The sequence below is a fragment of the Alosa pseudoharengus genome, unplaced genomic scaffold (genome assembly GCF_046254945.1).
Source record: "Alosa pseudoharengus isolate Yale_2024_CS ecotype anadromous, Long Island Sound unplaced genomic scaffold, YU_APseudo_1.1 YU_APseudo_1.1_scf_10, whole genome shotgun sequence".
Lineage (NCBI taxonomy): Eukaryota > Metazoa > Chordata > Actinopteri > Clupeiformes > Clupeidae > Alosa > Alosa pseudoharengus.
In genome coordinates, this window is record NW_027468565.1 from 30307263 (window position 1) to 30378402 (window position 71140).

A 71140-nucleotide genomic window follows, 5' to 3' on the forward strand; every position below is an offset into this window, starting at 1 on the left:
TAAAAAAAAAAAACGGTTCTACCCAGCTCAAGTTGATGCAGCCAACAGCAAGAGCTGCCAGGCAGCTACAGTTTTACACTATGGAGGCACATCCATGAGCCCCTATGTTCATGCCCCCAGAGTGTAGCACTGTAGCTGCCTGGCAGCTCTTGCTGTTGGCTGCAGCGATAAACAGAGATCTATGTGAAAAATTGCCGGAATTCTCCTTTAAGCCAAAACAATTGCCCACCCCTGTCCTACTGTAGACAGTAAACAATTCTATCATAACCACACTAGATTATGGTCAGGAAAGCTACTGTATCTCAATTAGACTCCTGTCCGACATTTATCTATCTCATGTCCAGTGATCTGACCTCTAACCTCCTGTCCCTCTGTGTGTTGGCAGGAAGCAAGGCGTGCCCATCTCGACCCCCGGCCCTCCTGCTGTGCCACCCTCTGGAAAGAGCACCAGCAGGAGGTGTCTGCCCAACTTCTTGCGCCGCAGACGCAACGCCAGCCTGAAAAGAGTGGGGTAACGATGGCACTACCCCAGGCTGATCCCTAGCGTGCCCTAGGGGCAGCTGTTGGATGTGCGAGGGCCACCTTCAGGACCCTCCCCTGCTCTGGCTCCAACTGGAAAGGGGACCCAGGAAACACCGCCAGCATCACGTGTGATACAAGTTTGACAGGACACACCTCAGAATTGTTTGAGCATCCTTACAGCCAGGCTGCACCAGGCGCGCAACTGAAGCATTCCATTTGCGGACCACATGCAGCTTCCACTACAAACAATGGAACTGGCTACACCAGATGCATGACACGAAAAAATAAAATAGACCAGTCTTTTAAAACCATTTTTACACTCTGTGAATGGAACGCTTCATTTGCGCACCTGGTGCAGTCCACCAATAGGATCCTCCACAGCAAAATCATGATCAGCAGCAGCAGCATTATACCCTCAACTACAATCAAATCATCATCAGCATCCTCAACATCATCAACATCCTCAGTATCATAGTCACCACCATTCTCTGGTTCATCACTGTTAGATGCCTTATAGACACATTGGACGTGTGAGATACGTTATTGGAGTAATTCTGACACAGCTTTACTCGAACGCTCCCATCACTGTTTTTCTCTCATTGGTAGACTACTGTGTGTGTGTGTGTGCGTGTGTGTGTGTAATTCCAGAGGCTGCAGCTTGTATTGTCGCCATGCTGTTGTAATTACAGACAGGGTAACCTGACCTGAGTCAGGAAACCAAACCTGCTTGTTTGTTTGTTTTATGTGTTTGTTTTTAAGTAAATTGTATTTGAACAACATAAGGTTATTCAGGCCAATATTGCTACCAAAAAGTTGCATTAACTAGATCATTTTCATTTTGTATTTCTTAATATGAATAAAAGATAATTATATGTCAAATAAAACATGAACATATGTGTGTTTCTTATAGGCTATCAGTGTACCAGTGATATTCTTTGATGCTGTTTTTGTCACTGTGGTCATCTGTGTTTCTTTGGAAAGGTGTTTCTTACATGTATTACAGTCTTGTGTTTAAGATGTTTAAAATATGTTAAGTGCAATATAAATAAAGCTGGATTGATTTTACAAAAATGGAAATTAATTTCCCTAAATACATTATCCCTTACTTAACTTTCGGGAACTATTTGAGGCTTCCATTAGCCGCCATTGTTGAAAAAAAATGGAACATTAGCGTCAATGGAGTTGTCGCAACTCTACCTTTATATGGCTCTGGTTGGCCCCACAAGGCTTTCGTTTTAACATTCCATATGTTATCTTAATGCAGAGGAAGTAGATTGGGAACCAAATAGAATGTTCAAGCATTGTTTTTGTTTTTATTGTTGAAAGGGTCTATATCTGAGTAAATGTTCTGAATTATGTGCTGATTGTTTGGATGTGGCCTGGATTTGCTTCCTCACTTCTCTATTCATGCTCAGTTACTGGAATGTGTGAGCATGCAGCTCTGCTGAAAGTTTCATGTGAGATGTTGTCTCAGCAGCGGCAGGGTCGTGTTGGAACAAAGGAAGTGCTGCTCAAGTTTCTCTTCGGGGAGGAAGTCTGTCGCTGTGGCTTAACACACACACACACACACACACACACACACACACACACACACACACACACACACACACACACACACACACACACACACACACACACACACACACCAGTGTTTCCCATACATTGACTTATTTGTGGCAATATCAACATTGACCACCACACAATGATTTTCCAGGTTGTACTAAATTGTGCTTAAATCTGGTTCATCATAACCACGCTACGCTAATTTGTTAAAAACTGTTGAATCCAAGTTAATTCTGCAAACCTACCCCCACAAATCGAATTCAGTTCCGTGGGAAACACTGCACACACACACACACACACACACACACTTCAGTGTACTTAAACCCTATATCACATGCACTCTGACCCTTGAGCATATGCTCATGCGTGAACAAGCACACGTCAGCATATTTAAATCGAGCCTTATATTCAGCCTGCAAAATCTCATATACACTTACAGTACAAAGCCAAGCTCACATACTCACATACAGTTCTACATAGAGTGATAACAAACATATCGCAGCATGTTTAAGCCTCTTAACACATAAACACACTTCAATACACCTAGAGATGATGTCATACTCAACACCCAAGATATTTCAACCTATACATGCAGTTAAGATGAGAACCTCTGAAATTTCAATCAATGGCATACGCAATGTAAGTGTCTCTGTGTGTGTGTGTGTGTGTGTGTGTGCGTGTGTGTGTGTGTGTGTGTGTGTGTGTGTGTGTTTTTGTTGTGCAAAGCTGTACGTGTGCATGAGGATTTTTGTATGGACTCAATGAGTCTGAGGATAGAAATTCCAGACTGTCGAAGGCTTGGGAGGTGGAATGAGTGTCGCTCATGTCTTTTGGCACCATCCATGCCAACTCAGCTGTGTCATGCCTGGTTTTTCCCTTCCTGTTTGCCCTACAGCAAGCAGAAATCCCAGGCTCCTCTGTCTGCACCCACAAAGTAAATCTGAATTGATAATCTTTGCATTAACATGAACCACTCTGGTAACCTGGTATCGCTCGCCTATCTCCGTTCATTTTCATTTCACTGAGATACTAGTCTGGCATCTGACAATATACGTTTCCCTCATCCACCAGGGGTGGAAGGCCAATCAGCGATGAGAGAGGATGACATTAGTTTGGAAATCGAAAGTGGCTGTGGTAAACAGTAATAGCAATGCCTGCAAACATAAAAAAAAATGTGTGTGTGTAAATTTATGTACAGCAAAGGTAGGCCGAAATACATGTTTCCTAACTGCCGAGGTGGTTTATGATCAGTTTTTAGGAAGAAGTAATGTGAGGAATCCCCGATCAATGTGATTGGTTAGGCTGGACCATTGATTTCAAAGTTAATGCAAAGTCTATGCCCGTTACAATATAGGGTGGGAAACGTTTCCCGAACGAAGTGAAACGAAGTTGGGAGTCTGGCTTTGTTATGGCAGTCACAGTCTAGCAATGAGTTAATGATATAGATGAAACAGCACAGCAGATCATACTGCATAATTCTCTATCACACTATTCTTGGACACACTGTCATCAGTGCAGTATGGTTGTGTGTGTTGTGTGTTGTGTGTTGCATGTGCTGTGCGCCTGCAGAGTGTTTGGTGTGGTGAATGGTATAGAGCAGCTGTGTGCGGATGGGACTGTAGGATGCTGCTGAGAGGTACACGTGCGTTTGTACACTTGTGTGCGTAGGGGTCAAGAGGATTTAGGTGTCAATGTAAGATGCCACTGTATAGGATGACTTCTACGGTGTCGGTGTTGTTGCATTTGTGTACGTGTGTGTGTGTGTGTCTGTGTGTGTGTGTGTAGGAAGGTGTATAGAGCACTCCTTGGTCGGGTCAACCCCAGACATTATCATTGTGGCAACTCCTCGGGTGTCACCTGTAATTCCATTCGGTCACCACTCAGTCGCCACTGTCCGCAAACGGGCTCACGTGATGGCAAATCAGGCCAGCCGAAAACACACACACACACACACACACACACACACACACACACACACACACACACACACACACACACACACACACACACACACACACACACACACAAACACACACACACACACACACACTGCTGCTACTGCTGTATGCACTCAACCTCAAAACAGAATCTAATGGCTGCACACAATATTGCACAATAGAGACAGAATGACTGAAACGTTCAAGACATCACACCACAAGTACAGTGAGTGTTCTGGGGTCTTTACGAACAAACTGTGGATCCACTGATGTCTGTGGCCTATGTGTTTCCTTACCCTAAAAATCGACAGGTCACAGGTGAATGATATGGGCATAAAACTATAAATGAATGTGTAAACAGATCACCATAATCACCACCACAAGCAGATCATAACTATAAGAATTATATTATAATTATAGGAATCATCAATAGTATCGATACTACTATCAACAACACCACCATCATACCACAATCATCATCACCAATATGTTAGGCCGATATGTGCTTAACACATCTAATGCCATCATACCATTACCACCACCACCACCATCTAAAAATATGCAGTCATCTTGCATGCACGTGTGCGTGTGTGAGAGAGAGAGTGACAGTGGGAAAGACAGAGAGAGAGAGAATATAAGTACATTGTGAAACCCTTCATCAATCAGTTTGCCCTTCACCAGTTGCTAGCTAGGAGAACCATATAGCCACTAGAGGGCGTTGTTTTACCAAGTTGTTTCCTGCAATATTTTGGACTGCCATGACATGTTCAATCGTTTATTCTGAAAAATGACTCCTGAATTTGGACCTTACCCCTTACCTCAAATCTTACCGACATGCTTTATCCTTGGGGTCAATTTGACCCCAGCTAAATAAACCCTCAGAAAATGATTATAATCAATATTGTTACCCAGTTTTTTGTGACAGGTACTTAACAAGTGTGTAATAACTACCAGAAGGGAAAAACCAGGCATGACACAGCTGAGTTGGCATGGATGGTGCCAAAAGACATGAGCGACACTCATTCCACCTCCCAAGCCTTCGACAGTCTGGAATTTCTATCCTCAGACTCATTGAGTCCATACAAAAATCCTCATGCACACGTACAGCTTTGCACAACAAAAACACACACACACACACACACACACACACACACGCACACACACACACACACACACACACAGAGACACTTACATTGCGTATGCCATTGATTGAAATTTCAGAGGTTCTCATCTTAACTGCATGTAGGGTTGCTGTTGCTTCACCTTTTGACTTATACAGTCCTGCCAAAATGACTTATATGTAATATGTACTTGTATGTTATAATGATATATATAGATTAACTATATTAAGTAAAGGTATAAGTGTGGCCACAAACCGGCTGTGGGATGGAGAGAGGGGTTATGCATATGTGCTAATATAGCACGCAAACAGTAAAGCAGTAAAACAGTGGTAAAAAGTGGCTAGTGGACAGACAGTACACAAACATGGAGAGGGTGGAGAGGCAGACAGACTATGCGGAGAAGTGTACTCTTCCCTTAAGTGAAGCATTGAACAGTTCAATGGCCCTGCAATTTAATGCTGAAATGTAAGTCAGCTTCTGAATATTTATGTAATGCATTTCATTTTTGTGAAAACCTGAATGAATAGCCTTTTAAACATGTATAGAAGGCCCCGACCATTGCAGCCGTTGCAGATATCTAAGATCTTCTTCGACACTAATTGCTCTCTGCTAGGTCTACCACCACAGCACAGGTTTGATAAGCAATCGCGCCAGTGGGGAGTTTTGTTTACCTTAGTAACCATGGCGGAGTTAGAGAATAGCGAGTTGTTGCAAGACAAGAGACGAATTATTGAACTGATAGAGAATTTAAGGTAACGAACGACAAAGGCAGCATTGTTTATTTAATAATAATAACTATTGCTTGAGTGTGGTTCTCTTGAAAATGTGTTTTTGCTGATTCACTTTTCTGTAGCTGAACTAACGTTAACGTTAAGTTATTCCTGACGACTAGCTGCTAACTGACTGTGTAGCCCATATAGGGGGTTAGCCTAAGGTCTTTATGTCCTCCTAGGTCAAATAACTACCCCTTTTTCGATAGTAATACACTATCAGTTCACTATCACACATTTACCCCTTTTCCAGACGCTCAAATGCAGTGCTACGAGCTGAAACCGGCATGTTTGAGCGGTATATTGCTCGTTTGGACCCACGTCAACTCATTGTACAGGGAGGACCTGAAGGCACTGCGGACGTACGGGTATGATAAAGTGCCACTGATGATGATTATGGCGAGATGGCAGTGTTTGGACAACAGTCGGGCTATCTTAGTAGGCATGTTTTATATGTGGTAACTTAATCACATAATAGTGAACCAGTGTTTTAGCGATCTTTCTTCTGCTGTTCAATGTTACGTTAAGGTCTTTGCTTGTTGTGATCATAGAATCGCACAAGGAAGAACACCAGAGCACGAACAATGACCCAGGAAAAACTTCAGAAGTTGACGTTGGAGCAGAGATGTGATGTTGCCCAGAAGGAATTGGATGACATGAGGGAGGACCAGGAGAAATTTAAGGAAACCTCTGAGAGAGTGATTTTCAACCTTAAGGTCAATGAATATGAGTGGCAATGAACTCAGGGTCCAGAGACCCCATTTGGTTTAGTGCATGTTATTTGTCCTAATGGTAGAGCCCTAGGGCCACATTCTTTTTGCATGACTAAGCCATTGGCTTTGGTTTACATTTGGTTTACTATTTAACTTGAGACCTTATCCTCAGGGTTCCCACGGGTCATGACATTTCTGGAATATCTATTCCAGACATGGAAAGTCAGGGAATTTCATATTTTTGGGGCAAAGTCATGACATATCAGGGAATTTTGTTGTAGCACTTTAAAGTTTACTTGCCAAAATACATTAATACAAATATTTCCACACAGAATTGGTGCATATCTGGTCATTAGCTTTACTGCTTACTTGAGTAGCCTTCGTTTATTCTATGCTCATTTATTCATCTCCTGCTCTAAAAAAGTAATAGATTCTTGAACACTACGCGGCTGCTCTGAAATTATTGGTCGGTATATTGTACAATTCATGATATAGTAAGTCATGGAAATTCAGATTGTTTGTCAGAGAAAGTCATGGAATTTTACATTTGACTTAAAGAGGGAACCCATTTATTTGGAATAGCCCTTGGTCCAGTTTCAGAGTTAGCTTCCTTTAGCCTGGGTTCAAAGACACATGTAATGGAAAGTCTGAGTTGATAATATTCCTGTGTGCCTCTGTTAGGCCACCTTGGAGGAAGCTGACATGCGGCTTGTGGAGGGGAAGAAGGCCAGCAATGAGTTTGACCGCGATGTGGCCAAGGTTCTGCGGGAGAAAAAGGGTGCCATGATGGGCGCTGAGAAGGTCATCCGTTACTTTGAGGACAGGATGAGGGCAAAGGTGAGAGGTCGTAACTATGGGAACTAGTGGGACCCTTAGTGTGTGCTGCTCTGTAACGCCTTGTAGTTGATTTTGATGTGCATCTGCTTGTTGTCTGTGGGTGTAACACTATGAATTTTGCTGTTCGTTTCTGCAGTGTTCTGGTGTGTTTTCTAATTATATGTGTAGTTGATGTAGCTGCTGTGTTCTTGTGGAGTACTGGAGTTTCTCTGTGTCCCTGTTCCCATGCCTCTGTAGGATACACTAATAGAGAAACTGCGCCTGAAGAACGCAGCGCTGCACGTGCAGAAGCGGAAGCTCTATCTGCAGATGCGCCAGAAAGAGGAGATGGGAGAGGCACTGAATGAGGTGGACTTCCAACAGCTCAAGATTGAAAACAGCCAGTATCTGGAGCGCATCGACGAGAGGAACCAGGACCTGCTCCGCCTCAAACTAATGGCAGGGAACACCCTGCAGATACTCAACTCATATAAGGTGATAAGAGTTGCCATAGTCTTCACAACAACCTAAACTGCCAGTGTGGTGTGGTTCAGTCTAACAGTAAGCGGAGGGAAGTAAGGAGTTCCACCTCTTATAGAAGAGCCGTATTGCTTTGTTTTTTTTAAGAGAATGTTTGTCACTGAGCCCACATTATTTGGAATCCTCCCTGGGCCTGTTGCCATGCGACCTTATTATTTTGACTGTTGGTTGATGTCTGTGTGGTGGTGATGTGTGCGGCCTTCTTGGTTGGACTGTGCAGAAGAAGCTGCAGAACATAACCTGTGAGTCCAAACTGCTGAGCAGCGAAATTGCCACACGGCGAGACATGCTGGTGAAGATCGAGGAAGAGACTGAGCAAGCTGAGGAGGTTGGATGGCTGGTGACATTCAGCCATTTACTTTCTATTTATACTCTCTGGCTCTTGTTTACATTGTCGCATAGGCCAAGACTGGCCAGTTTCACTAATAACAACAATAGCCACAGCACTTCTCAGAATGGGTGTAAACAATCTAAGTGGTGCTGTCTGCAATCTAGTCATACCACACACAGGGCATTAAGCATTCTATGAGTACTTATGGTTTCTTAAACACCCAATCAGCTGTGAGATTTTCCAAAAAGCACTCATTGGTCTATTGGCTTTGGAAATGTATATTAAATCACGTTGATAAAGGCACCAGTTGCTTCCAGCGGCACTAGATATGGGAATTTCATTTGATTAAGACGAGGCTGCTTTTCTTCTGCACTGCTGTTAACTGTAATTTACACAGTGCTGTTTACTCTGCTACTAAATCTGTGTTATACGCCATGTTCCTCTTTCCCAACCGTGCCGTATTAGGAGCGTGCGAAGGCTGAGGTTCTGAACAGGAAGTTACGAGGCCAGCTGGCAGACTACCGCGTGCCACCCGTTCTGCAATACATCACGGCCAAGGCCTCCCATCACCAGCTGGAGCAGACCGTCCGAGCCTGGGAGCGCAAAGTAGAGATCTCAGAGGTGAGGATACAATCATAATGTAGCGAGAATATCAGATGACCAGTATCTATTTGGATTGATCATTTCCCTGACAATAGAATGGTTTCAGTCACCAACATGGCTTTGTAATTCCATTCGAAACTAGTTTACAGTAACTTTTAATGCACAGTCTCATACAGATGAAGAATGAAGAACGAAGTTACATGACATCAGAAAAACACATGAAAACCTGATTTCTGAAAATCTGAATTCTCAATGATTGGAATGGTGCTTGGATTTAAAACACCAAAATACAAATACTAAAAATAATAACAGATGTCACCAGTAGCCCAGGGCATCAGGATTTCGAGGGTTAGCTTCAGCATCACAAATGGCCAAGGCATCTTGACGTCTCGAGTGCTCGATGGTGTTTTAAGCCCCCACCGTTGACTTCAAGGCAGTGCTGTGACCTTCCTAACTCTACCGTCCTAACCATAACCCTTGCCTAACCCTAGTGCCTTCCATGCAGCGCTGCCTGGAAGACAACATTGGGGGCTTAAAACACCAAACACCCTCTCGAGAGCAGTTCAGTGCAGAGCCCACTTCTGCCCATATTTTTGTAAAAATCCAATTAGGTGGCAGTGCACATTAGTGATGGATACAAACGTATGTTGTCTACACAGCTTGGTAGACGTTCCCATGAGCTGTCAATTTTCAGGCAGGGAAAACTTCATCTGTGTAGATGGCATACTGTTGTAGCCACCTCTACGGTGGTCGACAGGTGCAAACAGACTGCATATTAAAAAATGGCTTGCCTGGTGTGCCCTTAAAGAAAACATCTTCATCAATTTGACAACACATGCGCAGCATTTACAAAACGCGCAGCAAATTCAGACAACACTACCCATTACAGATATGCAATGCATATTCACACAACACAACGGAAGTGTTTCCGGAGGACATATGAACACGGCTTAGCACAAATTAATTAGATGGGCATGTTACATGCACACTTGAGACCAAATATGTCCACAGCAAGTACTCTGGAAGGTTGTTTTAATTTATGTCATGATCTGCACAGATTACAAATCACTTTTGCACGCTACATGCTAGTTTCTTTGTCTCCCTCTAATAAGTAGGCTAGTTGAACTGCATTATTCTTTATCCAGCACTGCCACCTACTGTTACAACATGCAACACGGCCACAATAGGCTACTCTTGGAATGGACAAAAAAAGTACTTTTTTTACATTTTGGATGGTATACCACATCTTGGTGCTTGGTGCAAATGAGCTAAAAGGTAACTGTGTTGGTTTTAATATCTTAATGGCATTCACTTATGTTTTAGCTCATTTGCTCATGTCCAGATGTCAAGTCAAGTCACTTTTATTTATATAGCGCATTTTTGTATGCAGAGTGCAACCCAAAGCGCTCTACATACAAGACTGATACACAAGACAAAAGATGCCAGACGGAGCGGCGTAGTCGCCAGCGCACCCGTGACACCAAGACATCACTTTTAAGTATCCTCAGGAAACACTTCCGTTGTGTTGTGTGAATATGCATTGCGTTTCTATAATGGGTAGTGTTGTCTGAATTTGCAGCGCGTTTTCTAAATGCAGCGCATGTGAAGATGAAGATGTTTATTTTACGTTGCTTGTGTTTTGTCGATTTGCATGTGTTTTCTTGGAAGATGCAGTCCGTTTACACCTGTTGGCCACCGTACATCTCTACTGTAATGTGACACCCAATGGGCCTTTTGTGAAAAAAGTGGCCCTATGTTTTAAGATTAGATTAGATTAAACTTTGTCATTATGCAGAGTACAAGTACAAAGACAACGAAATGCAGTTAGCATCTAACCAGAAGTGCAAAAAAGTGCAATGTAAACAGTATAGACAGGTAGTGCAGTATAAATACATATAGTGCAGTGTAGGCAGTAGTATACAGTTAAGAGCAGACCAAATATGGATATGCAGTATGAACAATATAGATATAGATAGATAGATAGATACTTTGTTGAACCCCAGGGGAAATTCAAGATATGTACAGTATGTACAGATATGCAGTGTAGTGACAGTGACATCAAGAGTAGTGTAAACTAGATGTACCGCATAGCGGTACAAAATATGAGCGCCGCTCAGTCCTGTACAGCTGTTCCGCGAAAATAAATCACACTTCAATTTGTCTCCATATTTTACTCCATCCCCCACTCTTGAAACTTTTGTGTATGCTTGTTTGGCATGCCTGAGTGTGTGTGTGCGGCTGCACAGAAAGTAGCCTACTGGTGCTGAAAAGTTGAATAGATTGTAGAATAGCCAAAGAAGATGTAGCATTGTTATAAAACCTTTAAAATCTCTAAACAATCACAAGTAGGGCAGTTCATCACAGTTCATCCATTGCAACTGATTGATGAAAGGTCATTTACACCTGTAGGCTTCATTGTATTTGGGAAAAGCAAAAGGTATCAGCATAATGTTATTATGACCGCCGCTAGCGAAGCTAGCGAAGCGGTCATATAGGGATTGTCAAAGTTTTTTTTTTTTTTTCGTCATCTACTTCCTGAAATTTTGGTCAACGATACCCGGGGCACCGAAACACCGGGGCACATGAAATTTGGTGGGTATGTAGCCCCATTAGACTTTTACGGAAAAATTTCGTTTGGTCCCCGGGGGCCACTCCCCCTCCGCGCTGGGCCCCCCGAAACCCAAAAAATGCAGTTTTTCCTAAATAACTACCTGAACCGTGGCACCGAGGATGAAGAAATTTTTATGGTATGTTGGTCTCAAGGGCCCACATCAACTTAGCCCATAATCACTCATTTGTGATTTGCACCCCCCCGGTAAAAAATGAAAATGCAATATCATTCTGCTTTAATCGCCCCTCTCTTCAGTAAAGACGTTCAGAACTGCACCAAATTTTATGTGTATGATTAACCTGACATTCTCTGGGGGTATGCCAAGTTTCGTAGAATTTCATCCATGGGGGGGTCTAAAAAATTAAGTTATGTGTACATTTAGTGACTCTACACTCATTGGCCTGTAGATGGTGGTGCACACATATACACATGCACACACACACACAGGCACCCACATACTATCGGTATTAGAACGGCTGATACATAATTACAAATTCAGTAGGATTAAAAGAAAGCCAAAATAAATATTCATCATCATCATCATGGCTGCATTTCCAGTATTGGCGATAAGTAGTCGTTTGTCCACTAGATGGCGCATCGTTGCAGTGAGACGTAATTTTGTTGGAAGTTAATCTAAAGTGGGTTAGAAAGACACTATGCTTCCTACAAGGACAAGACTGTAGGCTACAGTAGTTTACCGCAGAGAACGTCTAAGGGTAGGATGATTTCTGCATGAAATGTAATTCCCATTTCCTCTTGAAGCCGAAATAAATCTGAGAATGTTTATCGGACATGCTTGTTTTTTACTGCAGGTAGGCTACGTTAATCCTATCAATAGCAGAACGTAGGTAAAATAATTTTACCGTTAGCATGGTTGAGTGATGGAGGCCAATTTGATTATTGATGTATTTGTAGAAAACCATAAATGCGTTTATAGGCTACCAAGCAAATCGATAACAGCACTAATTGTATCTTTCGACTGTCATCTCATTTGCTTATGACCATAACCTAGGCTACTAACAGGAGCTAAGTGAGTTAGCCACAACACGTTCGCTACGTGATGGTTTTTTAATGGAAAATATATAGGCCTAGGCTACCTGAAAGATAACCTGTCTATGATCCCGTGATGATCTACATCTCCATTTAAACCAGATGTTTTAAAGCGCACGTTGAGATGTATTCAGGGCAGGGCTGTACCTACACATATTTGTTGCACGTGCTACAAAAATCATTCTTTGCGATGGATGATTTAATACCAACGTTACACCGGTCAGATACAGTTTTGCCTATGGCTATTCCGTGAGACTGAGGCGCTTTTTGTTTGTTTGAAGTGCGTGTTTAGGGTGTGAGAGGGGAGTCGATGTGCTTTGATTCCAGCTTGGTAGTTGTAGTCTATGCGATTAAAAAACACGTGTGTGTGAAGTATCCAAACAATGATAACGCTTTCATTATGGCTGCTTTAGCCACAGACCTTGAGTTACTGTACAGTGGGTTGGGTTCCATTTAGAAGTGTCCACTTCATTCGCCCTTTCCGTGATTCACAGCTACGTGAAATGTATTACTACTGATATGCAAAACTATTAACTTTTCGCCAAGAGGTGGCAGCTTGATACTGTAAGGTGTAAGCCATTGGTTCCAACGGAGATTTTATTTGGGTCGCCAGCATAGCCTGGTGACAATTTGTGTTGTGTAATAGGCCTAGCATAGGGCCTACCTTATATAGCTTATAGTTTGTTAACAGTCACGGTTTTGTCATGCAATGTCTATGCATTTTTGCATTTAGAATAGCTCTAAAACCGGGGGGCGAACACGTCGCAGGGGGGGCGCCAGTGCGTGGATATCTCAATCGCAAAATTAAACAATATTTCTATCGGGCGCCTACCATGGACTAGGCTGGGTGAAAATCAAAAGATTGCGTCAAAAGATTGAGCTTAACCATGGACCTCATGGTTGCAAAATGCAAGGGAACATGAATCAGCATATTATTTGCACAAACAATAACGGAGAGTAGCTCTTCAACTTTGCCCGTTAAAATGTGTATTAACAGTCTCGCAACGCATTTCATGAAGGCCCTTTTGGACATGTCAGTTATTTGCACCACTGGGTAAAACGGCATTTTGTTTTAGACTACTGGTATTTAATTTGTGCATTGACAATAAAGCTGAATATAATTTGAACTAGATGACTAAACCTATGCATATGTAGAAGAAGAAACATTCACAAAAATCCATGACATGACCTCTCTTCTTGATAGCTGTTGAAAACTGCATGGAACTGACAGGGATTGTTTTAGTTTAATAATAAATAAATAAATACATTATGCTGCTACCTTCTGCTTTTCCCAAATACAATGTAGCCTACAGGTGTACCTTTCATCAGTCCAGTTGCAATGGATGGACTATGATGAACTGCCCTACTTGTGATTGTTTAGAGATTTTAAAGGTTTTATAACAATGTTACAGATTTTTTGGCCCAGAAACAAATCTATTCACCTTTGCAGCGCCAGTAGGCTACTTTGTGTGCGGAATGTGTGCAAACACACATTCCAAACAAGCATACACAAAAGTTTCAAGAGTGGGGGATGGAGTAGAAGATGGAGACAAATTCATTAATATGATTTATTTTCGCGGAATGGATGTGCAGGACTGAGCGGCGGTCATATTTTGTACCGCTACGCGGTACATCTAGTTTATGTATTTATTTGTTTGTTTGTTTGTTTGTTTGTTTATGAACAAAAACATCTCTGTCAGTTCCATGCCGTTTTCAACAGCTATCAAAAACAAAGGTCATTTTTGGATGGATGGATTTTTTGTTAATGTTTCTTCTTCTACATAAGATTTTAGTCATCTTTAGTTAATGTAATACTTCATTGTCAATGCACAAATTAAGTAACAGTAGTCTGAAACGTTATTGTTAATGCACAAATTAAGTAACAGTAGTCTGAAACGAAATGCTGATTTACATGTAACCAGTGGTGCAAATAACTGACATGTCCAAATGGGCCTTGATGAAATGCGTCGCTAGACTGTTCATACACATTTTAACGGGCCAAAGTTGAAGAACTGTTGTCCGTTATTGTTCGTGCAAATATAGGCTGATTCATGTTCCCTTGCATTGTGTAACTGAGGTCCATGGCTAGTCTGGCTTTCACCAGACAAAGCTCAATCTTTTAAGAAATCAAAAAATAAATAGCGGGCAGATCAGGCTGGGTTCACCTGGCACCCGATATTGTTTAATTTTCCGATTGATATCCACACTCTGGCTATTCTAAATGCAAAAATGCATCAGGGAGTTATGACAAAACTGTAACTAACAAACTAGATCCTAATAGAAAGCTGTTAGCTTCCCTAAGCTACAGGTAGGCTTATAAGGTAGGCCTATTTACAACATAAATTGTCAATAGGCTATGCTGGCGACACAAATAAAATCTCCTTTGGAAACCAATGGCTTACGCCTTACAGTATCAAGCGGACTTAAACTGCCATATTGTGGCGAAAAGTTGTAATAAAATTCATGCAGCTCCATGAGTTAAGGAAAGCGCGAATGAAGTAGCCACTTCAAAAATGGACCCACTACACAGTAGCTTAAGGTGTGTTGCTAAATCAGCCATAATGAAATTAAGGTGTCATTGTTTGGATACTTCACACACACGTGCTTTTTAATTTCACAGACTACAACTACCAAGCTGTAATCAAAGCACATCGATTCCCCTCTCACACACCCTGCACGCACGCACTTAAAACGAAAAAAAACAGGCGTCTTAGTCTCACGCATGTATAGGCAAAACTGTATCAGTTACGTTGGTAAATCTTCCATTGCACAGAATGATTTTTGTAGCACGTGCAACAAATGACAGTCGAAAGATACAATTACAGTGCTGCTATCAATTTGCTTGGTATATCCGCATTTCTAGTTTTCTACAAATGCAATCAATCAAATTGGCCTCCATCACTCAACCAACGCTAACGGTAACATTACCTAGGTCCTTATTGATATTATAAGATTAACGTACCTGCAGTAAAAACCAAGCATGTCCGATAAACATCCTCAGATTTATGTCGGCTTCAAGAAGAAATGGGAATTACATTTCATGTGAACATCGTCCTATCCTTATTAGACGTTCTCTGCGGTAAATTACAGTCCTTGTAGGAAGCGTCCATTGTTTTTTTCAACCCACTTTTAACTTCCAACAAATTACGTCTCACTGCAACGATGCGCCATCTAGTGGACAAACGACTACTTATCGCCAATACTGGAAATGCAGCCATGATGATGTTGATGAATATTTATTATGGCTTTCTTTTAATCCTACTGAATTTGTAATTATGTATCGGCCGTTCTAATACCGATAGTATGTGGGTGCCTGTGTGTGTGTGCATGTGTATATGTGTGCACCGCCATCTACAGGCCAATGAGTGTACAGTCACTAAATGTACACATAACCTAATTTTTTTAAGACCCCCCCATGGATGAAATTCTACGAAACTTGGCATACCCCCAGAGAATGCCAGGTCAATCATACACATAAAATTTGGTGCAGTTCTGAACATCTTAACTGAAGATAGGGGCAATTAAAGCAGAATAATATTGCATTTTCATTTTTTACCGGGGGGGTGCAAATCACAAATGAGTGATTATGGGCCAGGTTGATGTGGGCCCTTGAGACCAACATACCATAAAAGATTCTTCATCCTCAGTGCCACGGTTCAGGTAGTTATTTAGGAAAAACTGCTTTTTTTGCGGTTCGGGGGGCCCAGCACGGGGGTGGAGTGGCCCCCGGGGACGAAACGAAATTTTTCCGTAAAAGTCTAGTGGGGCTACATACCCACCAAATTTCATGTGCCCCGGTGGTTCGGTGTCCCGGGTATCGTTGACCAAAAATTCAGGAAGTAGATGACGGGGGAAAAAAAAAAGAAAAAAGAAAAAAAAACGTTGACAATCCCTATATGACCGCTTCGCTAGCGGCGGTCATAATAAGTGTATGTGCAGTATCAACATTATAAAGTGTAGTATCTTTTTAAAAGATGGCTACAGCCAAAAAGCTAGAGCAGCTACAGTGCTACACTGGCATGTTTTTTAAAGATGTCCCCCAATTGTAGCACTGTAGCTGCCTGGCTGCAGCAACTCGAGCTAGGTAGCTTTTTTTTTTTTTTTTTCATACCGACAGTACTCGGTGAATTTGAGAAACAGATCTGTTTGAAAAATCGCCAGAGTTCTCCTTTACTATCTACCATTGAAATGAGTTGGAGCAGTAGTTCCTCACCCTCAAGTTCTACATGCTACATGGTATGTTATTACTACAAATAAATCATGTTATTACACCATACTTATACATCATGCTGTTGTTTTTGTCATGTATGTCAAGATGGCCCTGAAGACCCACACCAAGGCCTGGAACAAACTGAGGGCAATTGCTGCTGGACCAGGACCTGCCTCCTAAATAACACAATCAAAACAAGGAGCCTTACCTCACTGGATGTGCAAAAGGATATTTCACATTAAAATATGTGTGTATTGTACAGATAAAGCAAATTGCTCAAGCCTTCCCTGACACAAATCTTGACAAAATTCTGTTGTCTCTCACAATGCTACTCATCGTCCACAGACGATATTGTAGAATGAATACGGTAGATGACTACCATAAGCTCACTAGACTAACATGAAAATAAATCAACCAACCAGACCCACTTTACCTACACATGGTTCTTGTGTTCTTTTCCTTTGTTAAATAGGTATATTTTGCCTCAGAGTATAGTTACTATTCAACACTAATTCAACACCTATTCCTTAAATAAATATTGTGCAGTTACTATTCTTACATCACATCAAGATTCGGAAGGAAATATTAGACACTGGTAACCGCACTTGCCTCTTGTAATAAAAAAATAGGCATATTTGGCCTTAGCGTATAATTATTGTTTCTACAAATTCAACACTTATTCCTCAAATAAACATTGTGCAGTAACCATTCTTCTATCATTGCGAGATTTATAAGGTGAAACATGTGAGATTGGTAACTGTACTTACCTGTTACTAGCTGTATCAGAATAATGGAGACTTCCTTACTCCCATAAAGTGGTGAAAGGTGAGGAGGCAGTCAGAACACCATCTTTTCCATGAAAATACTGACAAACTTACAGATAACATCATGTTATTAATGAAAAGGTTTATTTGTTAGTGCTGTGTATATTAAATGCTACATACAGATATTTTAGCATGAATGTACACATCCATTGCCACATGATGTAATTTAACTAGCTCATCCACGATCTACAATTTTGAAAAAAGTTAAAGAGTGAGTAAATGCACCAGAAGGTGCAGATACCAAGAAAGACTACAGGAACTAACACAGCAGGCATGCATAGGGTGGAGCCATGGAGGCCGTGGGGGGAGGAGACACATGCTAATGCTTTCTAAGGTCAAAGGTCAAGCCATTTCCAATGACACCACTACAGTCACCCTCATCCTCTCCCCTGCCTCTCTGACCACTCCAACCTAGAATATAGATATTTATATATAGATCTTAAACAATATTAATAAAAAAAAATTAATATACAACGCAAACTTGAGAACATAAAAACACTTGACATACATAGTTTCATTTAATCCCACTTGATGTCAACCTTGTCTTAATGCCAGGAGATCTCAGAATTTATAAAAAGCAAAAACAAAGAAACAAACATTTTAAAACCTTATACTCAGAAATGGGCACAACACACACACACACAATATGGGATTATGAAGAGAACAATATATATATATATATATATATATATATATATAAAAAACAACAAAAGACAACAACAAAAGACAAAAGGGGAGTAAGCTGGGTTCAGAATCCAACCTGACACCCCATTTAAGGCCGAAGAGTTCCAGCGGTTAGCCCACTGCAAACAGCATCAAACTGACACATTTGACCCTAGCACAAACAACAGCATAGCTAACACAGCCAGCATTATTGCAGACAGCACTGCACGAGTGCAGCTGTCACCAATACAGCACAGTACTGTAGAGGACCTTGCTGCACACGTCATAACCAGGGATCTGATAGTACAACAGTATCACGCTGCTGCAACTGACAGTACTGCTTACACACTGCACATCCAGTAGTGCAGGTGAGAATCCTGCAGCGAGCGTCATGGTAACCGTCTGGCAACATTGCAGATATCTTCAGAGTAGAGTAGGCCTGGCTACTGCAACAGGAGGCTGATGCAGTCAACTGCAACGGAGATTCGTGGCCTCTGGTAATACTGCACAACATACTGCTCCACCGCAACTCAATAAGGAAAAAACAAACAAATAGAAAAAAATAGACAAAATGTGCAGGGGCCTTGCTGTGTGATTTCTGATTGGGGACACCTCCAAACCAGATAACATACTAAAGCTTTATCAGACTGAACTGTCTGGAAGTAAGTCAGTAAGATTTCCTGTGCTTTCAGTCTCAGTTAACATACTTAACAAACCATGACTTTGACCTAAATCTTTGACGTTGTTTACAGTGACCACATATCTTAGTTATGCATGTCCGCAGATTTTAATTTAAAATACATATCAAGTCATACATTTGGCAAAGTCAGCACAAATTTCACATCATGTCTCAACAGTAAGCACCAGACAAACCACTGTATCTTGCCAAACAGCAACTCTAACCAAGTGTAAAGCTAATTTTGACTATTCACCAGGCTAACCTTCAGTCTGGGGTGTGAGTCAGGCCAGATCTGAATAATGGAAACCCTTCAAACAATTCATAAATATGTGTAATGCTTTGTGCACTCATCTCACATAACACAATACCATGGTTCTGTGCAGAAACCGTTCATTAAAAATGAGAAGTTGCTTCAACTTTAGGTAAATAAGTAGAATAAAGAGCCTCGGCCATTTAGGAAACCGTTGGTTTGTCAATGCTGCAGGCGCCGCTAACTCCTAGCACTTAGACGTGTGGCTGGAGGTTTTGGTGAGCTAGTCTGTTCTCAGACAAACAGAGGCAGAAACGCTGGTGAAAGACCAGACGCTGATCTGGCCTGGGCCGTGTCAATGCCAGGTCGGTCGCGGAGTCAGTCGCCAGCTGAGTGGTGGACGCAGTCGAGGGCTCCAGCAGATGGACAGACGCATGGCGAGACCAACGAGGGACCAGCAGGCGGAGAGGTGTGCGTGTGTTGTGTGTACATATACACATCTACAAGCAAAAAACTCTGTGGACAAACAAGACTTGGAGCGCACCAACACAAGTGTGAAGCCATAAGCAAAGTTAACTAAAAAAAAAAAAATATGAACACAAAAATATAAAAACCAAAAAAAAAAACAAAAATAGCAACAAAAAAAAGTTCAACCATTCCTGTGACTCACAGGGAGGATAGACTAACTGGTGGAGGTGCAGAGCCCATGACACAAAACCACTTCCTTTACACTTAAACACACCATCACAATCAAAACTACCACTACTAGAGAGATAGAGAGAGAAATAATATGAATCAAAAAGTCACATAATAAAAAGTAGTTACATATAAAATAGATGATGCAGTTAAGAAAGACAATGCAATCTTTTTTTTTCCTTTCTTTCTACGACAGAACTGGTAAACAGTTGGCATACATACTATCTATGTACATACAGTAAGAGAGAAGAGGAAATCTTGTTCAGGACTGATCTGTGTGTGTGTGGAAATATGAAGAGTGAAATATATATTTCTATATAATTTCTATATATGTATGTATATAGCAGTGAAATGTGTAGACTGGGGGTGGGGGGGTCACGATCCAATCGCTGTCCCTTGGGTACTCTGGTACAGTACAGACCACAGGTCGTCGCCGTGGTGATGTAATCCGGTGCAGTGCAGGCAGCTGCGGCGGGTGGAGATGGGGTGCAGCGCGGCACAGCTCGGTACGGACGCCCAGCCGCCGGGACACTGGGGCACAGACAGACTGACACGCTCACTAACGTGTATTAGTTAAAAGACAGCACAACATCTGTTTCCCCTACAGTTTTTTTTTTTTTTGTTTAAAAAGAGTTCAACAAACAAAACCAAAAATATATATAAAATATTTTCACACTAGCTATGGGGTTGTATGTGGAACAAGTAACTGCAAACAGGTTAATTCACACATATGCACACACATGCACACACTCACTCTCTCTCTCTCACACACACACACACACACACACACACATACATACACCCACACCCATACACACACACAGAGGAGTAATTATACAGTATGCTTTCACTTACAGTGGTGCGCTGGGCTTTCTCAGCTTGAGGACAGCTAAATACCCAATACTGTTGTCATTATCACAGGCAGTCTTACGTAGGTGGACATTTACATACACACACACACACACACACACACACACACACACACACACACACACACACACACACACACACACACACACACACACACACACACACACACACAAAGAGGAACAGGTCAGTAACAGCTGGGGGGACAGAGACTTGTGAGAGAGTGGGTGAGTGAGACAGGTTAGACCTGTGGACCATGTATGGCCAGGGGTGGTGCAAATGTGTGTGTGTGTGTGTGTGTGTGTGTGAGAGAGAGAAGGGGGGTAGGGGTGGGTCTGTGTGTGAGATAAGAGGCCGGAATCTCCCACCCACCACCACAGAACCGTTTCGCTGGAGCCCACAAGGGAACCGTTCCTCATTCCTGTTCCTTCATCTCAAAATGAGACAGTCAGTCTGAGTAACACCTCTCTTCAGCATGGTGTGTGTGTGTGTGTGTGTTTGTGTGTGTGTGTGTGTGTGTGTGTGTGTGTGTGTGTGTACATGATGGGGGTGAGTGATTATGTTTGAGAAATAAGGAACAGGCAAGTGAACATATTTTAGCATAACTAGGAAGGGGGCAGGTAGGTGTGTGTGTTTGTGTGTGTGTGTGTGTGTATGCATGTATGTCTGTGTATATTGCAGGGAGGGAGTCTTCAACAGCCTCAAAAGTTCAAAAAACGGAGGGAAAAAACAAAATCAGTTTGTGGCACCATCCCTCATCCACGAAAAAATCTTTTGCACGCACGCACACACACGCACACACACATTGATGCTTGATGAAAAGGTAGCTTCTTATCTGAGGGGAAGGGGTTCTGTGTAGCAGGGTAAGAGGGGGACTAGGTGGAAATTTGGGATATTAGGAAGGGGCCTTCGGCCTCCGGCTGGAATATTTCATCGGCCATTCCCCTCACGGGGACGGAGGGGGAGGGGAGGGTTGTGTGGGCCTTATTGGATGAGGGACGGGACGGGATATCCGCCCCCCTCGGCGGTGTGCTGGACCGTGTGCTCCTGCAGCGCCCCCAGGTCACCGAAGCGCTCTCCACACCACACGCACTTGAACTGGGCGTCGCGAGCGTGAACGCTCTGGTGCTTGGCCAGGTGTTCCCTCTGCTTGAAGCACTTATCGCAGCTTGAGCACTTATAGGGCTTCTCGCCCGTGTGCACGCGCCTGTGTCGTGCCAGCTCCGAGGTGTACTTGAAGCGCTTTTCGCAGTCAGGACACTTCAGCGGCTTCTCGCGGGACGGATCGCAGCGGTGCTGCACGAACTCGGAGGAGGAGAGGAATCTGCGGTCACACAGCGAACACTTCAGAGGCTTCTCAGCACAGTGCGCGTTCTGGTGACGCTGCAACGTCGCCGCTTTTTTGTAACCTTTCCCGCACACGTCGCACTTGTACGGCTTGTCAGAGTTACTGCTCGACGAGGCCTCGCCACACTTGTGGCGCAAGAGCTCGCCTGACTGGCTGAAGCCCTTCCCACATGACGCACACTTGAACAGATTGTCCATGCCGTGGACGTGCTGGTGGTAGAGAAGGTGCGAGGGCTGCAGGAAGCCCTTGTCGCACAGGTTGCACTTGAAGGGGCGATCGGCGGAGGCTTTGTGCGTGCGACGGTGGCGCACCAACGCGTACTGCTGCTTAAAGCTCATCTGACAGTCTTCGCAGTGGTAGGGTCGCTCCTCCGAGTGCGTGCGCTCGTGCTGGCGAAGGTCCGACGGCCGCTTGAAGCCCTTCCCGCACGTTGCGCAGCGGAATGGTCGTGCACCTTGGGGCTGGCATGTGTGGTGGAGCAACTCGGATGACTCTTTGAAGTGCAGCTCGCACAGGTTGCACTTAAACAGGTGCTCGCCGGAATGGGCATACATATGGCGCACCAGGTGTGAGCGGTGCTTGAAGGTCTTCTCGCACACGGCACATTTGTAGGGCCGCTCTGAGCTGTGTGTGCGGTGATGGTGCTGCAGGTGGGACATCTGGCTGAAGCTCTTGTCGCACGTCTCGCACTTGTACGGCTTCTCCCCGGTGTGGACACGCTCGTGGCGCGTCAACTCGGACAGATGGCGGAAGCCCTTGGAACATACTGAGCACTTGTAGGGCCTGTCGGGCACCGACGGCTCGAAGGTGGGCTGGGAGGAGGTGCCCACAGCGGCACTGCCACTAGCTGTGGCCGCATCGGACGAGGGCTGCTGGGGGTTGGCACTAGAGGTCGGGGTGGCGTTGCCAGATCCTGGCCGGTAGGTCTTCTCGCAGATGGAGCACTTCATGGGGTTGGTGCTGTTGTGGGCGTTGTGGTGCTGCGCCAGGGAGGTGAGCAGGGAGAAGCCCATCTTGCAGACGCCGCACACGAACGGCTTCTGCTCCACCTGCACGCACTGGTGCTCCAGGAGATCCGTGGCCTGGTGGAAGATCTTCAGGCACTGGGTGCACTGGAACGAGCGGTCTTGGCTCACCATGCACTGGTGCTCATGCGGGTTGGCCAGGTGGGAGATGTCGTGGCCGCAAGCGCCGCACTTGTGCCCGCCCTCGCCCCCTACCTGCAGGGAGGGCTGCTGCGCCTGCGCCGGATGCTGCTGCTGGCCGTGCTGCTGCCCGTGGTGCGGCTGCGGCGGCTGCGTTTGGGGCTGCGCCTGCGGCTGCTGGGCCTGCTGCTGCTGCTGCTGCTGTAGGGCAGGGTCCGGCTGCAGCACTATGCCGTACACGGCGCAGCCCAGGGAGCTCTCAGCCCCCGGTGGGATGGTGTGCACCACCGGCGGGGGCGGGGCCACGGCGTGCTGCTGCCACGCCTCCGTCATCCTGGATCGGCTGTAGGGATTCAGCTTTGGTGCGGAATGGGCCCGTTTGCCGTGCGGATCCAGGGGGAAGTGACTGGACGACTGGCTGCGGTGGGACAAGTGGGGGGGCACGGGGAAACTTATTTTGCCGGTTCAGTGGGACCCTTCTACAGAGAAAAATGGGATATATATACTTGTTTGGATGAGGGAGTGAAAAAAAAACACGTGTTCCACTTAAAGAGATGCTATGATGATGGGAGTGGATGGGTATCAATCAAGTGAGAAAAAAAAAGGAAAAGAAAAAAAAATAGAAAAGGTGTGGAAAATGGCGTGGAAAATGTTTCCCTAGTTTCCTGGTCCTGGTCCGGTTGCTCAGGCTGCTCCAGATGTACACATGTCCTGTGAGGAGATAAGGCATCATTACTTGAAAGACAGCACTGATCACAGTCCATGCACTCTAGTGAAGGAACATGCACAAGTTTTCATTATTTTTGTTATTTGCAATATAATGTGTTGTACGATTATAACTATCAGTGGTGTTTTCCCCCCTAACCACTATGGTGTTATAAGCCTATGCCGAATATGAATGCAACCAAAGTAAAGTGAAGATTCTTAACTGAAACTTGATCAGATTCAATTTGTCAACCACCAACTCTATGGCTGACGTGATGGCTATGGCGCCATAGCTATCTCTGACAAAAAAAAAAAAGACCTAACCGGGAAGCTGCCCGTTCCGTATTTCAAAATGCAAGCACTACCACTTCAGTAGGCCACTTTAGTAAGTTACTAAGCTGGCTGGGTGGTCTGAAGTTAAATTAAATTATTAATTATAATTATTTCCTCAATGCAACCTATCAGCGACTGCAAGTTACTAATATTTACAGCAGCTCGTCGCAGTGGAAACATTTTACACATCGAACACAAAATCCATTCTTAAGAAACTTGGTAGAACGTAACAATACTGATACTAGTACAAAGGCAGCAGATTTGGAAATTAATCTGTTCTTCGGTCCTTGAACACAAACAATATATAATCACAGCATTGTGCATTCCAATGTACACAAATGAGAACACAATCGGAGGGGAATATGCACAGTTAAAACGCACAATTTTTGCTGTCTGACCTGGTAATAAATTATAATGAAGCAACGTGCAGTCCTACGCGAGCTCCTCGAATTTGTTGTTGCAGGACAATCATAGAAAATATGTTTTTGTTATACCATACGTGGTGCTCAATAAGGTCTAGGAGGGCATGGGGTTAGCTGTTCGCTTCACCTATTCTTGCAAAGACAACCGTAGAGAGAAACCAGTGGCAATCACAAACTAGGTGTGGTGGGTAAGGTTGTGGTTAAGGGGTTTCAGGAGGTAAATCGGTGGACTAGAATAGATTACTGTCCTAAACTAGGACTACTTAGTCTGTAAATTGAATAGAGGGGACGAGAAAAGTTTGAACCAAAACGGAAACAACGGCCTGTGTTGATCAATGGGCGTCATTAATTCGAAACACCATAATATTGGGTGGACGTAATGAGTTCTCAGCGTTATCTCGGGGCCCTTGCTAGCCATCAAAGCTACGCATTCGTCTAAGCAGGTTAGCCTAGTTGTCAATACACCCAGTTAACGTTAGCTTGTAACGAAATCCTACAATTCGCCAATTTCGACCCAATAAAGATCGAAGACAGCAGGCAATCCATGTGATGTATAAACCGGTGTAGACTGTGACAGCAAGCATAGCTATTTCAGTTTGCGTTGATCTGATAAAAAAGAGCTGTAGTATAGCGAACCCTTGCATCAGCGAGTTTGCAAAACAGCTAACGCGCTAGCTAGCGACAGCTAGTATTAGCATAGCCGCTTAGCTTATTACATTCAGAGAACAAAACGTTTCATGACAACAACACATACAATATTCGATTATAACAAGTGCGCAATGGTTAACTACCTATAGACATTCACTCTATGTAGCATACATGAAAAATCTTAACCATAATCTTCGAAATATACGGTCTGGAAATAAACCGTAGGCCTGTTACCTCAAATATCCACGTCCTGTCTTGGTCAGTCCTATACCGTAGGCCTCTCTTCTTCCTCTGGTGTCTCAATCCCGGGGATGTATCCGTAACTGGAGCGACTCACAGAACGTCTATAATGTTAATAAGCACATTGCAATGTCAACGTATCCTGTATTAATTAAAATGATTTAGCATGGCTATTGATGTGCCATCCACAATCCCTTGTTTTTGAATTTCTAATACTAAAGGGACACTGAGCTCGCTGACCACCGAAACCCCCACAGGCTAACGCGCAAGCACACAGGAACCTGAATAAAAAAAATAATTGGCATCTTCACAAAACATACCGGAACTCACCACACGCTACTTAACTCATTCGTAAAACCCTGGTACTAATGGCAAAATATCATGTTCATTTCACCGTTCATATTTACCTATTTCAACAAAAGGCTATATATTTTTTACATCGAATTCATGCCAAACACGTTAAAATTGAAATGTAAAATTCAATCCACTTGCATACCCTACCTCTATTGTATCTCAAAACAGCACGCGTCGACCACCCAAATATATTCCACTATTTTTAAACACCATCGTTACAAAATGAATGCAGGGTTTCCCGGCTAAAAGTAGCTTGTTTCCATATGTGCTTGGAAACGAGCGGAACCATCAGACTTTAGTTACATTGTTTCTTGATGTACTGTTTATGCTGGTGCGCTGCAGTGGCGCTTTGCATTTGAACGAAATATGGGGTCAAATGTGATTTTCCCGTTATTATGAACGTGTGCCATCTTCTCGTGTTTAATTGGAGGAATATAAATATGTCGTGTAATCTTTTGTTACCAGTAAGGCCATAGAATGCTGGTGAGTTACAGCAGCAGCTCCGAGGATGAAAGTGATTGTTTTACAGTTCAAAGGAAACGATCATGCAACGTTACCTGCCACGACGAGGAGGACTCGCGCTTCGGCAAGAGGACCAAACTTGAGGCTGTAAACAGGTGAATGTTTGTGAGTGTGATGTTTTGGGCGTATAAAATGAAAGATTATGTCGCAGTGATTAGATTTTCAATATATAGTAACGGAAGCTTTTTTACTTTACACTAATACCATGTTCCCCATTAGCCATGGTAGTAATGCGCAAAACAAAGAAGTCCTACCTGAGGAAGAGCGTGGCCGCCTACCTGTGCCCGATACCGTGCTGCATATGTTCCGAGAGGAGCAGAGGGTTGACGACAGTGCTCAGCACGGAGGGCGAGTCCGGTCTTTCAAGCATGAGCCGGGGAATTGGGCCACATACGTTTTCCTGCCGTGTGGGTCTTGCATTTTCTCACAGGCATTTTTGTAGCTATTATTTAGCAGACATTCCTCAAAGTACATGTGCTCCAGTGCCTGATGAATGGGGTGTAACTGGAGGATGTGTGTGCCAGACTTAGTAATTTTATTTTCAATTAAAATAGATAGATTATATAGGTGATATCTATTTTTAATGTTTTGAGATTATAGTATTTCCAACCCCATCTATAAGTACATTTAATGTCATGATGTTCTGAGGTGCGAATCTCTGTCCTTGTTTGACAACTAGTATGACACTCTGTAATGTGTAGTCCCTCTTTTGAGCTATAGCTTGTCGATCTAAGAGTGACAGCAGGCGTCTTCGTTCACCAGACACACCAGATGAGGCATTCCTGGAGCTGTTGGACGAGGTGACAGCCCTAGCCAGATCCCTGGATGTGCCCCTGAATCATGCAGAGGAGTTCCACATCAGCTTGTCCCAGACAGTGGTTCTGCGACACCACTGGATCCAGCCATTCGTGCAGTCCCTCAGAAACAGCCTGGCTGACACCAAACGGTGAGTGCTTTGTTACTCCTCAAGAGTTCCTTTGGATGATCTAGGATAGGTGGAAAGACTTGAATGCATTTAGCTCAGGAGGGAATCTGACCTTGAAGTAATGAGTGTGTACACCAAATTAGATCAGAGCCACATCCATTTCAGTTGCTTTGTGAGGTACACAACCTCTAATAAAGTAATTAATAAATAAAAATAAAGTAAGCAAAAAACAAATCTGCACTTACATCTGAAATGTAGACATCTGTATTTCGGGGAAAAAACATGCAGATCTCTTGTGTGAATCATCAAAAAGTTATGCAAATGTAATTACACTTACACATTATATAGCCATATTCTACTGCTCTTTATACTGTTCATACTGCACATACACTTATTTTTACTATTATAATGTTACTGTTACTACACTGCACATATCTGTACATAATGTACATATCTGTCAACTGTTCATACTGAATATCCATATGTATTCTGTTTCTATAATGTCCCAGACAGCATTTACATCTGTGCCAGATCCGTTTTTGAATCGGCAGATTCGCGCAGCAGTCGCAGTCACTATGCAGATCTGCACCAACTTTGCGCCAGACTTGTCTGTAGCTTCTGACTGTGACAGTCCATCCAGCGGGTGCGGCGCCTATCCGGGGCAGCTTCGCAGACCAGACGCGCCACAACTGAATTGAGTCCGCCCGGCGGGTGTGGGCCAGATCCTCAGGAGCTGCGCAGACCTGACGCGCCACAACTAACGGAACACTTTTCCCCCACATAAACCTGCAACTGCAACTACGTTATGTTCCTTAAGATCCTTTATCAACCGTCTCTGGTTATATGCAGAGTGGAAGACTACTGTTGTGATTATTGGTAAGTACATTATACAAGTATCATTTTAAATGTAAACTGGTGTTGATGTCATTTTAGTCTGCTAAATATGTAGGCCTGTTCTGTATTAAACATGAAAGTTTACAAACTTAGTTTACTCTGAAATTCTGACAACCTGAAACGTGCCAGACAAGCTGGGTAGTAGCTACGGTTAGCTTGTAGTCTAGCTTCTTTTAAACATGCATACACAACTATGTGAACATGAGCTTTAAGGCTAAATTGATGAGCTTTGCTTATTCACCAAAATCGCTTAATATCGTGTCCATTGTGTGTTAGCTGCAAATTCGTAGCCATTTGTCTGTAGCTAGCTAGCCTTGCTGCTAGTAGCACTGCCGTTAGCTTTAGACGGTCAGCGTTTTTTTAAGCCTGTTTAAAATGGATTTAGAGTGGAAAAACTTGGCTGTAAAGCCTTTTATCGAAGGTCCACAAGAATTGTCGCTGTCCTCCAGTTTATCCGGTTTGGTATGCAATGCGTTGTTGACGTTACTGTTATAAAATAAATAATCTTTGGATGTTGAATCTAATATTTACTCTTTGTTTCTTTGCTTTGTGTGCTTTTTGTACGTCTCACAGGACCAGTGAGGAAGAATCGCAGGTTGATGCCTAACATTAACGTCAGTCCATTGGGCTAGTTTTTGCCCTGGTCCTCTGACATCCATCCGGGAACGGCGCTGCTATTCACCGTCTGCTCGAAAATATTTCTCAGGACAGCTACTAGCCTCTGCGAGAGATCTGCCGCTGCCGCGACCAAGGAACTGCTGCTGACCTGCGAGCTGCCATGATAGCAGCCTGCCCTGCAGTCTGGATTGAGTAGCCTAGCTAACGTCGAAGAACTCTCACGAAACAACAAACTGTCGCTGTCAAAGTCCACCGATCTGCTGATCTGCAGGATCGCCCAACTGTTCTGTGCTTTCAGTGCTCCCCAGACTGCCAGTAATCTTCCTCCGACACAGCTGAGCGCCGTCGTCATCATCATCGGGACATCAGCCGGTTAGATGCAACGGACTACGTTAACATGACATTTTCCTTCAGTGCGTTTAGCGGAGTTTGGTTATCAACATAAGCCTTATATTTCACATATTGGTTTCTGTTATGTTGTAGGCCTAGGCCTAAGCTTAGGCTAGCGGACACAGTGTTCTCTTTTGCCTTTTTAAAATAAAAAACTATTTTGAAAATTACAAATTGTGTGGGTCTTAATTGTCTGATAGCTTAAATATGAATCACAGACCAGGGCCAGATGAGCCCCAGATGTAGAATATGAGTCTGGGCCAGATCCGCACCAAATGCCATGGCAATATTAACTGTACTGGGCCAGTTCTGGCCCAGATCTGTCTCTGATCCGTAATTCCAACCTGTTCCGGTATTGGCCCGTTGGAAGAAATGACCCCGGGGCAGGTCCGTTTAGAGGATCTGCGCCAAATGCTAATGAAGATCTGGACCAAATCTGGCCCAAATATATTTTGCTGTCTGGGGTTACTGTTAATACACTGCATATATCTATATATTTACTACTCTTATGATGTTACTGCTACTACACTGCACTGCACATATCGACATGTTCATACATTGTTCATACTGCATATCCATATCTATTTTGCTCTTATAAGGTTACTGCTAATACACTGCACATTTATATGTATATTACTGTAAACCATACCACTTTTTTAATTGTATACTACTGTCTACACTGCACTATATATCTCATACTTTTTATACTGCACCACCTGTCTATATGGTGTATATCACTTTTCTGCTTTTTTGCACTTCTGGTTAGATGCAAACTGTATTTCAAACTGTATTTCATTGTTTCTGTTCTTGTACTCTGCACAATGACAATAAATGTAATGTAATTCTCTCTTAAACTAATCAATACGGCCTCTCCACAGGTTCCTTTGTTTGGCTCAGAGACTGAATATCTACTCAAACAGCGAGAAGACCAGGTGTGTTCTCCGTTTCACCTTTGACCCCAAGATATAGTTTTAGGTGTTTTCGATTAGCTTGCACGCTACTATAAGGCCGCAATCAGACAGGGCGCTGTTTTTGCAGTGAACGGTGGGTTTTTTCTGTTGTTTTGTATTGGCAGTAAGCATTTTGCGTGCTGCTGAAGCTCACTGAGCGCCTCACACTTTGTGCGCCTCGCATTTTTGCAAAAGCATCCTAAACACCTGGAATTTAAAAAAAATTCAACTCAAAGCAGAAAAGCCCCTGACGTCAGTCGCGTTTTTATGAAAACATTTCAAAGCGGCAAGCAGCAAAGCGTGTCCTGTCTGATCACGCCCTAAAAGGGGAGAAAAAGGGCTCATGTCAATAAGTTAGTGCTGAATGCCACCAAACTATCAAACCCTCTACTGTACAAACTGTGTACCATGTACTGTCTCTGGTCTAAACCCTGGAAATATTGAGTCACTGATTACGTCTATATGCATGCAGGACATTTGTGGGTTTGGAAATCTCCACTGGGCATGCTCAACTAACAGAGTTGACTAAAGTGATCGACAAAACGATGGAGGAGTTCCGACTCACAACATTTTACCAGGTTTGACGTGTAAGGGTATACACATTCTGCAGATGTAATGCATGCTCAAGTAAACAAACATTAGCAACACTATAACTTTTGTGGCTTACTTCTTCTCGTTTTCATGGTTTAACCCAGCGTTTCTCAAACTGTGGGTCGCGACCCACTACTGGGTCGCGGAGACATGCCAGGTGGGGCGCGAACTGAGGTGAAAACAGGAGTTTTTTTTATTTATTATTGCGATGCGCAATGGACGCACTGTGTTATTCACAGGGAAGCGCTCGTGTCAAGGCAGCTTAGTTAGTCCCGACCTACATGAGATTTTGAACGTTGTTGTGAGAGTGGTGAATTTAATCAAAACCCGGCCCTTAAAAGCGCGTCTATTCTCCACACTTTGCGAAGAGATGGTAGCTGACCAAAAGGCTGTAGGCCTACTGTTTCACAGCGAGGCAAGGTGGCTTTCCCGAGGTAAGTGCTGTCGCGCGTGTTTGAGCTCCGAGTCGCCTCTTCTTGGAGGAAGAGCGAATGTTTGAATCTGCAAGCATGTTCACTAATGAACATTTCTTGACGAAGCTGGCCTATCTTAGCGATATATTTGATATATCTTAGCGATACATTTGAGTTAAATGTCCAGTTACAAGGCAAAGACAAGCACCTACCTCACCTAGCAAATAAGATTACTGCATTCACCAAAAAAACTTGAGTATGGGACAGGCGCCTCGATCGCGACAGTATTATGCTTTGAGATTTCTGAGCGAAATCGCTGAAACGTCTGATTGGGAGGCACTCTTGTGATCCCATGTATTAAACAGTAGGCCTACATCACATCCCTGCAAAGTTTATTTCAAAAATATTTCCCAACCAGCAGTGCTCAGTATGACTGGATTATGGATCCATTTAATGCAGCATGTTGGCATTTCATTGAATATATTGTACAATGCTGTAAAATGGCCTATGCTTCCTAATATGTTGCTGGAAAACAGAAATATGTGTGTTATGTATTTATTTATTATTGTATCTGCAGCACCAGCTGATTTTAACTCTGTTGAAGAGGAAATATTTAGAACTTGTCATTATTTCAATAAATTTGACAATTTTAAGCTTGACCTACCACTTTCTTAGAGCGATGAGGGACAGGTGGGGCTCGAGAATGCCCCCTCAAAGTGGGGAATGAAAGAAAAAGTTTGAGAACCACTGATCTAGTTTGTTAACTACCACAGTCACGAGTTGGGTCGCGATAGTCTGTCATTTTTAAAAAGTGGGTCCCCAGAAAAAAAGTTTGAGAAACACTGGTTTAACCTGTAGTGTTGGTTGGTTTCAGTGTTCCTGACCGACTCCTGTAACGTTTTCAGAACCCTTCCTTCCACGTGAGCCTCGGCTGGTGTGTGGGTGACCGGACGGCCCAGCTCCAGTCAGCATGTTTGCCACAGCTACAGGTAGGAGACTCACCACGACCAGGCCAGCACTGTCTCTGTCGGAAGCAGAGCTTCCCTGCGGCACAACGCCACTGTCAATGCTGAATGTGTGTATATTGCTGAATCTGTGCATTGTCTATCTGTTTGCACTGTTAATGCCGAATGTGTGTATATTGCTGAATGTGTGTGGTGTCCATGCGTTTGCACTGCTATTGCTGAATGTATGTGTTTTATGCACCTTGGTCCATATGGAACAATATTTTGTTCAGCTGTATAAACAACAATAAAGGCTTGGCTTGACCATGCTCAAACAGCAGATATGTGCTGTAGAGCTTGCTGCTGCCATTTGGGTTTGTGCTGTTATGCCCATGACGCTATCTCTCTGTTTATTTAGAGTCTTTTGGACCACCATGAAGATGGACCCTTCCAGCTGAGGATAGATTGTGATGAGCTGCGCTGCAAGACTGGAAACAAAGTCTTCTCCTTTCCCTTGCCTAAGTAGGGCTATCAATACCTAAACCATACAAATTCCCCTAACCGTAGCAGTCTAAATATATCTGTTTAGTCAAAAGTAAATAGTTCACATGCATTTTCCTCAGTAGTGTGAATACCATTTTAAAAGGAAGAGAAATGTGGCCAAGAATCCAAAAGTGCTCAGCTCATCCTGTTACTGGCTACAATCCTCTATTTTTTTAGTAGTAAAGTAAATAAATCTTTGTATTTTCCTTTGCAGTGTGAATATTACTTTGAATGGAAGAGAAATGTGTGACTGAGATTGCAAAACTGGTTACTGCATTTGATTAGTCTCTGGGCATAAATAACTTGCTCAGTGAACAGGGAAAGCCCACTTGGGGTAGTAGAACTTTGGTTGAAGGTTCTAGTACTGCCATGTCATTGTTATTCTCATGTAAAAAGGCCTTTGCTGGGACTTGCCATGTTTAGAAAGACATTTGTGTGTGTGTGTAAGCGGGAGGTGTCAGGTTCATTACGTTCAGAAATTATGGTCTGAACATTATTGGTGATTGCAGAAGAAACATAATGAGACTTATTTCATCACATGTGGTTAACTCCCAATCTCCCATTACAATAGGCAATCTAGCTCTGGCCAGTAGGCATTACCACACACACACACACACACACCAAAAGGAAGACCCAGTATTGTTCTTTGGTAGATTTTAAATATTATCATCCAGTAAGCACAAATATTTGTGGACAACACAAACAGTAATTTCCAGCATTTTCACATTGATCGATTCACCTGCGTGTGTGTGTGTGCGCCGTGCGTCGACTCATTTCTACTATTTATGCTTAAGCCCCCACCATTAACTATATTTGTTTAAAAAAAGTATAAACACGAGATGCCAGATTTGTCTTTCAATATGACCATTGGTAACACGCATGCCTAGTAACAATGTTAGACCGCTGTGGTTAGTAGAAATTTAAAAGTTGATGAATAACATTTGAAGAGTAACTAGACCACTAACAGGTTAGGAAAGGCCATCAAAGTCACGTGAACCCTGATAACAGGCAGGCTTTGGACCATGCCTCCACCCTTGATTGTCGCTGCATTTTTGCAACGCAACAGATGTGTGACCTTGAAAAATGACACTATGATGCTGAGAGGTGGTATATAGCATAAGCATAACAATTCTAAGGTAAAAAAAAAACATGTCATGAAATGTCAATAAATAAAAACAAATGACAAATATTGATGACTTGTTCTGCAATGAAAAACAGTCCGAACCAGAATTCCCAGGGCCCCATGGTCCCTTCTCAAGCCCTAACTGCTGATATGACACTTCCATGTTAGTAATTCATGTGTTAATAACAATAAGATCACAACATCAAGATAAGAGATAGAGGATGACATCATACCTGAACAATTAAACACTGTTAAAATGGCACTAACATCTAACAATTATCTTTCTAAAATCAATCAAATCAATACTGTATGTCCACCAGTTAATCAAACTTCATAAAAAAAAAGACATTAAAACATTTCTATAAAGCAATCTCATCCTGTTAAGGTTTTTGCAAAACAGAAGATGGCCTACTCTTCTCCACAGAGTAGATACAGAACAGAGGCACTACATGTCACAACTATACGCTCTGACATTAGCAACAAGAAGAACGGTCAGTCCAAATGGCCTGGCAGGACCCACCACAATAGTAGAACACTATAGAAAGAGTAGGAATTCAAATCAGAGTTCAATTGAGAGCAGGCTAGCCACTCTGTTCTTCATTGGTAATGGCACATAAAACCATCAGAAACATATGGTACTTTTCTCATCCATTGAATAACAGACTCCTGGTCCAGTGTTGTGATGGTGGTGCTGTTGTTGGCAGGGTCAGTTGGCGGCAGTGGCTTCATCCTCTCAGGACTTATGCATGAAGGTGTTTCGGAGGTTTGGACCCAAACAGCAGTTAGCTCGGTCAGGTACAGGGCGGCCCTAGCTCTGCACGAGGTCACTGCCAGACCTGCTGTAGAGTCCGCATCTACCTGGACTGAGGGGTATGACAGGTTAAGGGGTTGGGGTTGTACAACTGGGGATCAGAAGTCGAGGGCTGTTGTGATGCACGCCACCGTTGAGGGTTAAAGTGTCTTGAGCGTTGCCCGTGATGCAAGCCACAGAGGTTTGAGGGTTTACTTATGGTGTTTGTGCGTTTATGTCTTCAAGGATCAGGGCTGGTTGAGCACAGCCTTAATGTAGGCCACTGTGGTCTGGTTGAGCAGCATGTTGACATGCTCATTGTCAGGGAGCTCCACGAGCTTAACTGGGTACGCCAGCTTCCCCACCCAGCGCTTACACTGGATGGCACTGAGCAGGTTGACCGTGCCGTCGCCATCACCAAACGTCACCTCGTCCGGCTCCGAGTCAGGGAACGTAGTGTATTGGTAACTCTGTGTCGTGGGCACACCGCTGCCGTATAAGCAGTGAACGGGCACGCCGGGATGCTCCAGGTCACCAACCAGGTGCTCCGTGTCCTTGTGCATCTCCCAGCCGTCGGGGAAGCCCACGTCCTGGAAGAAGCGCTGGTAGTCGCGCACGGTGTAATTGGTGGTGGGAGTCTGGACAAGGACCTGGTCTGCAGGCCAGATGTTGCTGTTGGGGAACAGCCAGATGGTGGACACTGCCGTGCGCTGCTGCTGACGAATCTTCAGCGAGTTGATCACCGGGATGCGGTTATTATCACCTGAGAAAAAAAAAAAAAACACAAATATACACTTTTTAGTACAATAGTCAAGTGCATGGAAGAGTCTCTCTCTTTTTTTTTAAAACAGGGAAAAGGCTCAGAATGCATTTTTAAAAGCTAAGTAGAAGGTATAAACCACAAAAGTATGCACAAGCACACACACACACACACACACTCACACAACCATACAAATACACTTACATGTATTAGTACAACAGTAAAGTACATGGAAGAGAATCTCAATTATCTTGAAACCACTAATGTATGCACAAGCGCTCACACACACACACACAACACTCACACAAATGCTCACCAGAGGTCACTACTCGGACCGTCTTGACAACACCAGCCCATGGCGCGCCTAGCGAGATAAAGGTCTTAATGTATTTGTCCTTCCAGGCTTGCGGCTGATTATTGAGGAAGTAGAGTGTGTACACGTTGCCCATGCTGTGGGCGATCAGCGCCACTGGTCCTCCAGCTTTACGGGCCATCTCCTCAATCATCTGCTGCAGGGCCAAGAAGTACGCCTTGTTTTCATCTGTGGACACAAACACACACACACACACACACACACACAGAGAGAGCAAAGTCACATGGCGATCACCCACAACTGACATCATTTGTGGCTGTGAGTTTCAATGGCTGATTAGAGATAAAGAGAGATACAGAGAGAGGGGAAAAACAAAAATATACATGCACTTTGCTTTCATTTATCAGCAAACACATACTGCATGCATACATACATCACAATGCATTCCATTACCTTAAAATGCATACCCCTACACTGGCAATATCCTTATCTGGCACAGCCACATAACCAGCTGTGTCTACACAGGTTACCTGGGTTCAGATGACCCATGCACACGGTCATGCACTCACACGCCTGAGGACGGGACACACACTCCCAGAGGGGCATTTTAATGGACTGGATTTCATTCTTTTTCAAGCAAGAAAACAAGTCCAAAGCTTGAATAGTATTTGCCATGAAATCATCTATAAGCCTAAGGTTCCCAAACACTGTAAGAGGACTTATTCTCGTTTGATATCAAACTTTGATGAAAACCCAGGATTCAACTGAAGAGGTTGGTCCAACTGTTTTGTTCTTTGCAATCAGTCGTATATACACTGGGTACTATCTATCTACTGTCCCATATAATTATTATTTAATTTAAATTTAATTCCTTTAAGTACTATTATTATTATTTTATCTGTTGATATGTTTATCTTTTCCATTTTGCACAGTCATGAAGTTAACCAGGTTTACATTTCACTACTATTTGTACACTGTTATAACTGTGCATGTGACAAATAAATATCTGAATCTGAAATACTAATGGCACAGCCTCTATCTGAAGTGAACTCACCACTCCATGCACAATGCCTTTCACCCACCTAGTGTGTCCAGCTCCAAGGGTGGCAATGGGTCAAGAATTACAGCAGAGGTGAAGGATTCAGACAGCTACCAGTTACAGGAAGGCTACACTGAGGCATGTAATTGAAGTTTTAGGTTCGCGCAGCGTCTGCTGCAACAATTAGCTTCCACTATAATCAATGGAACTGGCTACACCAGACGTGGTGGCGGTAGGTACGTTCGAAAAAATTAGAGCAGTCTTCTAAAACTATTTTTACACTTCGCGAACGGAGCCCTTCAGTTGCAGACATGGTGTAGCCCGGGCCTTAGAAAGATACTGAAAGCTATTCTACAATCAACATGAGGAAATGCAGTCAAAGCAGACATTGCATTTATATAGCACTTTTCAAGGCACCTAAAGCGCTTTACAGTAAAGGGAGAACCTCACTAACCACCACCAATGTGTAACACCCACCAGTAGATTTGATACAAGAAGCTTTCTGTACATTCTCTTAGTTAATTAGTGATGTATAAGTCCATTCCATTCATACTGTCATTGTTCAAGTACAATAAATAAATGTGAATGTAAAACAAAAAACACAGCCTTTTGATTTTCTGCTTTAATTCAAGCAATCATGAAGCGATGGGTAAAACTCAGATCTTTGTAAACTTGGAATACCGATGCTATTAGACAGATGGTTCCTCTACTTCTTTCATGCACCTTTTTATCCACTTCCTTTATCTGCACACTACTTTTGGCAATAGACTCTGGTGAAACTAAAGCCCAATAAGTCTTCACTAGTCGAGGTAAATGGTTAGGTGGGATTTTTTTATACTGGCATAGCACTATTTCTTCATGTTAACCTTGATAATGTATTACCATGTTATTGTAGAAACCCTACCCATGTGGCACGCCTTACTACTAGCACACTAAATGGAAAAACATGAAACCATTTTCCACCACTTCCCCTCAGAACCCATTTAGCTGGGAGAAAACCAGGAACTGAAAATGGCAGAGGCGTGCTTTGGGGTTAGGTTTGGGATTCTAATTCACAATTATAAATAGTAGCCTACATAGTAAGAATTTGCTAATGTAGAATAATGTTCCTGATTGAATATGAACTTCCCATATTTTCAACTTTAAAATCAAAACCCGTACTCTTAATATTTAGAACTCTGTCGGTGAGTGCCATTACATTAAATGCTACGTAGAGAAGAAATACATTTCCCAGGCTGGGCATTTATCCATTGAAACTTCCTGAGATTCATAAATCAGCTAAATTGATTTATGCCCACTAGGCAACTAAAGCAGCATAACCCTGTTTATGAACACAACTGAGTGGACTAAGTGATTAGGAAACAAAGCTGAATGTAGTCACAGTTCCCAGGCTAATCTAGACGTTCTGAAGTGTTGTACTGTGAAACCTAGTGTTGTGATGCATGACATTTTGTTGCACACTAGGTGCTTTGCTGTGCAGTTTTAGGTCCTGTGCCTCAAGATGTGTAAACTCCTGTGTTGCAATGGTGTGTTGTAATGGTTCTGCTGGGATATGATGCACGGTGTTGTGTGTTGTGTTGTAATGGGCTGATGCACTGTGTTGTGATGTGCAACTTACTAGGTGCTTTTCTCCAGTCATAAGGAGCCCCACGGATGTCATCGCCTCTCACATAGCCATCGTTAACCAGCCCTTGCACTATGGCAAAAAAGTACATTCCTGCAACAGAATCATAATCAGCATCAGCTTTATTGGCCAGGTTTGTGTAAACAAACAAGGAATTTAACTCCGGTCAATCTTTGCTCTCAAAGTACAACTGTTGCAAGAAAAATTGAGTGCAAGCAGACAAAGGCAGGTTTGAAAACTGAAAACAGGGTGAAACATTTATTGGTTAACAATGGTGTTAGAACTACGTGCTCGGAGGCCAGCATATGAGCTCGGAGGCCAGCATAGCTCACCGCTTATGGCGGTGGCCGACTGAACCTCCAGATCTGCGTCTTCCCTCTGCATTTTTAAGCGTAGCCCACCTTCTTTGATTGTGTCAAGAGGAAAGGACTCATCATCAAATGATTAATTGTCGTCATGTGTCCTCATGTAGTTCTAATGATTGTCTAAGTTACAATGGGTCATGTGAGCATTTGATTGACAAAGGTCACAAGAGCAGTTTGGTTGACAAAAGGTTTGGCATGATCAAAGGCTAGGGTGATGATTAAAATGAATGTTAAAATGCATACACTCTAGAATGTTAAAATGCATACACTCTGGAATTTCTCACTACACAACACTCACTTAACATATAAGAATAAAGAATAAAAAACATAAAAGAATACAAAGCAGAACAGTAAGAATGGAATGAAGAGCAGTAGAATATGAGTATGATTATGATTACAGTATGTACATTTGCAATAAATAGAACATTATGGGTGGGATAGGGCAGTGCAAATTGTCCCCGTCAAGGTTGCCATGGTCGTAGACACCTCAACAGACACAAGTAAGATACAATATACAATTGAGAGAGAGAGTAGGAATAGTGCAATATCAGAATAGACTGAGATTTAAGATTGAAATATAAATATAGTGCAAGGCAGTTTATTGCAATGATAATGTATTAATAACAATGTGAGGTAGATGAGCAGAACAGTGTTGATAAACTTTGTTTAGTGTAAGGGTGGGGGCTATTTCTGGGCGTTCAACAGATACACAATACAACATATACACATGCAATTACACAATTAAGACACACACACACACACACACACACACACACACACACACACACACACACACACACACACACACACACACACACACACACACACACACACACACACACACACACACACACACACACACACACACACACACACACACACACACACACACACACACACACACACACACACAATGAGCAAAAATACAAACACTGGATGTCTATGTACATAGTTGGGTACTTACCCACACTGTGTTTACTGGGGTCCAGGTACTCCACCGTATCTGTTCCCCCAAACCCTGGCACTCTGATATCTACTCCCTCTGGCGCCCCACTGGTCCGTGTGGTGCGATTATAGATCAACCTAAAACGACAAAACACACACAACATTTAGTATACATACGCAGAAACATAATGTATATGAATGCCCGTACATACATATTCACTTATAATGCAAACCAGCTAAAACAGACACTATCACAAACTCCCATAACAAAAAACCTCAAATGATCTAAATTACGCATTAAAACAACTAGCACACGCTGACCCACAAACCAGCATGTGGACTTTTTTGAGTGGGGGTGGGGACATCATTTTTTTATGAATAACAACTTGTTAGAGGGAGAAGATAGATAGATAGATAGATAGATAGATAGATAGATAGATACTTTATTGATATGAAGAGAGAAGTTCCTGCCAGGTGCCAGTCACCCATGTAAGCGGATGAAAAACTGACAGGAATTGAAAATCCTCTCTTCCACTTTTGAGATAAAAACCAGGCTAAAGTCCACTTCGACTGAAGATGCAACTTATTGCACTGTTCGACTGGTGAACTAATTGGCAAACATCACATTTCAACGTTTCTGTGTCGGTCTCATCCTTTACTTACCAGTAAAGGCTTTGGTTATCTAAACCCTTAAACCGTTTACTGCCAGAGGCGCATATATGCACCCACAATGAGTGTGTTCTAGAATGCCAAGGGCGACTATGTGCGTCCAAGGAGCATCATCATTGTCAAGTCACTTTTATTAATATAGCGCATTTTGTATGCACAATATTGTTGCCATAACATGTAGCCATAAAAGCTGTGCTGTAGGTGTACTGTCACACCGGTGTGACGGGAAACGTTGGAAAATTAATGTTCTAAAGAATATCTGGATTTATTGAATTCAACATGGAATTTTAGAACCTAAAATTGTTGCAAAATGGAATCTTTAGTTAGAATGTTCAAAAATTCACACCTTGGTAAATGATATAAGAGGTGTATAGATTTTTGTCCCGTTTTTGGTGATCATGTTCATTTCTGTGTTAGAGTGCAGAGGAGCGGTGGTGGTGCTGGTGTACGAATGTACCTCATGTTATCGATCCAGCAGTCTATGGCAATGGGCACCAGCAGTTCGAGGTTGAGCCATAGTGTGAAATAGTCATTGGTCTTCTTGTAGCAGATGTAGTGGACCACACTGGGCTTGTCCAGCTTGGCCTCCAGCTGGTTGCCCAGGTCGCCTGGAACTACACGGCGAACACACACGCGTGTGCAGGCATCAGGACCCCATTCAATGTTACACAAACAATAAAAATCACTAAGAAATATAACAGTGTGCGGTGGCCACCTCTTTTTATATATGAACTTTAAAACCTGCAATCCACCAGCACCTTTTTAAGTTGGCTGTGCAAAGGGATCTCTTCTATTTTTCAACTCTCATATATATATATATATATATATATATATATATATATATATACATATAGACTACACCACTACAACTTGTAACATAGGCCTGAAGCAAACACATTTAATTCCTGATCGCCACACTGCTATGAATGCACTGGCTTAGTCACTGCCTTTTAATCGGCCCGAGAATGAGACCCGAGTCCAAGAGCTCAAACTGGCACGCAAATTGTAGACTAAACCAACATTCAGAAATACCTAAATGAGAACTTTAGCCACAAATCTTTTCACCTCTATCTTCTGACTACACCAACACAAAGCTGATTCGTGGGTAACTAAACACAAGATAAGATAGTGGATAGTGGGTGGATAAGATAGATTTGGCTGAAATAGCAACCACCACCTTGCTCCTATCGACGTGTGCTCTGTCTGACCTTAGACTAGTAGGCTAAATGTCTAAGTTAGAAAACAAAGATATAGAAAATATAACGGATTTAAACCATATAGACTAGCTATAGAAACAATCATATTCATGAGTTTGACTTGTGTAGTTATAGGCTAGCTTATATATTTTTCTAACGCACCAACAGCCAGACGGCCGTGGGGTGAGGAGGAGGCACATTCAGTCGTGGTCATATGACCACCTGTCATATGAACGATCCTGAAAAAGTAAACAATAACACCATACAAGTGTCGACGACGAAACTCGTTAACCTTCTGAAAATGTAGACTACAGAACTCCAACATCCCTTTTGGAAACACATAGGCTGGTTAGGAAAACAAACCTTTTGGGCAAAGGAACGTTTCGCTCGTCGTAGAGTCGATCTAGCAGATAGCAATTGTGACTTTATGACAAGAATTTAATAAATCAGCCTACTGTCTATGCAACATTCTAGGAGAAACAGGCTATCCATCCTTGAAAGTAGCCAAAATGCGCAAAGCTAGACTAGCCTAGTCGACAAAACAATGTTACACTTCCCATCAACAGTTGAAGAGAACCAACATTTTTTCGAAATAGCCTAATGTTATTTTATTGTCAAAACCATGCAAGTTAGCAGGAACTTACTTATAATCACAGGGGTTCTGTCCGAGCATGGGTTCCCAGAAGAGCATTTCAGACTTCTGCCTTCAGCATATGAAGTCAACCAAGCCAACAAAACAAACAGCTGAAGCACAGTGAGAAATAAGCAGTGTCCGGACACCATCTCTGTCGGAGCTGCATTACATTGTCGACATGAGACAACTAGCAAGTTGAACAAACATGAAATCGGTCAGCCCCTTCAACGCTGGTGATGCAAGCCTATCGTTGGCTACGTAATTATTAAACGATCAAAAGAGCATGGTTAGACCAGAGTAGAAGACATCCGATGCAATCGTTTAGAGTACAGGAAATGGGCGTGTATAGGCATCGGCGTGTGATTATATCACATAACCAGAGCCCGTCTACACAAAACCGGTCATATAATCTAAAACCCTGTAGGCCTGGGCTACATCGCTCAGACCAAGACCTATCATACTGTTCATGATGGTAATTTTTATTTTTTTTTCAAATGGAAATAAAGATAAGAGCTATGTAGTGTATCTAAGAATAGAGGACTCCACCTAAGCTAAGCTGTGGAAATTGGTTGTAAGGCTGCCTACACACACACATACACCAAAAGCCAAAAGTTACAATTGTAAGTTGATTGTGATCTAGATCAAATTCATTCAGGTTTGCTCATGCAACCCATGCCTATATGGACTATGGACATTAATGGATGAGAATATTTAGCTCCATATTTAAGCTACTTCAAGTAGGCCTGTGCTTTTCAACAGCTGAATGTACTGTGGTAACAACAACACATGCTATTTCCTCTCCCTGAACAATCACACCTCTTAAAATACTTGTGGCAACTGTGGCAGTGTGTCTGCATGTGGATGCATGTGTATGTCAATTTGTCTCCATCTCCTTATAGAGCCTGACCGATATGGGATTTTGAGGGCCGATACCAATTTCAACGTTTGAGTTTTTCAAAAACTGATAACCGATATATCGGCCGATAGTGATTTTTTACAAACGCAATGTAAAATGTTCTCCCATTACAAGGTTCTAATCAACAGGGAGCATTAAGTATTTGAATAGTACGACGGAGTATTAGGGCCACACATGAAGAAAAACATATTTTTGCCCTGGCGAGATTAAACTTGACATGTTGACTTTAAAGTCGCCATGTCGACATTAAACTCGACATTTCGAGAATAAAGTTGAGATGTCATGTCGACTTTAATCTCGACGTGTCGACTTTAAAGTCGCCATGTCGCAACTCGACATTTCGAGAATAAAGTTGAAATATCATATCTACTTTAATCTCGACGTTTCGACTTTAAAGTCGACATGCTGACATTAAACTCGCAATACAGTTTAAACATAGCATACACAGTTTAAGCTAGCCTACACTAACACACAATGTTACATGAATAATGGGCTTCAAATCAAATAGGTGTTATTTCAGATAGATTGCTAGATTGCAGATATTCAGATAGAATTGCTTCAACTGCTTTTTCATGTCTCACCTGCAATAAACATAGAAGGCTATAAACACAGGTATAGCCTAAGCATATATACTATTTTGATCCCGTGAGGGAATATGTGTGCATGTATACTTTATTTATGCACTATGTGTGCATATGTGCGCATGTAGGCTACTAGTACATGGGGTGGTCGGGAGGAGGACAGCTTCATTTGTCATTTGACATTCAGCAATAGGCTGTTTTGCATCCATTACAAACAAGCAATGTGAAATTAGGATTGGGGAGAGCGCCTAGTATGCCTAGTCTAGTGCATAAGCATGAAGTTGAACCAGATGAAAAACACTCTTTAATAATAGGCCTACAATAAACTAGATGTACCGCAGAGCGGTACAAAATATGACCGCCGCCCAGTCCAGCACATGTTTTCCACAAATATAAGTCACGCTGAAAGGCATATATGATTCTAACTGTCTCACTGAATTGCATTATGCACACTCAATTCTCACTGGTATCTGCTAGACAACAAGTACCAAAACATGATTAGTTCATAGATTTCACATGTAATATACATTTTATACAACCCCACCCCCATCTTGCCTGTTCATAATTCTGAGAAATTCTTGAATTGTGTGCATGTACATGTTTATGTGTGTGTGGGTGTGTGTGTGTGCGTGCATGTGCATGTGCTTGTGTATTTGCCTGTTTATGTGCCTGTGTGTGTGCATGTGCATGCATGCGTATATATGTCTACTGTGTGAGTATGTGTCATACGTAGGATTACTGTGAATGTTTGTATGTGCGTGTGTATCTGTTCATGCACATGTGTGCATATGGAATGGGTTTACATGAACCCTGGAGGCAAACATACGCAAAAAATTGGTCATCCTAGGCCCTACGGTTCTCAAGATATTCACAGAAAACTGTGTCTGCCCTACCCTCCTTTCGGGGGGTCCAGTCCAGCGGGGGGGCTACAGATCAAAACGAAAAGTGATGGTTCCATGCTATCCATGTGGGGTTACATGCCCACCAAGTTTCGTGTACCCCGGTCTTTCAGTGTCCCAGGAATCATTGTTGGTGTACGGTCACTAAATGTACACATAAATTATTTTATTGTAAGGCCCCCCATGAACGAAAGTCCACGAAACTTGTAATGCATTCGGAGGGTGTCATAATGATCCTACACTTTCAATTTCGTGCAGTTTTGACCATGTCAGCCAGAGATATTGTGAAGAAAACACCTAAAGTTTTGCTTTTTAATTTTTAACTAGGTGGCGCTATACATGAAATAAGTGGTAATGGGATAGGTTGACATGCCCCCTTAAGACCAACATACAAAAAAAAGGTGGACCTCTTAGGCCCTACGGTTCTCGAGATATTCACAGAAAACTGTCTCCGGCCACCTACAGGCCAGTTGGTGTATAGTAACATAAATTATTTATTGTGTGGCCCCCCATGAACGGAATTCCACGAAACTTGGCGTGCATTCAGAGGTGTCATAATGATCCTACACTTCCAATTTCGTGCAGTTTTGACTATGTTAGGTCACAGATACCTGCGATTACAACACCTCATTTTTACTTTTTTGTGTTTAACTAGGTGGCGCTATACATGAAATGAGTGGTTATGGAATGGGTTGACATGGCCCTTTGAGATCAACATACAAAAAAAATGGTCCTCCTAAACCCTACGGTTCTCGAGATATTCACAGAAAACTGTGTCTGCCCTACCCTCCTTTCGGGGGGTCCAGTCCAGCGGGGGGGCTACAGATCAAAACGAAAACAGGAGGTTCCATGCTATCCATGTGGGGTTACATGCCCACCAAGTTTCGTGTACCCCGGTCCTACAGTGTCCCGGGAATCCTTGACGGAAATTTGGAAGAAGAATAAAATAGGTCTTTGTTCTGTACATCGCCACAAACTACATTGTGAGCAGTTTATGCTTAATGACTCCCCCTTTATGCAAGCAAAACATTTTACAAATATGATTACTTTACTTTAAGCTTTTGAAGCCTAAACCATGCTCTTCCTTACAACTTTGTTGAAATACAAGAAATTGAAGACTGAAATTAGGGTGTAGTAGTGGGTGTTTGGGAATGAACGTTAGCTCAGAAGCTCACATTAATTTCGTGTTGACTTTTTGTGGTCTTAATGCAACATTTTACAAAGCACTGACAGGGCCAGCAAAGACTGTGAGCGAGTCAACAGCATCTGGGATCAACCATTTCACAGGACCTAAAATGGTCTCCCCACATTGACTGTATCCAAAAAAAGGCCCAGCAGAGGTTATACTTCCTGAGACAGCTATGGAAGTTTAACCTGCCTAAGGAGCTGCTGATCACTTTCTACTCAGCCATCATTCAGTCTGTCATCTGCACCTCCATCACTGTGTGGTTCGGTTCAGCCACTGGGACAGGGCCAGACTGCAATGGACAATTAGGCTGCAGAGAGGATCATTGGAGCTGACCTTCCCTCCATCCAGGACCTGTACCAGTCCAGTGCAATGGCTTGGGCTTCAGGGCCCCCTGACCCCTTGGGCCCCTGGGCCTGGGTCCGGTAGGCCCGTGCAGTAATCCATCCCTGCTGAACCCTGCTCTCCATCAAGTAGGCCTATATTTACATTAATCCTTTTATCGAAAGCGACTTACAAAATGAGGCATAACATTTAAGCCAGGGATGGATTACTGCACGGGCCTACCGGGCCCAGGCCCAGGGGCCCAAGGGGTCAGGGGGCCCTGACGCCCAAGCCATTGCATGGAATCATTGCCTCAATATCAACACATCAGGATGTAGACTATGAATCTGATTGAATTAAAGTTCCATATGTGTTGAATATATACTTATAATACTTGAAAAGAACTAGCTTAAGTTATGTATGAACAGTGAAGGTAACGATCTCTTGTGAAAAACGTGAACTTGAAGAAGTGAAAATTGAACAATATGAACTATGAATATTGAACAACTTAGCTACATCTATAAGTGTGAACATGCTTAACAAAATATGGGAACAAAACATGGGAACTAAACGTGCATTACGAATATAATCAGTGGGAGCCCTGCTTGTTTCCCTACAACAAGCTTCCATCTGGGGGTGATGGAAGACAGTGACACCCTCAGTGTGTTTGAAATGTCCAGTCGATTGCGCAATTTGGTCTTAGTTGCAGTCATTGCCGAAAACCCGGCCTCGCATAGATACGTGATGGGAACCGTTTTCAGCGCTTTTACGGCTATCTCGGGATATTCTGCTTTGGTTTTGATCCAAAAACCCGCCAGAGAGGTTTCCTTATACACACTCTTAAGACCACCGTCATTTGCAATTTCGATCAACTGCTCTTCCTCCTGCGCTGACAAGTTAGGACTATTCGGGATATTGACAAATGAGTTGCGGACCCACTCATTGGTTTGCCGTGGATCTTTGGAGGATGGTAACGCTCAAACTCATTTGAAAGCGCAACAAGGTGATTGCGCACCAGCTGCGAGAGAAAGGGCCCTGCCTCAGTCTCTCCCAAAACCCCCAATACTTTTTGGAACTTATCTGGTCCACTTGTCGTCCACACAAATCAAGCTTGGCTTTAAATGCAGCGACTTTATCTGCCAGTTTAAAGACAGTCGTCATTCTCCCCTGGAGTGACAGGTTGAGGTCATAAGCAATCCGAATATGTCACACAGGTAAGCGAGTTTTGACACCCAGTCCTCATCACTAAAATGTGCAGCTAACGGTGACTTTTTTCTGTAAGAAATCTCTGCAGCGGCTCTCGCAACTCAAACACTCTGGCCAGTGACCTGCTAAAGATGCTTGTTTTTTGTTGCTGTTTTTGTTCGCCAAGAACTGATCCAGTGAAGTGAGCTGACCTGAGGCTGCGCAGCGCTGAAGGCAATATGTAAAAGTGTTGAAGGCGGGACAGACAGACGTAAGAAAATAGACCTTGCAAAATGCAAACATGCGTGCAATCAAACAACTGCATATAGGCCTATGCCATGAAAAAACGTGACATTATTGCGAATTAAATTTAGTTTAGTTTGCATGCATTTTTTTTAAACTCGTGTCGTAGGCTACGGCCCGGTTAGGAATGTCCTGCGGCCCGGTGGTTGGGGACCGCTGGGCTATAGAATAGAAAGAATAACAATAAAATGGGTCTTTGTTCCACATTGCCATAAACTACATTGTGAGCAATTTATGCCCGTTAACATGCTATTCCTGTAGAAAACCCATAGCCCAATTGCATGTCCGCAGGTAGGGATGCTTTAAAAATAAGATATAGGGGAAAACATCATTCCAGCTAAGCATTCAATGATGAATAATTATATTCTAATTATTATTATATTGTAATACATTAGCCTTTTATAAATGTGCAGTGAGCAGAATTTAGGCATGGCTACATGTGACATCATTTACAGCTGAGTTAAGGCTATATTTGTTATTGTTAAGCCTAAATAACTTCATGATAGAGAAGACAAACCATTTTGTGGAATGATGCATCATCATAAGAAATTTGCAATGATGTGACTTAAAAAAATTGCAGCATATGTGACATCTTGCTCTGTCTGCTAATCGTTGTCTGTGAGGCATTCTGAAACATCCTTAAATTCAGAACCATTAGCATATCTTGTTTCCATTTGGGACATTGCAGTCGGAATTGTCGTTTGTTTATTCAAAGTCTCAAGTCCAAAATAGCCTGGATTATTGCACATCATTTTTTCGTTTGTTTTGAATAGACACTGCATACCCGTGTTTGTTGCCGTGTTGTTGCAAAATCCGTGGAATCATTTTATGCAAGCAAACTGCATAAAGGGAGCCTTAATTGTTGATGTGGGACATGATAATCATCCAAACATTTTGACCCCGGATGATTTAGTGCTGCCAAAACTCCCTTACCCCCTCAGTCTCTGAGAATGGTCCTAAGTACCCTGGTCTGTGCTGTGCTGTGTAAGAGGGGTAGTAGAGCGGAGAAAGCCAATGTGTACTTTTACTGATAGGCCTATATTTAACAATATAGGCTATGCATTAGGCCTACTAATTCAAACAAAGTCAAACTTGGCACTGCATGTAGTGAGTGTTTGGGAACGAATGTTTGTCTGTTGAATGTTTGAATGTTAGTCTTATGCAACATTTTACAAAGCAGCTGACAGGGCCACCAAGGACTATTAGCGAGTCAACAGTAGAAAGCTCATTTAGCAAGCAGAAATGTCCTGGTGTTTAGGGTGCATTGCAGGTGTCTTGTATATTTTTTTCAGAGTTGTGGCTAACTTAGCTTCTGTCAGTATGGTCAGAACACAATGGGAATCAAGATAGGTGTGACAAGCTTGTGGCTTCATATTCCAAAAGACTGGAGGTTGTAGGCCTAATTGCTGCCAAAGGTGTCACAACAAAGTATTGAGCAAAGGCTGTGAATACTTATGTACATATTAAGTTTTCGTTCTTTATTTCCAATAGATTTGAAAACATTTTTTTTTAAAAACCTAACGGCACCGACAATCAAAAAATCCAGTGGAAACTAGATGGCAGAAGTGTGTAGGCCAATCATACCGGTAAAACATCTGTAGGTGGCGAAGTAGAAATAAATGGTGGGCCGATTGGCCTACACACTTCTGCCATCTAGTTTCCACTGGGTTTTTTGATTGTCGGTGCCGTTAAAGTAGAAATATATCAGTAAGAAGCACTAAACTAACGCACGCTTCAGACGCCGCGACTCCCCCAGTCAAGGTTGCATAGCAACTGCAATGTTTCATAGTTTGTCTTCGCCGAAATGGAGTTCGGCCTAGCTCCACTCATCCATCTGGGATCAATACATTGAAGTGTTGCTTCAGAAGGCTGGGCCTAATCAAAAAATGGTTGTATATGATTGGATAAGCCACTTGTCTGTCATCTATTGACCTACTACTTAAACCACTCAAATCGAAGCCAACCTCACAGTCGCTTCTACGCTATGTCACATCTATGAAACTCCCGCCCTGCGTCCTGATTGGCTCTACCATACAATCTCGTGCTGAAATCACTCTCAACGGAAGAGGTCCCAGATGGATGTGAGTGAAGCTAGGCTATTAGACATTCTCTGGCTAGGCGAAGCTAAGCGGAACGAAATTCATCTGGCGAGAGTCAGGTTACCAATCAGAACCCTTGAGGCGGGCTTTACACGATGATGATAGTGCACCCTGTTGAAGAAGCCGGGTTTAAAAAAAAAAAAAAAAAAACCATCAACCATGGATGCTGCCGCTTGTTTGAAGCTGATATCAGAGAATGTCTAATAAGGGGACAACCATAGACATAATATACATAGACGCTGCATTGGCTGCTGGAAACGAGAAATGCGACCGCCATCTTGGACCGGTCATACTCCTCGTTGCGTTGCAGCAGAAGACACAAGATGCCATACAAAATGACATGCACCAGTTGTCGAAATCATAGAACCAACTGCATGACAGTAACCTCTGTCTCACTGAGCCTGTGAAGACACTCCCCGATTCTTTACTGATTGCAATGAACGGGGCTGATCTTAGCAGTTTCTAAAATGTTTCTTAATTCCTCTTTATTTAATCTCTTCATTGGGGGTGAAACCTTTCTGTGAACTGTAAATAACAGATGCTGTTGATGAACCCATTGACACTCTACAAGTGACAAGTCACCTTTTTGTCTTGAATTGATGAACTGTTACACTTACTATGCCAAACCAATGTCTGTTTTTTAAGGATCAGAAACAAACCTACAAACTTGCACTTTACAATATTTATGGAACTTGTCTAACAAATGCTGTTGATATTGAACCCAGTTACTCCATTTCCTTTACTTATGCCACACCAATGTCTGTTCATCAAACTTTATTTTTGATGGCACTGAACTGAAAATGTTAATGGATTTTTTTCTGTCAATTTAACTCATTAAAACTTGTATCAAACCAGTTTCTGTCTATGCTGTCAAACATGAATTAGTTATGTTCCCAGTGTTTATATTGGATGTCATCACTTTATAATATCATATATCAGAATATTCTATTACTATTAAGCCCACTATGAATATTAAAATAGAGACAACCATGTTTCCTGTATCATACAGCTTTTCTACTGGGAGGTTTACAACTTATTCTGTCAATTTACCCAAGTTTGTCACTAAACCACATAGGTCTACTTGGAATAGGCCTACCCCTCAGATGTCGGAATGGCACTGATCTCACCTAAATGTTTATGGAACCTTTCTGTGAATAATGCTGTTGATGGAACTTTTCTGTCAACTGTGAACTATATTTAACTCATTAAACTTGTAACAAACTAGTTTTGTCTATGCTGTCAAACATGGATGTTCCCAGTTTTGATATCGGACGTCAGGTCACTTTATATCATATATCAGAATATTCTATTACTGTTAAACCCACTATGAATATTAAAATACGCTAAATCATGTGTCCTGTATCATAGCTACATGTATGACCTTTGCAGCAAAAAAAACCGCGTGAGAATCCGTTCGGTATTCAGTGAGATATGATTAATTAAGTGCGCTGACAGCTCATTGCACCGACCAAACAGATTACACTGAGTGGAGTGGATGACCGGTCCAAGATGGCGGCTCCACGTCTCGTCAGCGCTAGTAGGGAGTAGCGGTCGATGCAGCGTCTATGTATATTGTATATATTGTATATTATGTCTATGCTCTCATACGACTGAGAAGGGTCTGGTCAGAGAATGTCTAATAAGGGGAGAACAGCCACTCTCGGGAAACTTCCGGTTTCTGAACTGGTTGCAGTTCCATTTCTGGTTCCACATGAGGGCGCTCACGAATAAGTGCAGAATGAATGGAGGCCTATGGAGCTGTACCCCTCAAATCCACTTTTCTAAACGCTAAACTTCGTGAATATACTGTCTGTATAAATCGTCTTTTAAGTAAACTACCAGTGCTTTTTCAAAGTTCTCAATGTCTCGTTTTAAATGTCAGGGCCCTCGGAAGTCTACCAATGAAGTGTGGAGATACATTGAGCCTCGTAAATGGTGTAAAACAGTGATTTATTTGCATGGCTATGCCGATGCCGAGGCACCACCATTGACCGCCTTGTTGGTAGCATCGGCTAACTAGCGCCAGATTTCGGAGTGCAGGGGACAAGCCGAGATGGGCTATGAGACATACGTTCACACTCGGTATCATGTTTCAAAACACTTTAGGTCAAAATCACACCGGAATTCTCCTTTAATAGGGAGTGATCCGGCTCTCCGTAAACGGGCTCTGGTCTGGTTTTAACCGGGCTAGGCTAGAATGGCTTTATATAATTGAAAGTGATAATTTTTCCTGATATATTATCATGGAGGTCATTTTAGGAGGCTTTATGGACAACAACATTTTCATCACTTCTACCTTCATAATTTCTGGCATTTTGCATTTTGAAAATAAATTCAGGTCACTAATAATAACCAGGACAAAAGAAGGATTAAACATAAGCTAATAGAAGTAATAGGCAATGATGGGACAAAGCTCAAAGACAAAGTCTATGAATGAATATTAATGTTATTTTCATCACATTTTATTTCTGCTATTTGGTTTAACCAATACACAACACATAATGTTTGCACTACAGTCTGGAGTCAGTCACATGAAGAATCATCAGGTCAAACCTAAGGCATCCAGTCATATAAAAGTCCATATATATATATATATACAAAAATGTTGTATACATAATAATTAGAATACAAATAAATTCACAAACACAATAAAAAATAAACAATTTGTATTTTAGGTACTGAAAATATCCATCTTCAACACATAATGGAAAGACACCACAAGTAATACTGTACAACTGAAGGCTTGAGGCTTTAAGAGTCTGTACAGAGCAAGAACCTTTTCTCCATCTTAAAAAACACGGCTGTCTCGCTGATGTGTGTGATGTTTGGCACTGAGTTACCAGATTACTTTCTTTAACACTCTTTAATATTTCTCCTTCCATATGCAATCATGACGGGCAGGTATGTACTCTAAACAGAACGCTGCGTCTGCCTCCACCTCCACGCAAGCTTGGCCTAGGGTGGGGAGAGTGGGGGCTCAACCGTGGGCAACCGGCTCATGTTCTGAGGCCGAGGTGCCCGTGTGGGGTAAAAGTCGTACGCCCGGTGCACGTCGTCGATGTGCTTCCCCTCGAAGATCCTCTGGAGCATGAGCAGGACCCGGGGGTTGAAGACCATGTCCAGGTGGGGCAGCCCCCACAGCTCCTTCACGTGGACCGGCTGCTCCTGCTGACCCACCCAGCGCTTGCACAGACTCATGCTGCGACTGTCCACCGTGTCGTCGCCGTCCTCGTAGAGCATGTCCACCGGGTCGGCGTTGGGGAACTCCTCATCGTACACGTAGGTGACCGGTGTGGGGAGCCCCACTCCGTAAAAGCAGTAGACCTCCACGCCTGGAGTGGGCAGACCGGCCGTGAGGTTCCTGGTGTCCTCCCACATGTGATAGCCATCCTCAAAGTTGATGTCCTGGAAGAAGCGCTTGTAGTCCTGGTAGGTGTAGTTGAAGGAGGGGGTGGATATGAACACGTGGTCATTTGGCCAGGCTTCCTCAAAGGGGATCATCCATGGGTTGGTGGTCGTCATGCGCTGCTCCTCTCGGATCTTTATATTGGACACCAGAGGGATGCCATCGTTCTCACCTACAAGACAAACCATGTGTTCACTTATACTGTACTGCCTCAACCCATGTGTTCCTTACACTGCCTCAACCCATGTGGTCCTTACACTGCCTTAACCCATGTGGTCCTTACACTGCCTCAACCCATGTGGTCCCTACACTGCCTCAAGTGAGCAGTCTAGCCTCTCCACACTAAAGATGAGACCAACTTGTCCAACCATATAGTATATACTTTTTTTGATCCCGTGAGGGAAATTTGGTAAACAAATTAGTTATTTGTAGTTAGTAGTTATTAGTTAATTAGTATAAAATGGTTTAGAAAATATAAAGGAAGCTATTCTTGCATGAGATTCTGTACCATTCACTTGGTCTTTCTATAGGCATGTCTGTCTTAAATCTGAATTAATTTTAATGGTTCAATTGATCACAAGTACGTTCCAACTGCTGCAACTCCAATTTGACAATTTTTATGAAATAATGCATATGTAAGAAGCAGTTTATCAAAAGCTGAGTAAAACTCATTTTGTATTAGGGCTAAAATAAATATGATATATGTCTATGGGGCAATACATGTCTGTGGTAAATATCATGATCTGTCTAAAGTACACCTATACACAAATTATGAAATGTATAATATAGGAAATTTTATTTCTCTTTGTGTCTGGAATTATACCAGGCCAAAAGTCCCCATCACAATCTGACAAAAATCATTCATCACAATAAATTAATTCTGATCAGTAAGTTTTAAATGACATTATCACTAAATCCTTCGCTAATTTCCAGGCCCTATGCTGGACCATTATAGATCTGTCCCTGATAGCAGTCCTCCATCCACAGACGACAGACCACAGCTATGAGATGGCTCCATACCTGACGCCAGCACTCTCAGGGGTTTGACAGCCCCTCCCCATGGCGCGCCAAGGGATATGAAGCTCTTGATGTACTTGTCCTTCCACTCCTGGCTTTGCTGCTTCAGGAAGACCAAGATGTAGTTGCTGCCCATGCTGTGGCCAAGCAGATGGACCGGCTGCTGGTATGTGTCGTGCATCTCCTCGACCAGGTCCCGTAACCGATTGAAGTAATCCTCCTGTTCGTCTGCAGGGGGAAACAGAGAGAGAACAACCAGTAATGCAACATGCCTGACTGTTTATTCACCATAGAATTTCTATTGGCAGACACAAGTGTAAAGACGTGTGTGTGTGTGTGTGTGTGTGTGTGTGTGAGTGTGATTGTGAGTGTGTGTGTGTGTGTGTGTGTGTGTGTGTGTACACATGTCAGAATATTTACATACTTGGGGCAATCCTCCAGTCATAAGGAGCTGCCCGAACGGTCTCATTGCGAACATAGCCCAGGTTGACCAGATGCTGCACCATGGTGTGGAAATAACCTGGGGAAAGACAGTTTAATTTACCTGGATCCACTTCACGATTGAATGTAAACAAAACTGTGGTTCTGGGGTTGTGAGTGTCTGTGCTTACCTGCTAATTTGTTTGTGTCCAGAAACTCAATTGGGTAAGTTTGCCCAAAGCCAGGAACCCTCACCTCCACACCAGGAGCATTGGACGTCTTATGTGTGGTCCTGTTGTACACAATCCTATGTGGGTGCGTGTGTGTTGTTGGTGATGGGAGGGTTAATTTATCAAATTATTGATAAATTCACTTGACCCAAAATACAATATCATGTGAGGCTGTTGTATAATCTAGGCCTACTTCTAGGCAGATCGCTATATAACATAATAAAGCTTTAATATCTGTAATTGCTGATAACACAATAAAGCTGCAATTTTAAATAGGCTAGTACATGTATCTGGTCCTGATAGCAAATGAAAACAGACATTACACTCTTTACACTCAAAAACTATACTATGCAATTTAATTGCACTATAACGACTAGCAGCCTCATATTTCACAGTATGACACCAGGACTACATATATAATGTCATAGCATACATGTAATTAAATCTGGACTAAAGTGCATGTAAGTTCCTGGCATTCAGTATGAATAGAACCACTGGTAAACCCTATTGATTTAGAAGATTGCATAATGCTGTCACATGTTGATTTTTCTAACAGTGTTCCATTTTATTACTACGACACCTTTCTGTGTACTGTAGCCAGTGCTCACTGTTCTAGTATTTCATAAAGTTACTGGAGTTAGATTAAAAAAAAACAAAATCACATGAAAATTAAGCCTAGATGCTTTCAACACCAGACTCTTAGATGAGGTAACAATTACTGAGGACATACAGTTTAATCACTACAGTAGTCTGATGTCACTGGTCTGATTCTCTCCCACCTGATATTGTCAATCCAACAGTCTATGCCAATTGGCATGAACATGTTGAGATCTATCCAGAGAGTGAAAAAGTCATCTGTTTTCTTGTAACACATCCAGTGCACAAGAGATGGCTTGTCAATCTTTGCCTCTAGACGATTTCCCAAATTCCCTGGAACTAGAGCAAGGGTGAGGAGGTTACTGGCGGTTACTGGTTACATGGCCAAGAGTAAACTGACATTACCATTTGACAAACCCAAAATGAACCGTGAGATGACGGAATTACTCTGTAACCAACATGACATTTTGAAAAGATAATTATAATACAATCTTAACAGAACATTCTGCTACACTCTGAAATTGGCAGTAGCTGCCCTGCAAGTAACCAAAGGTTGCTAACTAATCATGCAGTCAGTTACCCCTACTTCATGCGACAGAGGTCTTACCTATGATAACCGGCGGAGTGTTGTTGGTTGCCGTATGTGGTTTTGCAGTGGGAGGGAAAATAACATTGAAAAGCCAAAACCCTGCAGACTGCTGGATTAGGCACAAGAGCAGCAACGCACGCAACGAGTGAAGAAATGCCATCTTGACCTACTATAATTTGAGTTCTTCTTCACAGAGCTAGACTCTGTGCTATTAATGCTGTCGGCACTGCCAGTGACCAGAGGCGCACGGGGGCGGGACCGAGTGGGTTCAGGGAAAACGTGAGTTCAGGGGGTCAATTTACAAAGAGTGAAAGATCCGGGAAAGACCAGTTCCCATATGAGCTGTCCAACATTTCAGTTTAACGTGGGTTTGATCTATTTCATGCTTTGAACCTGGGTAGCGTATGCGCACAAATCATTGTGGAACCACGCGTACATTGAGTGCGCGCACTCGCGCGCACACAAATACTCCAACCTCTCTCGCACACCAATAATCGCAAACAAATCTACATGTGTCCCAGAAAAATAAACATGCCCTATTGATTTTAAGTCAGGCAGCCTACTCAGTGCAGGCGGAAAGTGAAACATTCACATAGCCTAATAAGGAAAGTGGAAGTTTCTTGGCCTAGACATAGGGTAGAAATGTACAGTTTAGTGTTTTTATACATATATTTCTCCCTAAAACTGTTCAGTTAAGATAAAAGCAACAATGTCTTACTTCGCCAATTCATGGGTTTCATCAGGTCCCTTTCCACAGGTGTATAAAATCAAGCACCTTGATTATCAATGCAGACTGCATGGTGCTTGATTAATACACCTGTGGAAAGGGACCTGATGAAACCCATCAATAGCCGTCTGCCTACGGTCTATGAGCAGGTTGTCCCAACTTTACTTTCCAAGATAGTGATCACGCGACATCTTGTCACCATGGAGACAGTAGGGAAGCTGTAAACTCTGCGCGTTCGCTGAAGAGAAAGGTAGGATTAAATAAACCCTGTAATGAAACATTAACGTTTTGGACATAGGCACATTTTTATTCATTAACTTGTCTCCTTTTAGATCTGGTTTCTGTTTACGTTATGTTTGCTTGTCATTGTACCTTCAGCAAAGGATGCCCAGGAGTTTTGAAATTGAAGTTAGCTTGCTAGCTAGGGTAGCCTAACCAACGAGACGTTTAGTAGGCTATTCAGTCTAACGTTATTTGTTTTAGCCTATGATTTTTCATAGATATATGATGATTTTTCCGAGTGTCCGTTCGCTGTCTCACTGTTAACGTTGACAGATACATATCACTGCTACAGCAAAACATTTTTTAAGCAATGTATCAGCGTAAAACCCCAATTCCAAAAAAGTTGGAACGAAATTTGCAAATCCATATATAGTCCATGAGCCTGGGGGCGGATTACAGAAACTTCCTAACTCGAAAATCCTATCTTATCTGTTTGGTAACTACGGTAACAAGGGTTAGGATCGGATTTAGGAAAAAAGTCATTACAGAACGGCCGATCCTAAAGTCAGTTTCTTATCTTAACTCCAGATAGGAAATGTGTATTACAGAAATATCCTAAGTTACCAAAATGCTAAATAAACTGTCCTAACTTTAGGATGACCCATCAGCTCTCCTAACCTTTGTTAGATGTAGCGCAGGTACTGTCTGTATCATAGACTGGTCTGTATAAATCGTCTTGTAAATAAACTACCAGTGCTTTTTCAAAGTTCACAATGTCTCGTTTTAAATGTCAAGGCCCTCGGACGTCTAACAATGAAGTATGGAGCTACTTTGAGACTCGTAGTTCTAAATGGTGTAAAACAGTGATTTATTTGCATGGCTAGGCGGATAACTAGCGCCCGATTTCTGAGTGCAGGGGACAAGCCGAGATGAGCTAGACATACGTTCACACTCGGTATCATGTTTCAACACACTTTAGGTCAATATCACACCGGAATTCTCCTCTAACAGAGGTGGCAAAAGCCATTGGTGGATTAGCGCGACGTTACATCAAGTTACATCAGAGAATGTCTAATAAGGGGAGAACCTTCACTCTCGGAACTCTTCCGGTGTGGTACTGCATCTAGGGGCGCTCACGGGCGAGTCCAGAATGAATGGAGGTCTATGGAGCTGTACCCCTCAAAATCCACTTTTCTCGGGATATAATTTTTTTTAAAGTAATTTGAATATTGTATTTGAAAGGGGAGGCAACGACAATACACTTGGTTGAGTATTATATTTTTTAAAGTCACTTAATTGTTCTAAAAAGCCTTTCAAACGTGCCAATGACGTCATTCATTAGCATGATCATAGCATAGCATAGCATCAATGCTAGCGTGTTATGGGCAGCAACGACCCAACCTGTAAGAAAACGAAAGGACATGACTCCCGGATTATTTCACTTTTGATTGAAAATCCATATCCATTTTGCGAAAAAAATAAATAAAATTGGAGGGCTTCAGTTGTTAAATAGGTGAAAACAACAAATGTAGCCATGTAGCTCCATAGGACCCCATGTATTTTGGACTCGCCTGCGATCGCCATCTAAGTGAACTCTGGTGAACTGCAGCCAAATTCGGTTTGTATGGGATTAATAGAGAGTGGGGAGGCTCTCCTTAGAAGGGCTCTGGTTACATCAACTCCACATTGAATTATTATTATGATAGCTGCTAGCTGTCAGTTGTGAAGTGAGGTGATCCAACAACAAGTTTCATCTGTTGCTAAGTAACAGACATAAAAGCTGAACGTTGATGCTAGATCGCCTACTTAGGATATCTTAACCTGAGATAAGATAGGATATGTTTCTGTAATACCAAATTGAGAAAAATCCTATCTTACACTTCTCCTATCTTAACTTAGGACTTAAGATAGGAAGTTTCTGTAATACGGCCCCTGGGCCCCAAATTTGGGCCATCGGTATCATCTGGGGGGACTAAGTCTCATAATGATTTTTGGCAAGGTATACACCCCTAGTACTAGAAAGATCATGATAGCAGTGCAGGGGTGGTAGCGAAATCACTTTTTTCAGCTCATGAAGTTACTAACCCCCTAAGATAAATTCCGTTTTTAAAATCTGGTGTATATCTTGTTTCATCTCATGGTAGGGATATTGTCAATATTCTATAATATGGTGCTGGGTATCATTAGGCTTTCATTTAAGCCCAGTGCTGAATCTGTCTGACAAACACAGACGTCACATGACTTCTTTAAACCAGAAATAACACACATTTTCTGACAATTTCCGCCTAAACTGTATGCTTTCTTTTATCCCTGTGGCTTGAAAGAACACCAGGGACACAAAACTCAACAACTTCAATACTCAAGGCACTCTGATGATTCAGAAAATGTACAATATATACAATATAGCCATAATATTTATTTGTGAGAGCCTTAAATTAGACTTGTGTAGCCAGCACAAGTCTTCAAAATAGAATGGAGCCAATAGAATGGACAAATAGAATACCCTATTAGTCCAGGGCCAAATGGCCTAGTTTTTGAGATGGCTCCACCCAATCATGTTTTTTTATATCTTTGATATGTCTAGTTTATGAAATGAATTGTTGAATAAAAATATTTTACTGCACAACTAGCTTTTTGGATGGTATTTGAATCCTCCCCAAAACCGGATCTTGTGAAAATTTCAGATTCTGCAAGAAGGACATTATTTGCTTTGTCACATATATCTTTGGAAGTAATGATCAGAAACTCACCAAATTTGGACTGTATGTTCCCAGGTAGTAGGCCCATAAAATGAAGTGATAAATTAACTATTTTTTATGAGTATGTAGCAAAAACATACCCTTCAACATACTGTACATGGAATGTAGGCGGACATTGAAAAGGTAATACAAAATATGACATAACCATGTTTATTTTAAATTGCTTTCAAAACAAAACAAAATTGAGCAATAAAACAGCTTGTTCATTTCTAATGTAACATTGAAGAACAATGACAGAATACACAAGACAATGCAGAACAGGATAAGAAAAGTGCAAATTCAAAATGGGAAGGAGATGCTATAGATTTCATTCAAAGGTAGTGCTGTCTTGAAGATACTTTGCTATTAGATTTAATTAAAATGTAGTGTTTTCATGAAGACATATATGAGAGAGAGAGAGAGAGAGCGAGATAGAGATAGAGAGATAGATACTTTATTGATCCCCAAGGGGAAATTCAAGGTAATATCTTCAAGTCCCAAAGTATCTTGGCTTGGTCATTCTTGACCACCTTTGGAGGTGTATCCCATTTTGACTGCAGCCCAAACTTAGCACAGATGTTCCTATATACTATCCCAGCCACCTGATTATGGCGCTCCATGTATGCCTTGCCTGCCAGCATCTTGCATCATGCTGTTATGTGTTGGACTGTCTCAGGGGCTTCCTTACACAGCGTGCACCTTTGATCTTGCCTTGCATGGTAGACCCCAGCCTCTATTTATCTTGTACTCAGGGCCTGCTCTTGTGCTGCCATGATCAGTGCCTCTTTGCTGTCTGTCAGTCCAGCTGTATGGAGCCACTGGTAGGATTTCTCAATGTCAGTTACCTCCTCTATCTGTTGGTGGTACATACCATACAGGGTTTAGTCTTTGCATGATGGTTCCTCCTCACACTCCTCTTTTTCAGGTGTTTGCTGCCTGAAGTATTCACTAAGTATCCAATCACATGGGGCCATCTTCTGGATGTATTGGTGGATCTTAGTTGTTTCATCCTGGACACTCACTAGTCCTCGGCCCCCATTAGTCCTCTTAGTGTACAGCCTCAGGACGCTGGACTTGGGGTGAAACCCTCCATGCATTGTGAAGAGCTTTCTTGTTGTGATGTCAATGGTATCTATCTCTTCCTTTGGCCAGGTTATTATGCCTGCAGGGTACCTGATGACAGGTAAGGTGTTTCTGTTGATGGCCTGCATCTTGTTCTTCCCATTCAGCTGGCTATTCAGGACCTATCTCACCCTCTGTACATACTTGGCAGAAGCACCTTTCCTTGCTAAGTCCACTTGGTTCCCATTGGCCTGTGGTATTCCAAGGTATTTGTAGCTGTCCCCCACATTTGCTAGGTTGCCCTCTGGTAGTGTTATCCCCTCTGTTCTGACCACCTCTCTTTGTTACCATCCTGCCACACTTGTCTAGCCTGAATGTCATTCTGATGTCACTACTGTAGATCCTGTGGTTCCATTCTGCAGTTTGTAGCCATAGCCACTCTTGTCAATGATCTGGCTCAGGGGGTTTAGGCCTATGCAGAATAGTAGTGGTGACAGAGCATCCCCTTGACCTTGCAATGGACTCAAGAGTTGGCCTTGGGTTGTCTTCCACAGCACCATGGAGTTCTTGATTAGACGCTTGTCATTTTGATATTGTAGAGTTCCAAGCATTCCAGGATCCATGTGTGCGGTATTGAGTCATAGGCTTTCTTGTTGTCAATCCAGGCAGTGCACAGGTTGGTCTGTCTACCCTGGCAGTCTCTGGAGACCGCTTTATCCACCAGTAGCTGTTGCTTGGCTCCTATGGTGTTATTGCCAATCCCTTTCTGTGCTCTACTCATGTATTGTCTGATGAGCCCACTCATCATATCCTGTGATGATGTGCCGCCTCAGCAGCACATCGCACTATGGTTCTTTCATTATTATTTAATTAATGATGTATGTTATGTCAATTTCATGAATTTATTATTTGTGCGTGTTCAATGTGTTGGGTGCGTTCCTTTGCGCACGAGGAGCATTGTTTAAAGCAACACCAAAGAACTTTTCCTCTGTCGCACGCACGCTATTTGTTTATCCAGCAACTGCTTTGCAAATAACGATGTCCATAGACAAGGTAGAATATGTTGCATGATTTTATGAAATTACGATGTATTGCAACATAATGCAAGTCAAATTTATAGTTTCTTATGTCTCATTCCATCGGACTACAGATCCGCTACCCGATCTGGCAAACTTAGCCTGTCAATCCTTGAAGTACAGAACTACCCAGCTAGCCATCAAACATCGATGTATGGTCTTACCTACCGTTTTTGTAATTTTAAAAAGGCTAAAACATTTTTTACAGTATTACATTTCAAACTTCCAGCCTGTCAGTCCATACAGAACTACTCAGCTAGCCATCAAACATCAATGTACTGTCTACCAATTGCAGTACTAAATTGCAAACTTCTAGCCTGTCATTCTTTAAAATGTCATGGGCATAACTTTCTCTCGTTTTCGTTTTTCCTACTCAACTACTGCTCTATTTCTTATCCTGGACTGCCACCTACTGGATAGAAAAGGCAACAACCTAATAATTATGTGAATAATGGGCAACTCATTCCACCAACATGAAACCACTGAGGAAAAGTCTTGAATTTGACTGTGTGGTCGACACAACAGACACTCTTCAGAAGACCGCAGTGGGCAGTTGGGGATGTACGTCTTGATCATTGAATTAAAATAACAAGGAGCATATCCGGTCAGTGTCCTATAGGCCAAAGTGAGAGATTTAAATTTAATTCTGCCTAATAGGGAGCCAATGGAGAGTAACTAGAGGAGTTACATATGTCTCTGACGCCTGAAGGCAGCATTCTGAATCAGCTGTAACAATCTTACTACACAAGCAGGTAAACCAGCTAATAGTAAATTACAATAGTCCAGCTTGGAGATGACCATGGCCTGAACAAGAAGTTGTGTGGAATCCTGTGTCAGATAAGGTCTGTTCTTCCTTATGTTGCAAAGGATAAACCTACATGATTTTGCAATTGCATCATATCTAATATCAGCTGATTACACACATAAACTAAAATTTAGATTGCCCATACATTTGGAAATCCATTTGGAAATCCATCACCACCAATGGCAAACAAATCAATTCCAGAGAAAACAACAGTGGACATGTTTATTAGTGTGTAAAGTGTTTTACAATATGTGTTACATCTTGCAAAGATATTTATTAAGAGAAATCAAGCTTCGGTGTCCATGTCTGATTGGTGCCAGTCCAAAGGTCCATTGTCCTCAGTCTATCTCACTGTCCACTGTTCATTGAGGCCTCTCAACCTATGAAAATAAAACCAACAAACAATCAGTGTTTAGCTTAAAGGTCTACTGTGAGTCTTTCTCGTTAATTGTTTATTCATCTCTGCGCAAAGAGGTCTCATAAGCATCAGGCAATCAGGATACAGAGACAAGTCTGTGCACCTAAGAGACAATCAGTTGTTTCTCACACACACATTCATACCTTGCATCGTATACATCATAATAAATATCATTACACCTTCTCTGCACACACACGACTTGGTCAATACAATGAGTTAATTAAGAACCAAGGACATTTCTATCGTCATACAACACATTATTTGCAATCTACACACACATTACTGAAACAGAAGTATCAAGACAACACACAGTTAAAGTATAAAAATTAGGTTATTGTAATATACTGTGTCTATTTCTCAATAACTTTTACAAAATCTGCATGGAGTCGATGAAGAAGCATAAATCAGCCTGTAGAAATACTGTTAAACTAGGGTCTCTTGAGTCTTGATCATATTATCGATATAGAACATATTCAGTTTGAAACTCTTAGAAGCTAGCTAGCTACCATTTGCTAACAAAGTTATGGCAATCCAGTTGTCTGGCAACATCACGGCACAAAAAAATTGCCCCACGTAGCATTAGCTAACAGACAACACAACGATGAAAAAAGCTTAACTAGGGGGACATATCCAGTTTTCCATGAATGATACTGCTCTTTGCTTCGCGCTCGGCACTTGTCACGCGATCACAATAGCTCTGCACTCGATTGTTCTTCCTTAGCTACCAGCTGTTTTTGTCTCGGTAGACTGAAATTGAATTTCACGTTTTGAAACTGAATTTTGAGAACTGAATGTGAAAGTTCCAAGAGCGAAATTTTCAGTCAGGATAATTTATGTTTCAGAGCAAATTAGTTCAATTTCAAAATATTATATTCAATTTCAAGTTGACTGAGATTCAGTTCCAATCTAATGAATTCAGTTTCAATATATACTATTCAAATTCGTTTTTCCAATACAATTGCTCAAATTCATATTCAAATTCATATTCAAATTCGGTTTAAGGTGACACAAGTTTTACTCCATACGCCACTCGCCATTTTTTTTAAGTGCCTGTACCGTTAGGCTACTTGTTTGGAACATGCTGATGTTTGGCATTGCATTTGTGAAGTCTTCAGGATATTAGGATATTCTAGATCTGACAAAGTAGTAGCCTACTTAAAATTGGTATTTTTTCTGTATTTTTTTTTACCTACAAGCTCCCCACCCAGCAGTGTTTCCCATACATTGACTAATCTGTGGCGGGGCGCCACACAATAAAAATCGGCCGCCACAGATGAATATTCTATGTTTAATTTAATTTAATTTAATTTAATTTAAATATAAGGTCAAATCCTTGCATTGCCATTGAGCCAGGGCCGTAGTCACCATAGACATTGAGGGGGACGTGTCCCCCCCAATATTCAAATATGACCAAAATGTCCCCCCCAATATTCGGACATAGAAAAATAAAGAAAGAATAAAGCGCTATACTAGGCCTACAGGAAACCAACACGTATCTGAAATGTAATCAAACGTAAATAACGCACAAATTAGTGACCTATGGTTCCAGAGTAGCCTACACCCCTGGGTGGTTTGTCCTGGTGATTTTTCGTTTTTCGTTAGTGGCGTGCGCTATCAAAAGCTTCCAAAAGCTGTGTCCGTCAAAAGTTTGGAATAACCTAATTGACTGACCTAACTAACGACTTGTTTGTGATTTTTAATAATATTTTTGCATGGTAGGAAATGTATTGAAATTCTGTTTGGGGGTCCCTCAGACCCCACCACAGATTTGGTCCCCCCCAATGTTGACATCATGACTACGGCCTTGCATTGAGCTGCGCTTTTTACGCACGCAGCCTTTCCTTGGCCCGCCCCGCTCTCTCTCGTAGCCCGATGCCACTCCTCTGCATGTGCATTTAACAAAATATTCACGATTGTTGAAGGATTGTTGTTGCCACATAGAAGCATTGCATAGAAGACGTCTGGCTAAATTGCTATTAAATCCGCTTAGCATCGTGACCATGCTGCGCAAATTTGTTCAAAACTGCTGCATTGAAGTGAACTCTGCCAAGGTCTTATCACAACATAGTAGGCTACATTGAAGAGACTAAACTAAGTTAAGTTATGAAATCAAGCAGTATCTCAAAGCTAACGTTAGAATACTGTTTGGATGTCGAATTTAGAATGCTTAGCCTACTTACAGCTGCTTGTCAATTTCGTTGAAGGGCTCATTTTATTGACTCTGACACTGAATGTTTGCAAAATCCCGATGTTAAATGGAAAAGTGTTTTCCAAAATTCCAAAGTGCTTGTCCCAAGGAGAAGTACGAACCTTTATTTTAACTGTGTAGAAAACGTTATGAATTGCATCCACACATCAGCAGCCTTTCAACTGTGTTACAATTGCAAGGGTTTCCTCAAACGTCTTAAAAAGTGACAGGCACTCAATTAGACCTATACACTACCAAGACGATCTTAATACCCCCCCCCCAGTTGTCAAAGTCAGCTAGCGCCACAAATTGAATCCAATTCTGTGGGAAACACTGCCCAGAATGGTTCTGCGACCCAATTTTGGGTCCCGACCCGACCCACCAGTTAAGAAACACTGCCATAGGCTATTCAGCTACATAGACAACACATCCAATTTGGAAAGTGACAAAGTTTCATCTTAAGGCTGGATAAATACAACAATAAAGACACCAGGAGGAATATTTCACAACTAATTGGTTAACTGGCAACATAATTGAGTAGGCCTATAAAAAAGAGCATCTTGGATTCTCTCAGAAAATCATTTGAATCATTTGATCATCATTCTGTGAACACATGTGTGGGTAACTAATGCACAATATACAAGCAACATTAAATTAGGAAGAATAAGGGGATTTTATCAGATATAGTTGCCTACATAGCCTAATATCTGTTAGGATGGACGGCAGTGGAGGCAACAATAGTAGCAGACCAGGAGTAGGAGGGCCCAACAGTGGTGGTTTATTAAATCCCCGAAATTGCCGGTATAGGCCTTTGCCGACAAAGTTAAACATAGGCCTACAATAGGCCTACATCTTAGCAAACAAACGAACAAAATGACAAACAGCACAACTGCGCACATAACAAACAAAATATCAATTCACACCGCTTATTCTATATTACGTTGTAATTATGCCGGCATATGTGTGGAACAATGATGAATGAATGCTGCGGGTCAGTTAATTGATGTGCGTGATCAAGTGTACACCGGCACGAAAATATTCAGTTAATCCAGAGACATTTTTGCAAACAAGGGGCAGGGGTTAAAAGCGATATTGGATGGCCGTAGTCTTGTGGATCTCAGATGGCACTGCATTAAAACCAGACCTGTTTCTGTAATGAAAATCATTGTGCGAGCTCAGGAAAACATCCTGTAAACACTGTCTATGAACACAATGCTTCAACCACAAATGCTCTAGCTCTAGCCTACCAGCTGAAATTGGGCAAGAATGGGACTACATTTCATTCTCAAAACTCAAGCAACTCAGTTCCCAAACATTTACAGAATGTTGTTGGATTAAGAGGTGAAGCAACACAGTGGCAAATATGCCCCTGTCCCAACTCTTTTCAGAGGTGTTGCTGCCATCAAATTCAAAATGAACATACTGTAAGAAACAATGCAATTTCTTGGACAACTAATATATTGTCTTTGAACTATTCTCTGAACTATTTGTAAATCATAGCATTCTGTTGTTATTTACTTTTTACACAGCACCCCAACTTGTGTTTTTTTTTCTGCCTCAAGTTCAATGGAAGCGGTGCCAGAGCATGATGGGGATAAAGAGGAGGCGGCAACGGAGCAAGACAATGAAGCACAGACCGATTTTGCAAAGAAATTGGAAGAGCTGGACCAAGCCCTCAGTGCAGTACAGATAAATAACAGCTCGTTGCCGATGTGAGTCGGGCCTTGAAGCTCAACTTACACTCAGCCGAACCCATGCGAGGTTACTATAGAGCATGGCTATAGAGCGTTAACATGCAGTAGCTCAGCCTACAGTCTTGGGTCATGTGAAAGTGGGTCATGAGCCCCTACAGCTGTTAAGACCCCCCCCACACACACACACACATATGTACTGGATGTTTACTCCGGACATAAAGATGACCCCACAGCATGTTGACTTACACACACGTTTCCTTCCTGGCATGCTGCAAAAACAAGTTCAGCATTGCATGAACTCTTAAAACGAATGTGTTGAAAACAACACAACCTGTGTTGTTTTTAAACACATCTCTGTGTCCAGATAGGGACAACACAGTTTGTGTTGTTTCCTTTATTTTTTTTATTTGTTACACAATATGTGTTGAAAACAACACAACTTGCATCTCTGTGTCCAGATAGAGACAACACATTTGTTTTAAGAATTTCAGTGAAAGTAGCACTACCACAAAGGCTATGTGTTATCTAAGCACTAAACTACAACATACAATATTAAAGTGTGTGAGAGTACAGTTAGAGTATTGTTTAACACATCAGTATCAGCACAGCTGTTGTACATTCTGTAAATGTATTAACATTTATTTTCTTTTGATTAGCAATGCAGTCATTTAATTAAGAAAAGAATATGGGATAAATACATCTACTGACTGTAAGGCACCAGTGCTACTAAACCACTACTAACCACAGTTAGGTAGGTCACAGAAATGGTACTACCTACTCAATGTGATTTGACACCAAATTTGCTGTGGTGGTCAACCTATCCTGAATACAGAGAAGGACATTCACATGCACCAGAGATGACACATGCTGACCTATAGAATGGACCGATGTCCAGAAGTTTTCCCAGCATCTATTCAGTAGTCCCTGGTTTCAGTCCAGCCTTTCTTGGCATCGTGTGGAAGTGTTCTTCAGTAAGACACTGGATACTAAATTGATCCCTAATGGCCACAGGCTGTTGGATGTTAGCCCCTGACTTTGGCATGCAAATGTAGGACATAAAATATAAAGTGCCCTCTTACAATGTTAACTAAGGAAAAAAGAGTTCTAGAGGTGCAGTCCATTAATCACTTAACACTCCTGCTGCTGTTGTGGTTAGGAGTTGAGAAGCGATAAGTGAGATTAGTGCCTTTGTGTTGGATAAAAGAGTGTGTTCATGGGCATTATAGGTAAATGTGTGTAAAGAGCATTTGTTTGTGTGCTTGTGTGATGAGAATGCAAGAGCTATGAGTTTTGGTTGTAGATGTATGATGTGCTTTAATGTCCTTCCTGAAGGCCTGACAAAAGGGAGGAGGATGAAAAGCTGTGTCCCCCTTCCTATAAGAGCAACTCTCAAAAGGAGAAGCTGGTCATTGCTCTGGCTGAGAACTTCCGTCGGCAGTACACCCACCTTTATCCCGACCGAAAGCCTCTTTTTCTCAGTCCCCTTAATGAATGTGGGGTGGAGGTACACTACACACACACACACACACACACACACACACACACACACACACTCACACACACACATACACACACACAGATATATACATGCACACACATACACTCACACACATACTGTACATACACACACACACACACACACACACACATACTACAAACTCATCATGCCTCACACGTATGCCACACAGTTTGTACATGCATCTTCTCGTCCCCTCTGTCCTCTCTCCGACTGAGTCCTGTCTCTCTCTTTCTCTTATCTATTTAGATTGATTTCCCTCAGTATATCTGTTCTCATGTCTTCTTTCTCTCTTTGTAGAAGTTTGTGAGTACTACACTGCGTCCAACCGTACTTCCTTATCCAGAGCTCTTTAACTGGGAGGGGAGCGCTAGCTTTGTGTCCGACTTCCTGTCTCTGGAGGAACTGGACCCTCCCACAGACCCTGTAAGAGTGCTTGTTTGTATGTGTGTATAGTGGAGTATTTATTCTAATATTATTACATATATTACACATATTATTACATGTACTTACCCATTTTTATACAAACAGCTAAATTACAAATGACCTGGTCATCATAGATGTCTTGCACACTGTTTGCACCGCTGTAGTGTCTTGCAATAACCTGAGGTGCAATGAACTGTGTAGAGTTTGGAGTCAAAAGCCAGAACTCTGACCTTGATCTTGATGAGTACTGACAAACCATTGTATATTGGCTGCTTGAATCAGGGAATCCTTGGAAAAGTCATGGAATTATAAAATATGTATTTTCTAGGCCTGGATTGAAAGGTCATTGAAATTTATGTAAGTCATGAAATTTCATTTTTTCATACCAGGGACGTAATGGTGGGAGAGAACATATTTTATCTAGCTTTGTTGTTTAAGTCATACCGGTATTTTTATAAGTAGCCCCAGCCTGTGGTGTAAAGTAAGCAATTTTGTACATAGGCCATGAAAAGTCTTCGAAATTTCATTCAAGGTCATTGAAACGTCATGGAAAAGTTTTCAAATGTTGGTGAAATGGGTGGGAACCCTGCTTAATGCTTCTAGTTTCGGAAATGTACTGTATGTGTGTATGTGGGAGCAGGTTGAAGAGTTATGTGTTTATGACTGTGTCTGTATGCATGTGTGTGTTTGTGAGTGTCTATATGTGTTAGTGGAATGTGGCCTGCTGTATATTGATATGCATGTCATGTGTGGTGCCTTTGGTGGTATTTTTGCCCCTGTAGCCAAGGCACCTGTACTCTCCTACGCGTGTGCTGCAGACCCAGAGGGGCTCATGTTTTGACTTCTCCACCCTGCTGTGCAGTCTTCTGCTGGCTGCTGGCTACAACGCATACTGCGTGAGTGGCTACGCCACAAAGGATGTGTGCCTCATTAACCTTGGCCGAGAGGACTGCCCCCTGCTGAGCAGACATGAGAAGGTGATCACACACACAGACACAGAGAGAGAGAGAGAGAGAACAATTCAGCAATGTTGGACTGAGCAGTGACCATCTTGACAACGTCAAAGTTCAAGTGAACACTCTTTTAACTTTTGATAGCTGGCCATTTGGACATTACCTTGGCTGTTTTGTTAATGTGGGAGTCCCTGTATCTGATAAAGAAGTTTCATTGTCCCTGTGTCTGAGATAAATCATGACACTCAACTCCTGTTGTCATTTGATAATTGATGGTTGTCATGCAGAATTCTTTAACCTCTTTACCTAGAATTAATTAATTCTTCAGCCTCCGATCTCTGACACTTCCGACCTCCAAAGTGTAAATATGGCACCAAATGCCTGAAACTTTGTTCCTGTGATAACTGACATGATGATTTTGTTGTAATTAAATCAGGTCTCAATGATTGAGAATCACAGTCTTGGGTGGACTTATTTGTATCTTCTCACTGCGTGTGTGTATGTGTGCATATCCATGTTTGTTGTAGATATATCCATCTGTATTCGAAGTGTGTGTTTTTTAAAAGCATGTCTGTGTGTGTGTGTGTGTGTGTCTGTGTGAGTGTGCGTATATCTGTGTGTATGTGTGTGTGCGAGTGTGTGTGTGTCTGTGTATGTGTATGTGTATGTGTGATTGTGCGTATATCTGTGTGTATGTGTGTGTGCGAGTGTGTGTGTGTATGTATGTGTGTGAGTGTGCATATATTTGTGTGTGTGTGTGTGTGTGTGTGTGTGCGTGCATGTGCAGGGTAAGAAAGAGGAGCAGGCTCCTACAGTTCTGAAGTACTCCGTGAAGCCCCCCAGGGATCTAAGCAGTGCCTTTGAACGGCGTCAGGAGGAGGTGCGTCAGAAGGAGGCGCAAGCTGCCCGCCTCAGGAAACAGCAAGAGGCAGACATGCTCCAGGAGGTGAGGGGTCAAAACATATGCGTATCCACGTGGATTTCTGTGATTAGCCATTCATTTAATTGATTATTGATTGATCAGTGAATCAATCAATAATAATTAGTAATAATCAAAAGTCAATAACAATTTACTCCTAGTCTATGTGTGGGTGTGTGTGTGTGTGTGTGTGTGTGTAAGAGCATCAGAGGTCTCCTCTAGACCTGCTGCTTATGTGTTCACAGCTGGGTGTGCGTGTGTGTATGTGTGTTTATGTGTTTAAGAGCCAGTGAGGCTTCTTCAAGTTGGACTCCTCCTTTATTCACTGCTGTTTGTGTTTGTGTGTGTGTGTATTTCTGCATTAGTAGAAGTATACAAAGTCACAGTTTGTGATAGTTTGTGTGTGTTTCTTCGTGTATGTTCAGCAACTTGGGA

The 71140-nt window shown here is 42.3% G+C and overlaps 6 protein-coding genes across 8 annotated transcripts in view; 3 read left to right on the forward strand and 3 right to left on the reverse strand.

Annotated features, from left to right (window-relative positions):
- The first annotated feature begins 5824 nt into the window (after positions 1-5824).
- On the forward strand, positions 5825-17219 carry cfap263 (cilia and flagella associated protein 263). The gene is made up of 8 exons (XM_076269783.1): positions 5825-5895; positions 6167-6281; positions 6465-6629; positions 7308-7463; positions 7701-7937; positions 8203-8310; positions 8779-8934; positions 16893-17219. The coding sequence occupies exons 1-8, from the start codon at positions 5825-5827 to the stop codon at positions 16965-16967; spliced, it is 1083 nt and encodes a 360-aa protein (XP_076125898.1). The 3' UTR covers positions 16968-17219.
- Positions 17220-17678: 459 nt separating this feature from the next.
- znf319b (zinc finger protein 319b) lies at positions 17679-26173 on the reverse strand. 3 transcript variants are annotated; one of them, XR_012983509.1, is made up of 3 exons: positions 25602-25994; positions 20755-23970; positions 17679-20430 (listed from the first exon to the last, which is right to left on the reverse strand). XR_012983509.1 is itself a non-coding variant. In XM_076269638.1 (3 exons), exon 3 carries the CDS (start codon positions 23590-23592, stop codon positions 21751-21753), a length of 1842 nt encoding a protein of 613 aa, XP_076125753.1. In that variant the 5' UTR covers positions 23593-23970; positions 25602-25711; positions 26109-26173; the 3' UTR covers positions 17679-21750. The 3 variants fall into 3 exon arrangements, 2 of the variants coding, with proteins under 2 accessions (XP_076125753.1, XP_076125745.1); XM_076269638.1 differs by adding an exon at positions 26109-26173 and having other exon boundaries at positions 17679-23970; positions 25602-25711; XM_076269630.1 differs by having other exon boundaries at positions 17679-23970.
- A 131-nt stretch (positions 26174-26304) lies between these two features.
- Positions 26305-32957, forward strand: usb1 (U6 snRNA biogenesis 1). The gene is made up of 7 exons (XM_076269813.1): positions 26305-26578; positions 26703-26890; positions 27246-27429; positions 30189-30242; positions 30733-30838; positions 32170-32253; positions 32627-32957. The coding sequence occupies exons 1-7, from the start codon at positions 26439-26441 to the stop codon at positions 32732-32734; spliced, it is 864 nt and encodes a 287-aa protein (XP_076125928.1). The 5' UTR covers positions 26305-26438; the 3' UTR covers positions 32735-32957.
- A 433-nt stretch (positions 32958-33390) lies between these two features.
- Positions 33391-42506, reverse strand: pla2g15 (phospholipase A2, group XV). The gene is made up of 6 exons (XM_076269731.1): positions 42220-42506; positions 40837-40993; positions 39730-39848; positions 38395-38493; positions 35741-35965; positions 33391-35427 (listed from the first exon to the last, which is right to left on the reverse strand). Exons 1-6 carry the CDS (start codon positions 42356-42358, stop codon positions 34913-34915), a joined length of 1254 nt encoding a protein of 417 aa, XP_076125846.1. The 5' UTR covers positions 42359-42506; the 3' UTR covers positions 33391-34912.
- Positions 42507-52488: 9982 nt separating this feature from the next.
- lcat (lecithin-cholesterol acyltransferase) lies at positions 52489-56142 on the reverse strand. Its single transcript, XM_076269718.1, has 6 exons — positions 55980-56142; positions 55555-55711; positions 54737-54852; positions 54550-54645; positions 54129-54353; positions 52489-53280 (listed from the first exon to the last, which is right to left on the reverse strand). Exons 1-6 carry the CDS (start codon positions 56119-56121, stop codon positions 52658-52660), a joined length of 1359 nt encoding a protein of 452 aa, XP_076125833.1. The 5' UTR covers positions 56122-56142; the 3' UTR covers positions 52489-52657.
- Positions 56143-66763: 10621 nt separating this feature from the next.
- ccdc135 (coiled-coil domain containing 135) overlaps positions 66764-71140 on the forward strand; it is a 15630-nt gene continuing 11253 nt past the window's right edge. Inside the window, exons 1-5 of the mRNA XM_076299060.1 lie at positions 66764-66909; positions 68224-68395; positions 68708-68833; positions 69616-69810; positions 70574-70732. Of these exons, the coding sequence (XP_076155175.1) occupies positions 66764-66909; positions 68224-68395; positions 68708-68833; positions 69616-69810; positions 70574-70732 (798 nt within the window). The remainder of the gene's footprint in view (positions 66910-68223; positions 68396-68707; positions 68834-69615; positions 69811-70573; positions 70733-71140) is intronic.

What these genes read in the sequence shown, in the direction of transcription:
- cfap263 (XM_076269783.1), top strand. Translation starts at nt 5,825, where the DNA reads ATGGCGGAGTTAGAGAATAGCGAGTTGTTGCAAGACAAGAGACGAATT. An exon ending in GAACTGATAGAGAATTTAAG is followed by an intron (nt 5,896 to 6,166) that starts GTAACGAACGAC and finishes CCCCTTTTCCAG; the next exon opens with ACGCTCAAATGCAGTGCTAC. An exon ending in GAGTGATTTTCAACCTTAAG is followed by an intron (nt 6,630 to 7,307) that starts GTCAATGAATAT and finishes TGCCTCTGTTAG; the next exon opens with GCCACCTTGGAGGAAGCTGA.
- znf319b (XM_076269638.1), bottom strand. Translation starts at nt 23,592, where the DNA reads ATGACGGAGGCGTGGCAGCAGCACGCCGTGGCCCCGCCCCCGCCGGTG.
- usb1 (XM_076269813.1), top strand. Translation starts at nt 26,439, where the DNA reads ATGCTGGTGAGTTACAGCAGCAGCTCCGAGGATGAAAGTGATTGTTTT. An exon ending in AGCCTGGCTGACACCAAACG is followed by an intron (nt 27,430 to 30,188) that starts GTGAGTGCTTTG and finishes GCCTCTCCACAG; the next exon opens with GTTCCTTTGTTTGGCTCAGA. An exon ending in TCAAACAGCGAGAAGACCAG is followed by an intron (nt 30,243 to 30,732) that starts GTGTGTTCTCCG and finishes ATATGCATGCAG; the next exon opens with GACATTTGTGGGTTTGGAAA.
- pla2g15 (XM_076269731.1), bottom strand. Translation starts at nt 42,358, where the DNA reads ATGGTGTCCGGACACTGCTTATTTCTCACTGTGCTTCAGCTGTTTGTT. An exon ending in CAGAACCCCTGTGATTATAA is followed by an intron (nt 40,994 to 42,219) that starts GTAAGTTCCTGC and finishes TTCGCCGTGTAG; the next exon opens with TTCCAGGCGACCTGGGCAAC. An exon ending in CCCCAGTAAACACAGTGTGG is followed by an intron (nt 38,494 to 39,729) that starts GTAAGTACCCAA and finishes ATTCTGTTGCAG; the next exon opens with GAATGTACTTTTTTGCCATA.
- lcat (XM_076269718.1), bottom strand. Translation starts at nt 56,121, where the DNA reads ATGGCATTTCTTCACTCGTTGCGTGCGTTGCTGCTCTTGTGCCTAATC. An exon ending in GGACACAAACAAATTAGCAG is followed by an intron (nt 54,646 to 54,736) that starts GTAAGCACAGAC and finishes GTCTTTCCCCAG; the next exon opens with GTTATTTCCACACCATGGTG. An exon ending in TGACTGGAGGATTGCCCCAA is followed by an intron (nt 54,354 to 54,549) that starts GTATGTAAATAT and finishes TTCCCCCTGCAG; the next exon opens with ACGAACAGGAGGATTACTTC.